This window comes from Coptis chinensis, chromosome 7 (assembly GCF_015680905.1).
Source record: "Coptis chinensis isolate HL-2020 chromosome 7, ASM1568090v1, whole genome shotgun sequence".
NCBI classification, from domain to species: Eukaryota; Viridiplantae; Streptophyta; class Magnoliopsida; order Ranunculales; family Ranunculaceae; genus Coptis; species Coptis chinensis.
In genome coordinates, this window is record NC_141462.1 from 73,028,376 (window position 1) to 73,100,464 (window position 72,089).

A 72,089-nucleotide genomic window follows, 5' to 3' on the forward strand; every position below is an offset into this window, starting at 1 on the left:
ACGTATGAAAAATAAGGCCAATGATATCAAACTCCAACGGAATACCACATCGTGGTCGTGGGTTCGTTCCCCACAGACGGCGCCAAAGAATGTCGGGGCAAAACGTTAACCCGACACTCCCGATGTGATGGTGCTTCCGAAGGCTCGAAAGAGATGGGGGATTGGGATTTTTGAGGAAGAGAGACTGCACCAATGTTCTGGTTGCCTACGTACCCAGTGAGGAATCCGGGATCAAGTCTCTTAAAAACGTAGTTCTGGAGGCTGCAGAAGCCTCCGTATATATAGTAATCCCCTGCCTTGGCGGCCAAGAAAAGGATTCTCGGAGATTGCATTCTTTGATGAATCCTATCATGACTCTATCTAAAATAGGATCATTCTCTAAGATTCCATTCTATCCTTGTGCAAGACCTTATCGGATTGCATTAGGGTCTTATCGGGTGACTGGATCAGAATGATCCGGACGGATTGGGTCCACGAACTTGGGCCACCGGATGGGCCCTAAACCCGTTGTGAACTCTAACGGATTAGAGGACCGAATTATCCAAAGTGTTTGCCCCCAAACTGGTCCGCCGCTGGTCTTACACCCGGTTCATAGTCCGAGTATACTTTGGACCGGAAATATGACGTAGGGTACACACACACACTTTAAAGGAATCTCGTCCTGAGATTCTAGGAAAGAGAGTAGATCAACCAAGCAAACACTACGCCAAACAATAAATCTTCATAAACTCTAAAGTTAACGGATTATATCCCAACAACTAAGCTTCAAGAAATAATCTAAAATATGCAAGAAAAATTAATTAAACAAGTTATTTATAGCTTGCACCCAAAGGTCATAGTAAACAAATATCAGAAAAGAGATATAAGTGTATACCCAAGTATACACACCTTAAAAGGAATATACGTATACAATATCGTATAATCTTACATGTAGACATACATAGATACAAACCACATAATGAGATGCACCACCCTTTAAAAACAATGTATAAGACCAAAATCCAAAATGAGAACAAAACAAATATGAAAACAACAAGGAAACTTAACACCAAAAAGAAACACTCTTACCACCGATTGCCACAATCCGAAGATCACCTAGACCTTCTCATTCTAGGCTAACCTATGCTCTAATACCAAACTGCCACACCCCAAATATCTAAAATATTTAAAATAGGGAATTATCCAATATATAATTATCTCAATCGTCACCCTATTCAATCATCTGAAAACCCAGGATGAAACGAAACCCTAATAACATATTATCAACCACGATATTAAAATCTAAGATCAAATTTAAAACCAAAAGGAACAATCCTTCAATTACATTATTAAACTACAAAGAAACTAACCAACTCTATTACATCTCTTTCAAAACAAAACCGTACACTTCAGAAAAACTTAAACCAGAAGACTCCAAGAGCAAATCCAAATCACGTGTCCTCATCCACTGCAATCCACCATCTATGTTTCCAAGAACACACCCACGTTGCAAAACAAAGCAAACATGGGTCAGCAAATTGAATTTACTGGTATGAGTAAGACTAAAAATATAAAAACAATATGTTTAATATTTCAAATAAAGGAATATACTATTACAATAATTTCAACTTGGAAGACAAGTTAGTTCTGTTTTCTCAAAACAGCATGTAGTTTCTTCCCAAGTAAGATTTCACCCCCAATATACAATTCCAAGAATCTCATATAACAGTACTCATCATTCCCACTTTCCAAAATAACTCACAACATAAATACCACTTACATTCCACTTATTAAATGCACATATGATAACCTAATTAAATATGAGTTGGATACACCTTACCTTTAAGCCAACACGTCTTCTTAGGGTAGGATATTTACGTCCCTGCATAAAAGATTAATAGATCCTACCCTCCTGCAAAACAGAGTTAGACATCACAATAAAATGATTTATCTCAACCCGTCAAATTTCCATTCATAATCAAACCTCATTTAAGACATTTAAGTTTAATTTATACAACTTGGTTCGTCCTGTATATTCGAAGAATACCACTTATCATAATACCTATATCAAGGGTAGTCATTCATATGACATCATTACGTCATAAAGTTTCAGTGTGCATGTCCATAGATCTCAAACTATCACAAGTCATTAATATTTTTGTAATAACATATCAAGTTATAGTCATATCGCAATCACATAAAAGATCACCAATATTCACTAATATTATTCACAATCACACTTCACATCCATAACATCACACAAATTCACATACTTTTAGTTCATTCAATTCCACAATGTATCTGGTTTATTAATCACTTATTTACTAACTTCACCTTTAGTTCCTACTTTATGATTTTCACTTCACACATTTGCCAAATCACACATACCCGTGTGCCTCTCTCACACCGAGTACCACTACAAGACATATGTCCCAAGCGGGGATATCGCCTCCAGGAACATATTTACATCTTGCAAACTTGTAACTTGTGAGTCACATCCATCTCTGGGCTTTCCATTCACATAATCACAGCCTCTTATGGGCATTCAATATCTCAGGTCATTCATGGCACATTCAATGAATGCCTTGGGTCATTCTCGCCACATTCAAGGAATACCCATTATAACACTAACAGGTCATTCATGGCACATTCAATGAATATATTTCTATCACATGACATCTTAAGTTATAATATATCATTACCAAATCCTGAAGCATGAAGAGTTCTAAAGGTGTGGTCGACTCATTGAAAATATTATTCTTAGCTCACTTATCATCGTACTAGCATTAATCATGCACAACAATTGATCACACGTGCAGAAAGTTATTTTCACGTATTAATTCAAATCAATCACGCATTTAAATATCATTGAATGCAACACGAATGGCCATCAATCAAATATAATTCAAACATCCACGATCATGTACACAATTAAATACTAATATTATACACATATAGTTATCACAAAAACTAAAATATAATATATAATATAGTGGTTGCACCTGTACATAAGGCTCCATACGTATCCAATCTTTCAAGATTATAATCAAGCCTTATGTAGCTCTTAACCAATAAATATCAACATCCTTGTATGTACCTTTAAGAAAAACAACAATTTATACTATATAGAATCACATACAATAGTTTCAAATACTCCCACAATCATATACATAAAGTTTCATACCCAGAGATACACTATGAATCTTTAAATCCAAAAACTCACAAATGGATATTTCTCTACTTTTGATTTTTAAAAAAATGATCTTATGAACTATGTTGGTTCCAAATAAAACCACAGTCTAAAAGTAGGCTACAAAAACTATATAAAATACCCAAGAAGAGTTTAAGAGAATCTTAGTTCATTACTAGACATATTTCCCAAAACGGGTTTATGCACATAAAGGATAACACGGTAGGTTTTCTAGCTAACTTGTCAAAGCAATAACCTTTTCTACAGTCATCCAAATGATACACCACTCAATTATTTGAAAACTAGGATAGGTATACTTACTTCTTCATGTAGAACTCGAAGTCCCAATCTCAGCCCATCTAGAAGAAAACTTAGGTCAAAAATGGTAAAAATCCTAATTTTCAGCAAACTAGATTTTTGGCAGACCATCTTCCGAATGGCACAACTCTTTCCATAGTTATCCAAATGCATCGAGGCTTTTTGTGTTGAAAAGATAACACACAGAACTTACGTTCTTATGCTTTATAAAAATACTCAATCTCATTCTAAATGTGCAAAAACTAGGCTCGAATACAGTGTGCAGAAACTGATTTCTGATGCACTGTTTTCTGCCAGTCAAACTTCCAGACGTCATAATTAATTCCACGGGCCTTCGAATGCGATGAGGCCAATTGGAATAGAAAGAAGACTTCTAGATCTTATTCTTTTATGTTTTAAAACCTAACTATTTTAAAACTGGACTTGAACACAGTGAGCAGAAGCTGATTTCTGACGCACTGTTCTCTGTCAACCAAACTTCCAGACATTATATCTATCTCCACAGACCTCAGAATGTGACAAGTCCAAATGGGTTGGAAAGAAGACTCATAAAACTAACTTTTTCATGTTTTGGCGAGAGTTTGAATCTGACCTTAACTATGTGAAAACTTGATTCCAAACCAGGCACAAACCGGATTTCTACAATCAGAAAATTCTGACGTGCCAATTTCCGAACACCGAACCATATCCACAAACCTTGGAATGCAATGAGGTCAATTGGGTTGGAAAGAAGATTTCCAGACCTTACTTTTTGTATGTTTTAATAAATATCTAATTCAAACTCTAACTAAATCAAAATTGAGCTCAAAATCATACTAGCGCTAAGCTTATACTTTCCAACATCTAAAAGAGAATATCTTAAGTACTGCAAGTCAATTGGTATAAGGGCTTAATACCGACTGTACCATCTAGATCGACCCATCCACATATATATATATATATATATATATATATATAAAAGGTGACTTGCGCCAGTTTCTATCACAATACTTTGGTCTAGAAAATCAAACACCGGTTATGAACATGAAGTTCTTCCAAGATATATATTATGTCAGTCATCCTTGACCACAAAAACCATACCTATGAATAGTTATGCCTAACCAAAGTGAAACTTGAGTTCGCAACTTAGAATGCCATTTCAATCTTTTTGATCAAATCAATATTTTCATCACACGGTTCCAATAAATAAAATAAGTAAATAACTAATAAAATCATATGATTATCAATCAAATACATTTTTAAAGAAAATGTTTAGACTACTCACCGGAATTAATCAAAAAGGAAAAACGTTTGTTTACGTAACAAACTCGAAATCCGACGAACTCAAAAACTGACGTCAAGGTGTTGTGTTCCTTCGCCCCTTTCTCTTTCAAGCACTCTCAAGCAATATCTATCTCTCTCTCTCTGTTTTTCTCTTGTACATCTATCTGTTTTTCTCTTGTATTTCAAAAACCCAAAAAAATACTAACAAAGAGGGAGGGTTCGGTTGTAACCAAACCCCTCTAACTCTCCCACGTTTTTTTCTTATTTTTTCTTTATTATTTTCTTTTCTTTTTTTTTTTAATATTATTATTACTTTTTAAACCCTAATAATTAGGGGAAAAATATAAAGAAAATAAACGGGGTGTTATACTAATTGTCTCGTTGATTATTTCTCAATGGAGGAAAAGGAGAATAATTTATTTTTCCACAAGATCAAATGGGATGATGATAATCGAATCATTCACTGTTTCTGGGCAGATGCAAAATCAAGGTAATTAGATTACTATTTTTTTTGGAGATGTTGTTTGTCTAATTTCAACACGACCTTTGGCACAAACGTATATGATTTTAAGTTTACACCAATAGTTGGGGTTAATTCGCATGGCCAAACTTGTTTCTTTGGTGCTGCATTGTTGTCCGATGACACCACAAAGAGTTTTGTTTGGTTGTTCCAAACTTTTCCTGAAACCATGGGAGTTAAAAAACCAATGGTAATTTTCATTGACCAAACACAATCGATAAGTAATGCAATTGGAGAAGTCTTCCCGGTATCCATCATAGATTGTGCTTGTGGCATATTTCACTGAATGCCTCAAAACACTTGCACCATCTTTTCATTAGCAATGATAAGTTTCAACAAGATTTTAAGTATTGTATTTACAACCCTGAAACTGAAGAGGAGTTTATGTCGTGGTGGCAAGAGTTGCTTAAGGAGTTTAATCTAGAAGATAATGAATGGATTACGTCATTGTTTAAATTAGGTAAAAATGGGCTCAGGTTTATGGTAGAGAACATTTTTGTGTTGGAATGACAACCACCCGAAGAAATGAAAGTGCGAACAACCTTTTAAAGCAGTTCTTTACAAAGGCCCTAATCATAAGAGAATTGGTTGATCAATATCATAAAGCAATGGACAACAGAGATGATGATGAACTGTACGAAGAGAATAGAACCAGAAAAATAACCATCCCCAATCATTTTTCATAATGGGAAGTGGAATGTGAAGCATAAAAGATATATGTACACTAGGAAAAAAATTGGAGAATTTCAACAAGAGTACCTAAAGATTGTAGATATGTGCCTAGTTCTTGGTTTTGCTGATGAAACTAGTGAAACATACATTGCCTCATCCTTTGTGCGTGGTCATCGAGAGTGTAAGGTTACTTATATGCCTTATGATCATACCATCATGTGTAGCTGTAAAAAATTTGAATTTGAAAGTTCCTCGTGATGTCAATTTAAGAAGTTTGCCATCAAAATATTATTTGAAAAGGTGGAGTAGAGATGAAAAAGAAGGTGACGTGTTTGACGTTCGTGGAGTTCCAATTGTGGTTGACTTAGATCCAACTTTCTCAACACGATATAGTGAGCTATCTCGTCTTGCTTTATCTTAAGCAATCAAGTGTGCTAGAACTAAAGAATTGAGCGAAAGTGGTAAAGTTGAACTTCAGCAAATGATTAACAAGATAGAATGTGCTCCTAGTCCTAATCGAAGAACACAACAACAATGCAACTCTTGGAGTTATGGAGAAAATGTGTGCTCATGTACATTTACAAGACCCAATTCTCAAGAAGCGACAAGGACGAACCAGTAAGAGAAATAAGAACTTTATGGAAAGAACTACGAAGCATGCGAGAACTCAAACTACACTAGTATCAAAAATAGTTTTGCATTGTAGAACATTATTGTAACTATTTGAATATTCATAATTCTTAAACTTATTATGAATTTTCAAACTTGTTGAATATCTTTGTTTGGTTTACTAGCCTGCTCTATATCACATATAATGCAGTTCTTGAAGAGCTGACTGACAAGGAAGAAACACAACCTAATCTCATAAAACAATGCACCAATGCACATTCCTGCAAACAAGGTCCTTGAGAATCAGGTGTGTCATCATTTCTTAGACAAATAATTTTTTATTATAAGCAAAGGCATATGCAAATCTATGTTATCTCAACCTGACTACCTGCGATGTTATCTACAAGGTATTGAGGAATCAAACCAAAGAGCATGGCATGGATATTTTTTGAATTCTGTACGTTAAATGCTATTGAACAAATGGGAGTTTGAATAAATCAAGGTAGTTGGGTTCGCCAATATACAACTTCTCCTTTGTCTATGATGCAATTCAATGAATCATATGATAACACACAGGTTTGAAGTGTTTTTTTTGTACCTGTTATGCAATGGGAATATATCACACAAGTAAATTAAGTTGTAGATTGAAACGTATTTTTTTTTCTTTTTTACAGGGAATTATTCCATTTGAGTTGCGTTGTCCTGTTCGTAGATTAGAATTTCTTGGACAATCTGTGCCTTAAAACTAAGGTAATGGTTTTTATGAGAAACGCTATAAAATTCCCATTACTTGTTTTGATGCATGTGAAAAATAATTTTGATAACTAATTCAGTTTCTTTTATTTGCTTAGGGTCAAAACGACTACTAGAGATCAATGAGACGTCATAGACCATATGAGGAGCAACATTGAATTTGTTGGTGTCTCCAAAGAATTTATAGTTTCATCTTGTGTTGTCGATTGAGTGGAGTTGCACACAGTTGTTGTTGAAGAGAAAGATAATTCCATGTATTCTTCTCTCTTAGAGGTAATATTTATACATAAAGAATATTGACATACAAGTTATGTATGTATAAAGGAAAGAAATCACAATAAATATATTGCATATGTTCCATAAAAGGATACACAAGATCTATGTCATGTGTTCATCCATAATGTACATCTTTCTTGGAGGTAATATTTGTACATAAAGAATCTTGATATACAAGCAATGTATAAAGGAAATAAATCACAATAAATATATATTGCATATATTCCATAAAAGGATACACACGATCTATGTCATATGTGTATCCATAACGTACATCTCTCTTGGAGGTAATATTTATACATAAAGAATCTTGATATACAAGAATTGTATAAAGGAAATAAATCACAATAAATATATTGATATATTCCATAAAAGGATATACACGATCTATGTCATGTGTGTATCCATAACGTACATCTCTCTTGGAGGTAATATTTATACATAAAGAATCTTGATATACAAGCTATGTATAAAGAAAATAAATCACAATAAATATATTCCATATATTCCATAAAAGGATACACATGATCTATGTCATGTGTTTATCCTTAACACTCCCTCGCAAATTCAACTGTCCTGGAGAGACGAGGTTGGAGCGTAGAAGTTGGAAACAAGACTTGTGTAACCCTTTGGTGAAGATGTCAGCTAGCTAATTTAGAGAAGGAATAAACTGTACTCGATAAGTCCCAACAATGAGTCGCTCTCGAATAAAGTGATAGTCCAACTCAATGTGCTTAGTCTGACCATGAAATACAGGGTTGGAAGCCATGTAAGTTGCACTGATGTTAAGTTGTCACAGAAAAAGGTGATAGGGCATGAAAGTAAGAGTTGGAGATCTCGTAGTACATGAGATAACCATGTAGTTTCCGCACACACATGAGCAAGGGATCGATACTCATCTTTAGCACTGAACCGTAAGACAGTAGATTGCTTCTTGGCAGTCCACGAAACTAGCGTAAAACTAACTCAAGAAGACACAAAAGCCAGTGGTAGAATGACGAGAATCAGGACACACCCTGGCCAGTCAGCATCAGAGTAAGCCCGAATGGCAAGTGGAGTAGGAGAAGGACAAATCTGCAAAGTGGGGAAGGACTAGCCAGAGTTTAATTTAGGATAACTGTAGAAATTCAATTTGCAAACAAGTCCTTAAATGCCTCTTTCTGGTTAGGGTGGATAGCTGGACACCATAAGTTTGGGACAACAAAACTGTGTTCTTAATGTTCTCAAACATGCATTTAAGTTGGTAACAGTTGAAGCCTTTTAATTCACTGGCTTACAAACTATGGATAACAACACTTTGATGCCATGCATTCAAGCAACGCATCAGCTAAGCTTCTTACATTATCCTTCAATCTTATTCTATAAACTAAACTTGCTGCTAGATTTCCATACTCAATCACCTATATATATATATATATATTGGTCAACATATTGATTATTGTTTTTATAATCATTTATGTTACTTAATTTATGAACTCCTCTAATGCTTGTGTACTTGCCATCTATTAACACTATATTACTTGCCCTGTGCTTATTACATTCTGCATGTGCTTGAATATATCATTCATATGAATGTGGAAATCGTATAATACCTTGTAAACATTGTTATGTTTGTGACATTTGTTTTTGTTATATGGTTTGTCTCTGTCAACGTTTTTTGAAAGATCTTTTGTCCACACCATGAGTATATTTGCGTGGAACTATCGCGGCAGTGGCAAGCCTGTGATAATCCGCTAAGCCAGAATCCTCACGAAGATACTATCACCTACTAGATGGCTAGGTGAGAAAAACGGAAAGCTTACTATCAAGTCGGTATACAAGTATCTCAGTAGAGGTCTTTGTAACAACCGAAGGACACCACTCTTTTGGAAGCACATTTGGGGCTTAAACACATTACACATCAGAATGAGTGAAGTTGTACGTTTCTCTGGCCAGCAGTCAGAAATGGTCTTCCGACAAGGGAGAACTTGCAGTGCGAAACATCATACAAACCCTTTTGCACTGGAGGGATTTTATTTGTTTATTTTCTCAAAATTTTACAGCCGGCCTCAGAGAGGAAAACATGGCTTTATTTTGCTTTTGGATGTTTTCCTTGTTGTTGTTTCTCAGATGGTGACTTCAATTATGTCATATTATTTTGTCAACTTTCGATAATCAAAGTTTGTTTTATTAAGATTATGTTAGGAAAATAAAAATATACAAGGGGTTGTTAGACACTATTGATCCAGTCGATCACCAATGTGACAATGTCATTGAAATCTCAAGTAGAAATATGTTCTATGGGTTCTCCAGTTTTTATATAGAGTGGAGGCCTACCATCAAAAAAGCGGGTCCCTATCGAGAAGAAAAGTACGCTACTTTTAATTAAATGGAAACTTCAGACATTGTATTAAAATATGCATATAATTAAGCTAGTTTTGCAGTTTATCTCCCTCTAAATTGAGGTTGAGGTGCTTGTGCAGTTCAAATGTTCAATCAATGAGCTAAAAGTTGAAGGATAAAATTATGGAAATTTAAATGAAACATAAACTCTATATTCCTTTATATATTCTACTTGAATACATGTGGCTAATTACTCTCATGACCACCATTTATATGTATTCATAATTTCGTATTAGCAAATGCTCAACGAAACAAAACTTTTTCGATCTTCCTAATCGAGTTGGACCAAAGGTGTTCTTTTCCAACGATTGTTTTTCTTAGAGGTGCCGAGAAAAAAGAAGGGCCACACTCTTGATATATTTATGGTGAATTCATAATGTGAGGGGCTTTATGAGCAAGGTTGTGAGAGATTCCTTTCACGCTGGTGCAAGTTGAAGTTGTTGGTCCATCTGGCAAAATATATTTAAGATCGATGTTGGCAAGTACAACGTTCTCACACGCCATACTTGAACTACACACCAAAGTAACTTCAAACTTAGTAATTGCGGTGCCTCTGATATTCTTAAAAAGAACATCACTAATCTTCACTTGCGAGGGCTGCAAAGGATAAAAAAAAAAGGTAAGTTATATGGCAATTTCAGCTCTTTTAGTCATAAATATATACTCGAAAATATTACATATATGCAGATTAACGAAATGGTCTACCTTATTAGTTTCACAACCCCTCCCTAGGTAATACTCTTGATCAATGATAATAGGGTTTTTGACGTTGGTCATTATGATGCCTTCAAACGTGAGATTATTAGCTTTGCTGGGGGGTGATCCTGGCCAACTCTTTACTCTAACACCATTATCAGTGCCTATTAATGTACAATTTTGTACATGCACCCCACTTACATCCTTCTCATTTGGATACTTGCCCAAACTTCCTACGCTGCAATTATACCAAATATCAATACTTTTGATTCAAAAGCTTCACAATATTTTAGCGAAAGCAATACTCAGGTTTATTCTAGATAAGACGTGTGTGAGTATGTGAACCCTACCTGATACCATGGCCTGGCCCACAAGTTATTTTCGAGATAAAGATATTGTTGCTGCCTGGTCCAATGGAGATGCAATCATCACCAACACCAATTGTAGAAGACATTATATTGATCTTTGTAGACTGACTTATGTGAATGCCATCAGTATTTGGGCTTTTGTTTGGGGCTATGATGTTCAAATCTTGGACAAGGATGTCGTTGCTCATTAAGAAGTTCATGTGGAAGCCCTTACTATTTACCAATGCAATATTGTTAATCGTACCTCCTGAAACTTTGACGATTTTCAGAGTCTGCAAATCACATGAAGTTGATAGGCAATCTTTCTTAGGATCAGTCCAAAATTAGTACGTATATAAAGATGATAGTAGCATAAATATATTAATAGAAGTGGTGTGTGTCGCAGCATTCCGGAGAGTACCACTTCTTTGTTATGAGATCTTTTGGTGTTTTTGTATTTACTTTATTTCTTTTGTGTCATTTTATAGCAAAAAAACAACAGTTTGTTAGTTTACCATGATTTACCCTTAGTTGTAAATTGGACATTGAGTGTGGCAAGATATTTGGAATGGGTGTTCCAACCACCTTGATGTTTCGGTGTAATGATTAGAGATACAAACTTTACTTACAATAAGGTAATTTTTGCATTTTCCTCCTGCATTATGACAACCAGAGCGTCCGTAGGATGCTTCTCCTTGTCCATCCAACATTCCAGTACCAACTCTAGTGATATTAATAGTACTCAACTTATAACACGTTGGTTTAAAATTTGCTAAATTTTGGAGGGAGTTATTTAAGTTATAACTATATTTACCTACCAACTATTTATGTTTGCCTTTTGTTGGTGAGAGCGAATTTGTGGACAGAGTTGTCCACAAACAGCAGCTTTTCATTGGTCCAAACAATTTGTGGGCCAGATAAACAGTTTTTTCGAGCAGTTTTTCTAGACAGCCTCTCCACTAATCAGGACATGAGATCTTGTGGATAGCAAATAGTGGTATGTCCACAAACTTATTCTGTTTGTTGGTAGGCAGGCTAGTATATCTAGTTGTTAGTTTTTATAGATCAATTAATATATATATTTTTTTTGTTACAAATCGATTTTAACTATTTTTTCCCTGCTTGTTTTAAGTACTTTATACCGATAATGAGTATATTCCAAAAACTAACTAGAATCATACTATGGAAAAAGAAATATTGACAACTAATCTCAATATTTTTTAGATCTGCTTCAAATACTAGCTGCTAAAGTAATAACAAAATTAAAAACCTTCTTGAGACTCGATCTTTTAAAAAAAAACAAAAAACAAAAAAAAAAACAAAAAAAAAAAAAAACAAAAAAACAAAAAAACAGACAAACTCTTGAAGATGTGAGTATTTGAATTTACTGGCTGGCACATTAAATTTTTGCAAAATCTAGCTGTAGCCCCAGATAGCACACTTTTAATTTGTTCATCCCCAAAGAAAATTGATGAAAAAAAAATTAGCACTCCAAATATTCTAATTACATATTTTCGTGTAAAATAAATACGACCACTGGTAATTAATAATGAAAAATAATTATGCATATTGGCCCGCATTCCATATCAGTATATCACATAGCACTAGAGCAGTACGTACGCATTTGTAGAGACTGTGCCTAGCCATTGGACTATATACAGATGGGCCTATTAGTTCAGCGCCTTTGGTGTTGTGAGCTAAAAGTTGCATTGCAATGTTGCGTACAAAAATACAAAAAGCACCAAGAAAAACTGAAAAAAAAAAAAAAAAAAAAAAAACAAGATGTAGTTCTGAGTGAGCTGCAGCAATTAATTAATATTGTTTGTGTGTTTCATAGTAAAGGACGGATAGTTTAAGAACTACACAATTCTGCATTAGCATCATATGTGAAATGTGTGCTTTACAAAATGTGACAAGAATTCATATATAATGTCCAATGAAACGCTAATATAAAGATAGATCCTCAAACCAAATCCAAATGCAAGTTCTTTGTATTTTTGAAGCTCGCATGTATTCACTTTGACATAGCTTGCAGTTTGAAAATTGCATTGGGAGTTGAGATTTCTAACAGCAGGGTTGATGATGATGATCTTAGCTAAAAGATTTTGTGGGTTTACAAAGAATATGCTAATGACATTCTAAATTCTTAGGAGACAGGATCCTAAATTATATTATACTATACCATGATAGGCATTAGGCATCGCTGCAACTGTTGTAGTTTAGATGTCAGGCGAAATGAGGTCCAGACCAGTCCTTAACCTGAAAATGTTGCATGGATTAAAGTAACTAATCCAGTCCTTGACGAGTGGGGAAGACGACTTGAAAAATGAAAAAGGAATTTTTGTTAAAAAATTACAATGAGTTGGCAGTATACAAGACGCTGGCTGGGGCTGATCTAGGATTCTCGACGGGGAGGCTGCTGCTACCACACACTCTGGCCAACATACCCTCCTCACTACCCAAATATTAGACCAGTACAAAACATAATTGGCTATAAATTTTAAGCTAAGCAAAGTTGGGATTTGAGCCCATAGCTTGTTCATATTATCTACTCACTGTTCGGTTTTAGCATATTTCAGTTGTTTATCATCTCCTTCCTTTTGTCAAAGTTTTGGTTGAACAAGGAAATCAAATTAGGAAATCTTATGTGTAAGCAAAGAATCTGATGGAATCTTGGTCCGTTTTAAAACCACGAAACGCCAGGCTCAAGCAATGTTGCGCTTTGTTTCAATTTGAAGACACGGTTTGGTGCCTTCGTGGTGTTAGTAAGGACATGATTTAACTTTCAATATGTTCCTTCTTCCGCATGTTCAATGTTTAGTTTTTCACTCTCCCTGAAGATTAGAAAATCAGTGCACGTTTGTTCGCCTATACTTAATCTTGCCAAATAGTGAGTTGAAAGTCCGTGAGAGCTAATGGACTTTTTTTTTTTTTTTGAATTGGTAAGCCTGTTTTAAATGAGATCGGTAATTCTTTGATGCTGGCGGAGTTCGAGTCCCAGACCTCGGGTCTGGTATCATCACCCAAAAATTTTACCGACTTTGCTAGTCGGCACCTGCAGCTAATGGGCATTGATATCATGCAGGGTTCAGTTCATGCAGTTTGAGTGCCGCCTCCCAAGATCGATCTTGGTTGAGCTCTCACCTTTACCATCACTAAATGTCTAGATCACATTTAAGTTAGTACTGTGATACTCCTTCACAAACATCTAACGGTAAGGTGCATATCGGAAGTAGCTTCTTGTATCATTTCTCATGCAGCAGGCAATCTTCTGTGTGAAAAAGATTCATAACATAGGTATAGGAGTCCAATCTGTTTGTTGATGTCAATCTGTTTGTTGATTCATAACATAACATAGGTTTCATGGTTGCGTTCAGCAATTTTTCTAAAATTAGAGGAAAATGATCAGTTCACACAGTTCATGGACATCTGTAAATATCAGTAGAGACAGTAAAGATTAATGAATGAGAGAAATTTCCACTAATCAAGTTTATGCAAGCAATCTCAACGACTTATCTCTAGCTGTACTATTCTTGGCAATTTAGTATCCAGCAGTCCAGGTAATTCCATCATCATTTTGAAATATGAAAGCACCAGTCAGTTGTCATTTTTTTTTTGGACAGCTAAAACTTTATTCAAAATTGGGGAAATATTACAAGTTACAAGATATCATTTGCTGAACAATGCACTTGAGCAGACGAATTCGTGATGGAGATTTTCACCATACAAACAAATTACAACAACACAACATATGGCAACAAGACAAACACCCTTCCTATACCAAACAGCAGCAGAAATGAAGTGTTCTAGCTCCTAAACAGAAATGAAGTTGTCAATTTAAAGTTCTAACGCAAAAGCTACTACATAACAACAAACTATAACACAACAAATAAAGGGCAACAAAATTACATCACACCAGTTGTTATCCAGGATTAACAGAGGCCATCAGTAAAAGGATGTATAGATTTACAGTTCTGAACCCAGTAGTTACAGTTGATGATTCTTCGGTCTCCTTAGGCTCTCCCAACTAGAAAAGATTATTCTCAACAGGGAATACAATACTGCACTGATGCAAGACAAAACAAAATTCCAACAAGACGATGGCCAATACCATGGATAAAGCAACCGGAAGAACAGGCTTATGAGATGGCGCGGGTACCTCCCAACCTGCACAATTAGAGTTGATCAGAGGATCATCCTTGCAACACTGACCAACTTCTAGTGAATAAGAAAGCAGGACACTAACTAGAGAAAAATCTGAAAAGCATAACTGCATCAAATACACTCTAGAACCCGTTTCAAATAAAATGCAAAAGGGCCAGAATTGCTGAAGTTTAGATATAAATTTGAAATCTCAATTTACCCTATATATGTGCAAGCCTACTGAGATTGCAAATATTGATATTAGCGTCTCAATGATCAACAAAAATGTCTGATTCTTTGAAATGGTTTGTTCAGGACATCAGGCCCCATTGAGTCACGAAAAGCTCAAATACCAGCAGTCCCTCTTGCACCTTTGTTAGATTTCTAAATGTGTTCATGTAATGCTTGCTATATTCTGATTCTAAGCATGTTGCAGTCGTGTCAAAACCTTCAATTAGTTAGTTCTTCCAAAGTCATTCAAAATTTTGTGTTCTTCTGTGTTCACTTCAACAAATGCGAGACTTACATGAACACACACTAATTACAGAAGCAACTATGTTGGCAAGCTAACCCTATCTCATATACGTTTATTAAACCTTCTAAGTTTCTTTATCTACCACATAATTATTGGTCAACTAGCCACTCACAGGAAAAAGAAAATCTAATGCTTCCCAGGCTGCATGGCGAACAGTTCTTGTTGGATACATTGGACCTCCAGGGGATGTGAAACTATAGAGGCATGCTTTTAGACGTGTGCTTGTTGTCATCCGTAGTTCGAAACCTACATAAATAGATTGACTTAGATTACACTAGTCCCAATGTTTATAAGTTCAAGAAGTTGCTAGGGAACTTCAGATATCCATGGCAAGATTGACTGCAGTTCATCAGTCCGTAAATATTACCTTGTAGAACCTTCATTTGGGAAAAATAATGTAGTAGTACAGGCTCAACCTTCAACTTTTGAAGCTGATCGAGACAAGACAAAATAGCAGCATTTAGAAAATGACTGGAGTACTGGACTATTATATCAACTGGCCCCCCAATTTTCTATTAAGCGGCAATAGCCAAAGACAGTGCCTTTTAGAGTAGGTGTGTTTGTACAACATTGTTTCAGATGTTACCTGATCGGTAAGCTCGATAACAAAAATATCTGCTGGACCACCGACGAGAAAAGCATTCGGAAATACCGGGAAATGGTTTAAGAAAGTTTCGAGCTTGTCACCTGCATGCAACAATTATAAGATTTAAGTAGTTACCTTTTGGTTTCATAGAACAATGACTATTGCTTAACTGATAAAGCCGCACCTAAGTTGTAAAAGAGTATGAACCTGGATATTAGATGATAGAGATCTCTCTGAGCCTGAAAAAATTGCCACTGAGTTATGAACATTTAGGCATCACTAGCAACATGAGATGCACTATAGACTTCATAAGACTGTCCTCACATGCTATAAGTAATGATACAACCTTAGGTGTAACAAATATCAAGCCTAACCTGCATCGTGATTTTATTTAAGCGTGAGGGTAACAGAGCAACATCCTCAAGAAGATACTGGAGCAAATAAAGGAATGTGATTTAAACATCATTTCTAGTGAAGCAAAATGCAACAAACACAAATTTGAAAAAGAGAAGATAAAAATGTGAAGGGTGGATGTTCTTACACGGAACAGAGAGAAGAAACGCCTTGAGTTTGTTTGGATGTCAATCCTGCCAAAGTTATTTAATATGTCAAAAGACAACTTGATTTTGAAGGATAAAATTGAGAGATAATGTAGATAATACTCAGTACAAAGATTTCAAACACAGAGCTATGATCACAAAAAAATAATATTACGCCCAGAAGTGGAAATCTATAAAAAAAGGAAAATGGAAATAGGGACTTGCTAGTGCATATTGAGAAGAATACATGATTTGGAAGGATAAAATTTAGAGATTATGTTCAGTGTATTACTTTCAAACCAGTGGTAAAGCATAAAAGGTACAAGAAGTTCACTACTTCATTGCAACTCAGGAACAGTACTATTTCTTTTTTCCACATTGATCTCAGAAACAGTAAAATTTCTTTTTCCCATATTGATCTCAGGAACACTAAGACTTCAAACTCTACGTCACTACCTCAGACAAGTGATCACATGGGAAAACGGTGGAGATGCTTATCTAGAAAATTCCCCGTGTACTAGCTGATGGAAACTTGGTTGCAAAACCATCCCATATTGGGTTTTTTAAAAAAATAAAGGGGATACAGGCTCACAATATCAATCAACAGATTTTACAATTCATATCAGGATTACATCCTATCTGGTAATAACAAATTCTAGCAGCTTAAAAAAAGAATAAAAATACAACCACAAAAGGAAACCTGTCTATCAATCCACTCAGCCAATAGATAGCGAGCACAAAAATACAAATAAAGTCAAAGACCTCTTTCCAGTATACTGCATGTGGACAAGTCACACATGGTCTGATGGACTCCATTATGAAAAATTGGCTGTATATATGTCAGTTACCTCGTGATGGATCTATGCACCAAATAACTATTTAGCCCATGCCCTTACAAAAAAATAATAATAAGAGGCTAACTAGTAAAATATCATGAAATGTTTTGATTTTTGACAACAACGTACCAGAAAACATTTGTGGCGCCTTGAACAAGGGCAGAAGAATAACGGAGAAGAACTTCCGAGTTTTCACGTTCAACTTCAAAAAGCTACAAGACAGTAGGATCATAATATACTCAGGCGACCAGTCAATAGTTGAATCAGTAATATAATTTTTTGTTTATTGTGATTTTTCCTATGTGTCTTTTCCTTGTTAATATTTTCGATATATATGTGTTCCGTATAGCAATAACAAACCCCAAAGCAAGTACACCACTTTTTGCAGTCATTCTTTATATTACTCGGTGATTTGGTTGGACTGTCATTCTTGCAAGTAGGATATGCAATTTTAAAGAAAGAGAAACTACTACGAGGATTCTGCATTCCTGAAGAGTAACCAAATTAGTAATCCACTGTAAAGAAAGCCTTATAATTCTGTTAAACGTTGTTCTTCCTGAGATTAATTTCAGGCATGCTCATATTTTTCCATCCGACATTAATCGAATCATTTCCAACTTAATGACGACAGAGGACCTTCCAAGAAGCGAGGAGTCATTATGGATAACTCCAGAGTTCAAATTGCACTTTTTAGTGAAGTAAAATGGTGAAGTACCATATGATTTCAGAAACTATACCTCTGCTTAATGGTATTCGTCTCTCCTATAACTATACCACAGATCGCGTTTCATGCATTTGATTTATGCGAGACACATCATTTGATTGGTATATTTCATGTGAAAGTGTCTAGTGGACAAGTGGTCAAGCCTGGGGGGTTGGTCCAAAAGTCTTGGAAAGAATTCCCATCCTCACTTGCTTCAAGGGAGGCTTAAAGGCTTAGGAATTAATATTATGTCTACAGAAAAGGTCAGGTACCTGGCTGTGACTTTTTTGACTATTCGATTTGCTGAGCCCTTTGAAACCTTATTCAATGACGTTGAGAGTATGATACTCTTTATGCAAGCAGACCTGGAAATGAACCTACAACCTCATGGTTGCAGTAAAATTTGCCAACCATTTGAACTAGGACTCGAGCGACTGCTTTATGTACCCTCCTTAAATCAGTGTGCTTCTGGCTTATTATTAACAAATTACCATTACCTATGAGAAAACAATTTTAGAAGAAAAGTCTGAAAGATAAAGATGAAACACAACTCCTAGAAACAAAGGGCTAATGATTCAAATCATCAAACATCATATATTCATATCACAGTTAACATACAATCTCTATAATATGATAAAATGAATCATCTCAAAAACAGATATCATTCCTCATTAAGACAGTCAAAGGTGCTCCACACACAAAAGTAACTACACAACAAAAATATCGCCCCTAAATTAGAAGTCGGGCACTAAACTCATTCAAGGGCCATCATAGCATCAGAGTCCATTCCTACTTTGCAAAAAATTCTCAAAAATCAAACAACCACTTACCCATTTATGGAAAAGAAGCGCAAATATATGCGAAGCAAAAGACTGACTCCACAACTGCACAATCAAATCAAGTATAGCTTTCCCACTCTGTGGCACTCTTACATAATGATCAGCCAACACATCATAAAAACATAAATGAGTCTCATCTTCAATCTCCTCATCACCTTCCACTTCATCATCCCCAACTTCATCTCTCCTCAATATTATACCTACAACATATCAACAACATTCACAAAAAAAAAAAAACCCCAGCTATAAAAACTACCCAAAGTCTCAAAACTAGTAACTACTACTACTTACCACGTGCTCGAATGTCAACTTCTAATGCTATGTCAGCAAATAACTCTTGTAACAAGTTCTGTGACTCTAATGCCTATATATATATATATATATATAACAAAACAAATAATTAGACCCATCGTTGTTTTAGTTAATAGAATGTAAAATAAAAAGTATAAGAGGCTTACTCGTTTTAGCTTTTTTTCGATTTCTTGAGAGAGTGCAGAGAGATAAGCAGAGCCTGGAGCGGTTATGGATTCCGGCATATTTTTGGCAAATACCGATATTTTGAGTTAGCGATATATTGGAAGTTGACGAAAATATATATATAGAGAAGACAACAGGTAAGTCAATTATTGACACGTGTTAATGATTATTGTTTTGGATAATTATCAATTTTGGTTTTTTTGTCCTTTACTGTTATTATTATTAATTTATTTATTACACTGAAATTGGCTAGAGAAATATAAAGTTGATACAAGATTGGATGCCCATTGAGTTTATGGAGGAGTGCAATTGTAAGTGCAATTGCACATTTGAAAGTCTGGCCGGGGGGACACACAAACACCAACACCCTTGTAAGTTTCATAGCACTCGGAATTACAATTTGGAAGGCAGTGCCAATTCGCTGTGCATATTTTTGCTTCCACCTTTGGGATCATAACTTCAACTGTACAACAAAATAAAAATAAACTGAATGTCAAGCATAGTACAAAATATCTCGATATATCATGATATTTGGAGATATCTATCCACATTTCAGAAAAAGATATATAAATATCACAATATGTTTAGAGATATATACGATTACAAATATCAACGATATTTGTGATATTTGGAGATATTTTGTGATATTTTGTGTATATAACAATTTTATTTAATATTTACCATTATATTTCAAATAAATATAAATAATGTATCATGATATATCAAAAAATATCTACAATATCCATGATATTTGTCGATATTTTAGATATATTTACGATATTTGCATGTGAAACAATATTAAATATCCCCAAAGAGAGAGATATATCCACGATACATATTCAGAAATTGAATATCGATAAATATCCATATCCTGATATTTTGTACTATGATGTCAAGTACTACAATAAATCTGTAATAGGTATTTTATTATGTTGGATACCAGTTCTATGTAAGACTGACAAAAATGAAAAAAATGACTACTAAGAAATTCACAAGAGTAAGAAATAACCTGAAACAATTGCAAAAAAGATTAGAAGAAAATAACAGGCGGGGAAAACTTGGCCATGTTGAAGGGAGAATGCAAGAATTTCTTTATGGATGATCCAAAGGCCCATTGTTTTTAGTACTTATAAAATCTTTGTACGTGATGATCTCTTGGTAAAAGATTCTACCTTGTGATGTGATGCATTAATTTTTTAACTTTCTTATGGCATCTCAAATATTTTCTTAACAAGAATACAAAATCTTATCATTTTTTGCATACTCATACCAAATTTTGTATATGAATATAGAGTGCTGCACTCAGGTAATTTAAACTAGGGGTGGGAATTTGGCCCTAACGACCCTAATCCGGCCCTGACCGACCCGACCCTAAGCCCTATAAAGCCCTCACAACTAAAGCCCTCACAGAGTTTAGGGCAGGGCCGACCCGACCCTAAGCCCTATAAAGCCCTCACAACTAAAGCCCTCACAGAGTTTAGGGCAGGGGCCGATTCGACCGACCGGCAGCCTTTTTTAGCGGTGGCTAGGGCTAAGGTTCTGAAACATAGGCCCGACCCTAATTCAACCTTAACCAAGCCCTAGTTATATTTTTACATTTTCACTATAAATACAAGTACCATAATTGTCCGACTCTTTGTTAAATATTTTAAATTAAAATAACATTGTCCTTTGTAATTTATCACTTACACCCAAAGGTACTTCCAATAACTTGTCTTATATAACAAAAACTTGTCAACCTATCTAGCAGCCATGAAGAACAATGAGCACTAGCCTAATAAAAAAATAAGACTTTATTCCCTAGAACTTATTATTCTCAATTTATTTTCCCACTTACTTCTTATAAATTATATTTTTATTCACATCCAAGCCAAGTCTAGAACTAAAGGTTTCCATCCACACCATTAAAGCGAAATACATAACAGACATTTGTAATATAGAAACCAAAAAAACAACTTTTGTCTGAAAAATGGCATTTGTAAAACGAATAAAATATATAGGCCCGACCCTAAAGCCTTTAAAGAGGGCTTAGGATAGGGTCAGGACTTGAAATTTAGACTTGTGACCCGGCTCGACAAACAAAGTGTAAAAAAAAAATCGTTAAACTATATAGTAGGTTCTAATTTTTCCATCCACTAAACGTGGAAGTTTACGTTTTTTTTTTCGTCTTGATAATGCTGACCAAGTGACCATCAAGGAGCCGAATAAATAAGAGACTAAAGAAACCAAAAAACTAATAAATGAACAGTTTTCTAGTTTTACCCCATTTCTAGAATTTAGTCCAATTAGTTTTACTCCCCAATTCTTTTATCTAGAGGTTTATCCTCCAAAATCATACTACATCCAAGTCAACTGTTAGCTTTACTCTCCTAGTTTTTTCATCTAGAGGTTTACTCCCCAAACCACAACACATCCAAGTCAACTGAGTTTGACTGTGATGTTTTTGGTCAAGACAAATAAAAAGACTCTAATGCCCTTTTCTAGGTATAATTACATAAATACCTTGTGACTTTGGCAAATACAAAATTGGAATTCAAATCATCTAGGACACATGTCATGATCTTGTAAACTCTATCCAACGACTACCACCAATCCTTATCAAATGACATCCACACCCTTAACATTATGAAATTACATAATTAATCTTACGGTTGTTAAAAGTTACATATATGCTAAGAGAAAAACCAACCATGAAAGGACAATGAAGTCTTTTTATGTGGTAGTGGTGTATGTCATGAAGAATATAATGTTATAGTGATGGTGTATGGCCGTTGGATAGTAAAGTTCACAAGATCATGACATGTGTCCTAGATGATTTGAATTCCAATTTTGTCTTCGCCAAAGTCACTTGTCTTGCCCAAAAACATTACGGTCAAACTCAATTGGCTTGGATGTGGGTTTGGGGGGAGTAAACCTCTAGATGAAAGAAAGAGGGGGTAAAACTAATTGGCCTAAGTTATGGGGGGTAAATCTCTAGATGAAAGAACTGGGGGATAAAACTAATTGACCTAAATTTTAGGGGTAAAGCTAGACAACTATTAAAAGGGCAAAAGGCAATGAAGTCTTTTTACATGCATTAACTAAAAAGATAATAGTTGACTTGGATGTGGTCTGATCTAGGATAAATCTCTAGATAAAATAACTGGAGGGTAAAGCTAATTGGCCTAATTTCTGGAGGGGTAATTGGAATTCATTCTTTTGCGCCCATATAGTGTCAATTAATCCAGTTTAATCTATGTTTTTTTTTTCCAGTAATAACTCAATTGATCAACGGGCTTCAATTTAATTTAATTTAATTTATTTTTATTTTTTTTTTATTTTTTTTTTCCAAATAAGCTAGGGTTAGGCAGACCCCCACCTACATTAAATTAACTTTTCCTTACATAAATATTACCACTCGCATCCTCTTTTACAATTTCCTGCACAGGAAAATCTAAATCTAATGGAAATTAATAAACTCAATTTCCTGTACAATTTCCTGCACAGGAAAATCTAATGGACGGGCTTCAACTTTCAAACCCTATTATATACTTTTGGTTCTTATTAGCTTTTCATGTATTAGTGTTTTTGTAAGAAGGGTCTATTAACGGTTTTTCACCCAGGCACTCTAAATCTCAGTGCTGGCACTGGTCGCCATTTGTGATAGCAGAAAATGATCAGCAAAAATGGTTGATTCTTCATGAATATTTGTTCCTCACTATGGGATAACTTGTGAAGAAACATTTATTTTGCTGGAACTTTTGAAGAAACCACTACTGTATTTTCTTCCACACTGAAATGTTAATATTTCTAAAATGGTAAAAAAAAAATATTAAAGAGGCATTTTATGTTAAAGATTATACTTAATGGCACAGACGATTTCACATTTCAGGATATTTTTATATTTATGAAACTGGTAATCCGGTAATGCATAAGCAATAATCAAGTATAATATATTCGTCTTTATTACAAAATATAAACATCTATTTCTTGTTTTATTAAGGGTGTGTAACTTACTATTTGAGTGTGAATTTTTGGAGTAAGAAAATCTCCTAAGCACTTATCCACACGAGCATATCAGCTAATACAGAAAACAGCTGTTGTACATTAGATCTTTAGTAGGGTTCACTACAAAATTTCCTAATGACTTTACTGAGTTCATACTTCTAGTCTTCTACAATTTACACACCAGGTACTTTTTTTTTACGCTGAACTTAGTCAACTTACACACCAGGTGCTTACAAGCCCAAGGCAACTTAAACATAATATAACCTACTTTAATTTATCAATCTCCCGTTGGGGGTACAAAAGACATGCAATTGATATTCGGCCTGGATATGATATTTCCTGTTCTATGTACCCTTTCCCCCATAAAATGATGCTCCAAGTAGATGGATGGAAGGTATCACTATCAGTATTGCCGTATTGGGTACTTGATCAGATTCCATCTAAAAATAACCTGACGAGAGAAAAAGCCTTCCTTGGCTGGAATCTTGGCATTTCATGACCAGCTCCCTGGACTGTCATGAAAGTTAGACCTTCATAATCAATCCTATATCCAGCTACCTGTTAACAAAGATAATTCCTCTTATTATACAATTTCGATTTTCACAAATGAGAAACAGCAAATATCAACACAATAAATGAAAAGCTACTGTACTGTTTAAACAACTTGCATGCAAACAAAAGTGTGGCTTTCTGACCTCAATACCACAACTTAATTAACTATCTCGCAACAAACCATGCTTTGAAAATTTTGAAGACATTTGCTACTAACACCAGAAGAACTGTGGAATGTCTTTGAAGGGTTCAAAAGGAGACACATTCACTGGAACTCAATTCACATCGTTGGAGTTAAAGAAACCAATGACATCTTCAAGTAAACAAATCTCTTCGCAACCAATCCAAGTCAAATAACAATACAAGATGGAAGAGCACAGAGAACTGAGGTGATAGCACTGGCAGGTAGTCCACTAAACACGGTCAGAAGAAATATGATGACCAGTAGGAATTTGGTTGTCGAGTGAACAGAGAAAACCAGGGACTTGTGCAGGGAGCTGAGGCACTTCTGGCTCTGTAATTCAGGTAGTTAGACCGGACTTTGACAATGTCATGGTTACGATCTGAACGTTATGTATAACATGGTTACAATATTAGAAGATTCAATTCCAGGGGTAATTGCTGTTTGAAAAATATAGGTTGATGCTCCCTAAAAAGGCATATATAACACGATTTCATCTTATTGCCATTCCTGCTCTCAAACATCCACACATGGTAAATTTCTTGCTTGGGCATTCAAAACTCCCTTCTACACCAGCCAGAATGATGTAAGATATAAACATGGGAGGGGAAAAAATGGCAGCTGCACTGGTAGATCAGGAAACTCAACAGCCACTTGAAATCCTAGCCAATAGTTTTTTAAAGTCTGTAAATCCCCACCATACGATATAAGGAGCATTTGCAGCAACTTCGAAAGGTTCTTAGCATAACGGTATTCCAGTCTTTCTATTCTTTGATGAAACCTCGTAATTTGAGAAATGTGAACCAGTTTGACCTTTGAAACTAAACCACTTGCAAGTTATCATTGTGAATCTCGAGGTGGAAAAGAAAGAGAAGTAAGGTCGAGAAGAGACAAGAAGTAGAGGAAGAAATATGGATTATGAAAACCAATTATTCGCCATGTTGTACAAAATATATCAGTTGAAATTGAATGTGGATGAAAACTTTAAAAACTGGAGCAACTTATTTCCCTAGAACTTACTTGAAGTGAATCATCAAACCAAGGGCGCCAATCAGTCTTTGTTGTCAGATTCAGTGCATCGACTGAATACCGTGTGCTAGTAACGGGAATTACTGCATCAATGTCTCCGCTAAACATGATATATACATTCCAAACAGTTATGAGAACCATCAAGGTAAAGTACAATAATTAACAATAAGGCAAATGAAACAAGCACCAAATCGCCCTATTTTAAGTATCTACAATTGATTAACACTAATAAGGAAGCCACCCACAGGCCACATCTAATTAAAAAGAACCAACATGTTTAGAATATGAACGTGAACATACATAACATAGTACCTGTAAACAAGAATCTTGACTTGCACAGCTATGAGCCTTTTATATATAGGCAACACAGTTGATGGCCTATCCCTCCAAGAACCGAGCACAGAACTGATAAAGCGAGAAGTCTGAGTGACATTTTTGCATGTAAAAGGAGAAGAAAAGTTAAATACAAAGAAAGCAGAAGCTAACCTGCACAAGCCCCAAGAATAAGGTAACTTGGTGGTATTGGCATGCAAAGCATTTTGAACTTCAGGGAGATTTAAATAAGCACGAACGTATTCCTTTTCACAAGGATCAATCTCACCATGTTCTTTGGCTTTAATTGATGAATTTGGGAAACACTCTTGAGCATACAAATTGTATACATTTGTGTTTCCCATCTCCTGTCCTGCTTTTGTCTGAAAAGTTATGCACTTTGACCCCCCTATTAATACCATGCAATTATTGATCAAACCTCGGTAGGTTTGATCTGAAATCAAAGCATGGCTCCACATAAAGTCATAGATGCCTCTTATATCAGTCTCGAAATTCATTAAGCCATTTCCCACCTGAAAACATCATATATAAAACTATTTTAAAACAAACGCGAAGTTAAAACTTAAAACAACAATGTCAGATACTCAGATCACAAACATGCATAAGTAGTTCTATATTGTAGCTATACTGTCCCCTATAAATGTAGTAACAGTTCTGATCAATTCTATATGATTGTGAATCAGTTACTTGTATTTGTGAGGTTGTACCAATCTCTATGATCTGTCCAAGTCAGTTACTTGGTTGGCTACTGGTTTCTAGGAGGTAGTTATTGTACAAATTGTTGTAGTGGACTATGTATTCTATCAATACGAAGGGGGTGCACAAAATCTCGGAAGATATATTCTTAAAAGGGATGGTTACCCTCAAAATAACTGATTAGATTTATAGATAACACATTATATAGTCAAACTCAAACAAAATGAAAGAAAAAAGAAAAGAAAAGGATGAAATCGATACCATGACACCCTTATAGTCAAACTCAAACAAAATGAAAGAAAAAAGAAAAGAAAAGGATGAAATCGATACCATGACACCCTTGAGTCGAATCCATGCAGAAGAATGTGCATGAATATTGTTGTGCTCAACAAGTAACTGTGCCAGCTCTGGTACGTAATATCCTGTGAAAGAAATGAAATGGAATTTAAAGGATAAATATCAGAATAAATCCAAGACGTCTTCTAACTGAATAATATCTCATATGTAAACTTTGATAACAGTATCACACGTAAAGCAAAAGACCAAGTTAATGGAGCACAGAAAAAAAAAAGGAAACAAAAATTGTAGATCTTACAGAGATTATATAGTTTAATATCTCAGTTCTCATAGTGTTTAGTTGGAGAGGGAGAGAGGTTACCGTGGGGAAGAAGAGCTGAAAACCTACTTAAAATAGGAAATTTTGAAGAACAAGGATAAGGTTTCTCCACCAACCATTTCTTCTTCTTGTTTAGTCGTCAGTCCCCCTGCGGAGAAAGGATTCTTCTTGCCTCTGTGTAGTGAGTCTGTACTTCTTTGAGTGGGATGTCAGATGCAAGAGTCTTCATTTCCTTACTAGTAAAGTCTGTGTGAGATCCTATGACAGCTACTTTTGTGGCAGCTTCTACTTCTTCAGCAACCCCTTTGGTTGCTAACTCAAGTGCTCCTATCTCTTGGAGTAAAAATTTTTGAACAACACTTTGCAAATGCTAGTGACAGTGGTCAACTTGAATGGGTTGATGCCTCTGCTGAGGATTATGTGGTGCTTGTTTTTAAAGATATCATACAGCATGGCAAAGTCTAAAATAGGAACACCTAGTAGGCTCCTTTGTGGACAAAAGGTTGCCTCTTCTTTTAGTGAAGAAGCCTTTGGAGAAAGCCTGAAAGATCAAAGCTGGGTATGGTATAGCAACAGATCAGGAGGTGTTCTACTTCAACTTCATGGACGCATAGTATCGACTATTAGTTCTAGAGTTATGTTCTAGAATTTTCATGATTAGTCCTTGGTCCAAGGAATTGGAAACACAGAGAAAGAACACGAATATCTGCTAATTTGGGTGAAACTCTGGGAAGTCCCGAAGCAATTATGGACAAAGAGAGGTATAAGCTTGATAGTAAGCAGGATTGGGAAGCCACAGTGCTGGGATGATGCAACACAGAAGCAACAAAGATAGGATTATCCTAAAGTACGCTTAGAAGTTTCTGTAGAAGCTACTTATCCAAAATCACTAAACCTATGTTTGTAATGGCAAGATAGGTGAGGTTGGGGTAGAACCTGCAGTACTTGTAATAGATTTGGGCATAAGGATAGTAAGTGTCCTTACAGACCTGCTCAGGCATGGGTTAGGAGTAAGACTACTGTAACAAATGATAATGGTAAGTCTGCTGCAGAAGATCCACCTCAGAGGACAGCTCAAGAGGTAGTAGTGAATGCGGTAATGCAAGAAGCAAAACAAAGGGCAACAAAGAGACAAGGTACAAGATAGTGGAGGAAACAAGAAACCAATGGATACACCAGAAGGGTGCAGTAATGATGGAGCTCCTAGTCCACAAGGTCAAGCTCAGACAGCCACAGAACAACAAGTTGAGATGGGTCTAGTTGATGCCTCCTTCACTGATGAGGTTCAGGTTATTATTGCAGACCAAGAAACTGGAGTACATGAGGATGTAACTGAGTGTTAGATAGAAGAGAAACAACTTGTAACTGAAACAGCTATGGTTGTGAATCAGTACAGAGCAGAGGAGATAGCACTAGTGATACAGAGGGTAGTAGTCTTCCCAGAAACCATTGAAAAGACAACTAAGGCCATACCAGAGAAGATCACTCCACCACCTACAAATGTCAGAGAGGCAAACAACAAGGGATGCAGAAAGATAAACAAGGATGATAGGAGGGAGGGCAAGAAAAACCTAAAGGTATTAGTTCAGTTAAGAGAACCCCTTCCCCGTCTTTAATATTTCATTGGTTAAGTTAGCTACTTGGAATGTTAGGGTATTAATGACTCTCAAAGGCTAAGGAAGTGAATAAGGTGAGAGTTGAACAAAAACTCATTATGATGGATATTTTGGAAACAAAAGTTAGGAAAACTTGCTGCCCTCATTATTCACATGTAAATAATTATACTGAAGATCCCAGTGGTAGGATATGCTTCTGTTGGGATACAATTATACACGTTATGCTAGGTTCAACATGATACAGTTAATACCTCAGCTAATCGACTGTGCGGTGACTATTTTACTCACAGATAAAGTTTTCTTGCTCACTATGGTTTATGCTTATAACTCTATGCTTTCTGTGCATCTCTTGAAAGGGTTAGAAAGGACACCATGGTACTCTGAAAGTATGCTCAGACCTATTCAGAAGCATATGGAAATGGTTTATTGATGTTATAGTCTTGCATGTGTAGGAGACTTGTAGATGTGCAGACTTTTTGGTTCTGCTAGTCATACTGATGATAACTCTGTTGAGTTTTGGTACCTCCACCAAAGCTCTCAATATCGTATGGTATGAGACATATCATATTGAAAGCAAAATGATACGTATTAAAGTCAATCAAGCAATCAAAATTTGACTTATCAGCTGGGGCTTATAAAGTGATTAGTAAGAGATAATTGAAAATTTTAAAATTTATGGTTCAATGAACTTTTTACCTGCATAGCTTTCACCGGCAATAACAAAATCAATGTCTGCATACATTGGAAACCTTTGCAACCACTTGATTAAAAATCTATACGTATCTTTAGCTGCAAACCATGAAACATGACAGAGGTTAGAAGTGATACCGTGGCACTTACATGCAAGATAGATACTACGTGAAAGAGAAAGGTTGAACTACCTGTCCTTGAATCGCCAGTCAAACTGTAGTCGGCTGTTGTATTCGAATAAGAAAATCCAACACCTGCAGGAGACTCCAGAAAAATAATGTTTGCCACTGCAAAAAAAGAAAAGAAAAGAAAATCACATATTTATAACAAATATGCTACCTGTCGAATCAATTAAAGAATGAACAAGATAATCAAGTGGACTTAAATTGGCCATATACAAATAACAGTCTCAGTGTCTCACACTAAATATTTATTGTAGCATACTGGCCCCTCAATAGCATAACATCAGAACCATTATATGGAAAACAAAAATCTCATAACAAAAGATTAATCATCACAAGAGAACACCATTTCCATACATGAGTTTTGGTAGATGTAGATATGACTAAAATAATTCCATCTACGATCTTAGTGGAGATGGAAGAAACAAATATGGAACTTTGTCAGGAATTTAGGTGGCTAGTAACTGTAAGACAGAAGGGCATCTTGTCACTGACTGTAGATCCTTGAAAGAACTGCAGGAAGTGAGAACCAAAGAACCAGCTAAGGAGTCACTTTCGACTGGAGAGAAACCTAGGTAGGGTATGACAAATAACCAGAAGAAGCAATGGAAAAGAAATATGTAGCAAACAACATAAGTTGAGAATAACAAGGACAATGGTGCTAGTTCAAGTAGCACTGCAAATGACACTAGCATAAATGTTGAAGTTCAGGTTAATCAACTGCAAACCATTACAGAAGATGTGGTGTTGATAATTGATGAATCTACTCAAGTATACAATGAGATTAGTCGACGCCTCTAAAAATTTAATATGGAGCAGAATAAGGTAACAAATGACAGCGCGTTAAATGATGAGATGAAAGAACAGGAAGTGCTTGAGAAGGGAAATGATGTGTAAACCAGACCTATACATGCCGAGGAGAACAAATAAGTCATGGTCATTAATGAGATACCACATTACCACCAACAGCAGAATTAGTGGTGGTTCACGATATACCTTTTATTGATGCAATGACTCTAAATAGTCAGTTGGAAGAGGATGTTTCACTGATCACTGGTATTTGTAATACAAACTTTTGATTTAATAAAAAAAAAAAAAACAAGACGGATGTGAATTGTTACCTTTATTCCAAGAGTGTCTCCTTAAGTAGAGCGTCCTCCCATCATTTTGTACATGAAAAGGTCCATTCTCTACGAATGCGCCATTTCCAAGAGACGTGTTGGAAATAAAGGTTGGATAGACGCACACCAAGATATCCTATCTGATATTAGATGAGTATAGGACTCTATCCTATCAGATATTAGATAAGTATATGACTCTATCCTATCTGATATTAGATGAGTATAGGACTCTATCCCATCGATATTAGATGAAGATATAACTCTATCCTATCGATATTAGATGAGTATAGGACTCTATCCTATCCAATATTGAGGAGGTGGGAACCTCTATAAATAGACCCCCCACCTCTCACATAACAATAATCCAACAACAAGAAAAGCTCTCTCTTTAATTTAATGGCACCTCCAACATTTTCTAAAGTAGAAGCCCGGTAATTTGTGGAGATTCCATAGGTGGTATCCTCCCTAGCCATTGTCGGTTCTTGGTTCTTGGTTAGGTGAAAAAAAAGGTTGCTTCCCGCTAGGTGGTTGGAACTTGACTCAAGCAAAGTTAAGAAGAAGAAGATCTTGAGTGTGTCAAGAACATCTTCTCCTGTAGATCAAAGCTTGGAACTTCAAATTGAAAGTCGTGACCAAGGTACGATCTTCCTGTTTCATTTGCTTATTTTATGCATGTGGTATAACGTAATTGTATATATCATAGGAATCATGCATGAGATATCGATAAAATCCAACATTGGCATCGAGCCGGTTTTCATGGTTTGCATGCTTTTGTTTTCGGTTTTTGATCTTGTGATCTACAATTTTGAAAAAAAATGCTTTTTTTTCAAAATATTTTAATTAATTTTTAAATAATTAGGTTGTTTAAAATTAATTAGATATTGCTTAATTTTTTTTTGTAAAATAAATTATTTATGGGAAATAATTAGTGGAAAATTTTTTTCTAGGAAATTTTTTTCTTAGAAATTTTTACATGGAAATTTATTTATGAGATTATTTCTCTATAAATTTTAGGATTTTTTTTTCACATGTATTTTTCCACAATTAAAAATTGACATTAGGATGTTTATTTTACCATGCAAGAATTATTTGAATCGATTTTTACTATTGCATGAATATAAAATTGTTTGTTTTCTATCAACGGTCATATGAAAACTAAGGCACAATGCCTAAGTCACATAGACCAAACTTTGTAGAAAAAACTGAACCGGATCTTGGGAGACGGGCTTCCAAGAAACGCATGACCGCAAAAGCAATATAGGAGAACTTTGAAGCCTATTGTCTTGAAATCGATAAGATAGAGACAGAGCCACCCTCACCGAATATACACCAAACCAAGAGCCCCAAATCCTATTCAAGATAGGAATGAGGCTCGACCACTTTAAATCTCTCCTACATCGATTATGGGGACGATGCTAAGGAACCAAATCCATATGATGTGTCATCGGGGTTTATTTTCCCACCTCACGGGAAACAGAGGAAGTGGCTAGTAATTTTCGAATGGTCGATAGTGATTTGTGAGGATGAGGATGACTCCCCGGCACCCGTGAAGCTTCTATGTTCATGGTTGACTAGCTCTGTTTTAGTTCTACATTGTTTTTGAAAGATAGGAAACTCTTTTTTTTTTGTAGAAACAATTTTATGAAATGGAAATTTAAGTAGTAGATTTTTGCATATTCTATGTTATTGATAGTCAAATGCATTGATTTTATTTAATGGCTAGAATCATGCTAGTAGATTATCATGATCATCTCATATGTGAAAATGTGGATTACTTAGATTTAATTTAAGAGATGATTCTTATTCGTAGTATCTTATTTTTGGAATTCAAACTTGATAGAATGGCACCCGATGGAAAATCCCCCGCTTACGATGCTACGAAAAAGGACTTGTTAAACGATAAGAATTACTTAACTTTGGTCTAGGAAAGTTAGGCTAATTCGCGCATAGGAAGGTCATTGATGTAATAACCGGTGAGACAAAGAGCGTAACCTACACCGAAGGATTAACACAAGTCGCTTATCTTTGCACTTTAAAAAGTACAATGAGTATACAAGCAAAGATAATGTTGCCCGAATTGCCATACTTGGCACCATGAGGAATGACTTCATGATGCGGTATGATGGCCTTGGATCGGCAAAAGAGCTATGGGAAGCAAGAAAAGCGGACCTTGGGGGTACGACTCTTGACCGTGGTGGAGGCTACAAATGAGCTTTGACAAATTTATCAAAGGCGCCCATACCTCTATGACACAACATTGCACGGTGATGAAAACATGGTTCTTTGAAGTTAGCCCAAGCGGATAGTCTCCTCAAATGAACAAAGAAATTCAAGCCGTCATTAGGTCTTTACCTAAAACTTGGGAACAATTTCGCCTTATCTTGACGATGACGACAAGATATCACAAACTTTGCACAGTGCAAAGGAAATGTGAGCTTGAGGAACAAAGGCTTCTCAATGAAAAGCCCGTTGTTCAAACCGAAGCAAATGTTGTCAACTCCAAAAAGAGGAAGGCTCCTTGGAACAAGAAAAGTGGAAAAGGGAAAGGCAAGGAAAAGGCCAAGCCTAACCCACAAAAAAGAAACCTAGGAAGTCGATAGACATGACTAGTGTTGAATGCTTCCGTTGTCATCGATGGGACACTATGCTAGGGCATGTCCTTCTCCCGAGGTGAGTTTTACTTTAAGATCTTGTCAATGTGATAAATATCGTCATCTTTGTCGATTCATCACAATATTGGATTGTAGATTCAAAGAAATGACATGCATCACATAAGCCGGGATAGGTCCCTATTTGAAGATTTCCGGAAACTTCCACACAAGGAACTTCGGAGAGTCCACATGGGAAACCAAAGTGTTGCTGATGTTTTGGGGCAATGTGCACTTGTAGGTTGGATTTTTATGCGAGTGGGAGATCCATCCTTATTGAAGAAGTACTCTTTGTACCCTCAATTAGGAGAAATCTTTTATCGGTTTTGAAATTACTTCAAGAATCCTATGTGTTTAATTTTTCCCGAACTCGTTTGAGATATCTTTAAATAACAGTTTTTGATAGGTCATGCTTATTTAATGAATTCTTTTATGGCATTACACTTAGCACAAACTGAAGTTTTATGTCTAAAATGGTTGGTTGCCAATTGTGGCATGCTAGACTAGGACATATTGGACACAATAGGATAGACCGCTTAGCAAGGGGAGGGTTATTAGGTAACTTAACCTCTGTTAAAATGGAAACACTGTGGAAAGTTGTCTTCTTTGGAAAAGCCACCAAGAAACCTTTTGGGAAAGCCCAAAGGGCAACTTATCCTTTACAACTTATTCACTCGCACATCCGTGGACCAATGAATGTAACAGACAAGGCATGGGGCTTTGTATTTCATTACCTTCACAGATGACTATACACGCATGGGACCGTGTACTTGATGTCTCACAAATCGGGCGCCTTGGACTATTTTAAAAAGTACAAGAACTTAGTTGAGAATCAACTTGATAGGACAATAAAGGCCTTAAGAACTGACCGCGGACGTGAATATCTTTCTGATGAGTTTAAGGAACTCTGTGAAAATAAGGGTATAGCTAGACAGCTAACTATTCCTTATACCCCTCAGCAGAATGGTGTCTCTGAGAGAAGGAATAGAACCCTCGCCGACATGGTTAGATCTATGATGGCTCAGGCTAACTTGCCTATCTCATTTTGGGGTGATGCATTGTTAACGGTTGCGCACATACTTAACCTAGTTCCTTCAAAAACTGTTGACAAAACACCCTATGAACTATGGACTGGTAGACAACCCGTTTTGAACTACCTTAGACCATGGGGGTGTGCGGCCTTTGTCACTTCTCAAAATCGAGAATTTGGAAAGTTGAGTGCTCCTGGAAAGAAGTGTATCTTTATAAGATACAGTGAGACTTCTAAGGGGTATGTCTTCCTAGGGGAGGATACTCAAGGGCATGTCACAGAAATAGAAGCACGTAACGCCGATTCTTAGAGGATCAATACCCAATGAGGGTGAGGTTGATAAGGATATACAACTTTACGAAGTTGATAACCTTATAATCTGGCGATGAACAAGGCGAAGATGAAACTTTCATCAACCCTGATTCTAGTAACAATGGCATTGGTCAAATGATTGATCAATCCCAACCTCGTAAGAGTGTTAGAGGCCATATCCCCAAACGTCGGTTTGAGATTGAAGGGGAGATAAATATGACCAATGCACTTACAGAAATATCTGATGAACCTAAAACGCTCAAGGAGGCTATTTCGGGTCCAATACAAGTAAGTGGATGGAAGCTATGAAGGAAGAATTGAGTCGATGAAGAAAAACAAAGTATGGGACTTAGTTGATCTACCTCCAAACAGAGGATCTATTGGGAACAAGTGGGTTCTCAAGATCAAGAAAAAATCGCGGAAGGGAACATAGACAAATTCAAAGCTAGGCTTGTTGCAAAAGGTTACACCCAAAAGAAGGAATAGACTATGAGGACACCTTCTCACCAAGAGTGAGATTTGCCTCCATATCGCCTCCTCTTGTCAATGGTTGCCCATTTAGATTTAGAGCTTTACCGGATGGATGTCAAAACTGCTTTTCTCAATGGAGAATTACAAGAGGAAATCTATATGGATCAACCCACCGGTTTTTCAATCAAGGGGTCGAACACAAAGTGTGTAAACCGAACGGATCCATATATGGTTTAAAAGCAGGCCTCTAGACAGGTGGAATCGAGATTCCATGAAGCAATGCTTCAAGACAAATTCGAAATGGTAAATGAGGACCATTGCGTATATGTCAAGACATCTAAAAAATGGTTTTGTGATTCTATCTCTATATGTGGATGACATTTTGTTAGCGAGGTAACAATAAGGCATTGATAAATTCCACTAAGGAGTGGTTGTCATTAAACTTGAAATGAAGGACATGGGTGAAGCAAGTTATGTCTTAGGAGTTAAAATAACTTCGTGATCGCCCAAACGCTTGTTATCTTTGTCTCGGGAGACATATATCAAGAAGGTTTTGGAAAGATTCAACATGACCGATTGTAAGCAAAGTGGATCTCCCAAGAAGTCTAGGAGAGTCTTTGAGTTCTAAAATGTCTCCCAAGAATCCTAACAAACTCGGGCTATGAAAAATGTACCATACTCAAGCCTTGCAACGAAGCCTTTATGTATGCAATGTTGTGTACAAGGCCGGACATCCGCTATCTTGAAATTGGGTTAGTATCAAGGTTCCAAACAAATCCCGGGTCGCATAATTTGGAAGGTCATCAAGAAGATAATAGGTATCTAAAAGGCACCGTGGACTACTCACTTGTCTACCAAGGGAAAGATCTTAAAAAATTGATTGGGTACTCCGATGCCGGGTCGGAGACCTTGATGAGAGGAAGTCAACTTCGTGGATATACCTACATAATGAATGGAGGTGCTATATCCCGGAGCAAAGAAGAAGCAAACTTCCATAGCACTTTTAACTATGGAAGCCGAGTATATTGCATATTGCTTCCACCACCGCGGAGGTGTGGTGGCTCGGGACGATTCATCAAACACTTGTCGGTGTTCTCAAGAGTCTTGAACCAGTTCACATCCGGATCGACGAAGATGGCTGCTCTTGCATATGCTAAAGATCCAAAGTACCATGGAAGAACCAAGCATATAGAGTTAAAATACCACTACGCATCGACAAATGATAATCGAAAAAGAAAGTGGTTCTACAACATATATCCACCGATCGATGGTTCATGGATCCACCGACCAAACCTATTCCAAAGGAACTCTTCCTTGCACATGTAAAAAAATGCTTGGGTTAAAGAGGATGTGATTATGTTAAGAACACTTTGATGGTTTAATGAATAAAAGTGCATTCTTTCCGGATCGATTGCATTCTCATTATAATCGCTTATCATCTCATATGTATGTCGGTAGGGTTGACCGGGTTCACTCACATGAACAAATCACTTCCATTTTAAACAATGGGGAGTTTAGCTTGACAAGTCACTAAACCTTATAGGAAGGGTGGACCTAGTGCCGAGTCATGCCCCTTCTTATAATTGGATAAGAAGAAACAGCTTCATAGGGAAGATTCTGCAATAAAACCTACAAACGGTTGTTGCCAAGTGGGGGAGCATAGTATCCTTGGAATTGTTATTAGGGATGACAACACTTGCATGGTATGAGTGGACATACAGATATCTATTGTTGAGTAAACAAATTAGATACTCTTGCCATGACATGTTTTCACACAACATGTGTATAGTTGACCACCGAGAGCAAGAAAAGAAATATCCCTAAAATTCTTGCTATGTGAGCTCTATTGATATATTTTTGTTTAAAACATATCGAATGGTACCCTCCTCAACTTTTGACCTTGTTAAGAAAAATAAGAGGACTACTCGTAACTTTGGTTTGCTCCCCACAAGCTCTTACTAAAAGGACCGGATGCATACCGGGAAGTTGGTAGAACTCGGCGACAATGACTTTAACGTGCAAAGGGTAAAAAAGAAACGGTTTATCACACAATCACCGGATTCTACCGGCCGGACAATTGATGATAATTGTGAATCATGTGATACGTTTTTGACTTTATGGTGTGGACTCATAGGGATGAGTGCTATTTGTCAAAGTGATGAAACAAACAGATCTTGGGGTATACACACACTCTCCTGGATATTAGGTTTTCGGATTCATCTTCTTTAAGATCACTTTCATGGTAGATCAATCGTGGTCGTGCTTTTCATTGCGACTTGCTACTTCATAGATATCATGATACGCGTGTGCTAGGGTCACACCTAACCATTTGCCGTGGTGAGACACACAAATGGCTAAGCATTCTACTTAAATGCTTCTCTTAGAAACCTTCTTCGCCAGGGTGGGCGAAGTGGGAGATGTTGGAAATAAAGGTTGGATAGACGCCACCAAGATAAGGATAAACCATCGAGTATAGGACTCTATCCTATCGATATTAGATGAGTATAAGACTCTATCCTATCGGATATTAGATAAGTATATGACTCTATCCTATCCGATATTAGATGAGTATAGGATTCTATCCCATCGATATTAGATGAGTATATAACTCTATCCTATCGATATTAGATGAGTATAGGACTCCATCCTATCCATTGAGGAGGTGGGAACCTCTATAAATAGACCCCCACCTCTCACATAACAATAATCCAAACAACAAGAAAAAAGCTCTCTCTCCTTTAATGGCGACCTCCAACATTTTCTAAAGTAGAAGCCCATTAATTTGTGGAGATTCCATAGGTGGTATCCTCCCTAGCCATTGTCGGTTCTTGGTTCTTGGTTCGTTGAAAAAAAAAAGGTTGCTTCCCGCTCGTGGTTGGAACTTAACTTTCAAGCAAAGTTAAGAAGAAGAAGATCTTGAGTGTGTCAAGAACATCTTCTCCTCGTAGATCAAAGCTTGGAACTTCAAATTGAAAGTCGTGACCCAAGGTATCTTCTTACATTTCATTGCTTATTTTATACATGTGGTATAACGTAATTGTATATATCATAGGAATCATGCATGAGATATCGATAAAATCCAACAAGACGAACAACCGGGACCTATTAAAGAAAAACATTACGAAAATGACATCAAGGAAGAACCTATAAAACTTGGGAAAAGAAAAGCCATACAAGTATAAATTAATCATAAACCTAAAGCATAACAAACAATTATTACCTCCATTCAACCAAAGAATCAGAGGCTTAGTTGTTGGATCAACAACAGCAGCCTCAACAAAGTAATAGAATAGGCTCCTTCCCTTCAACACATCTACAGTAATGTATCCAGCATATTGCTGGAACGCCATTGGAGATGGTTGGCCAGGCAGTCCGTCCTTGATAAGATCAGTGTTTGATCTGATCAGTGGTTTCTGAGAAGTTAAACCCTCCAATGAAAAGATACGGATATAACCAACCGTAGATGTAAAAATAAGAAACACTGCTAAGATCAGCCAGTGTTTCCTAGGGTACGAGGCTATATGTGTAGCCTGCAACATATAGTAAAAAAAAAAACAGTACCGAATTGTTTGCTTAGAACAGATTTATCTAAAGAAACAATTGAAGGAAGCAAATAGTACACTACTACATGCTGAATTAGTATTCAGTAAAAGTTGAATTGATTATTCTAAATACACAAGACCCACAATTAAAGGAATCAAATAAAATTACACAACGGCCAGCAGCTGATATATGAAACACCTCAATAATGTAAGAACTGTAAGGTTTTAAAGCAACCAACCTGTGACGTGGAGGAAAAATGCATTTTGAAGAAAGTTTACAACAGCCCAAATGACGAAAAGCCTAAAAAACACAGCCTACTAGATTAGTTCCTGCAAACACAATTTCGTTTCGTTATAATTTAGCAAATAACTAAAACAAGTTATTTAAGGTGATCAGTAGTCAATAAAGAACAAAAAATCAATGACTCACTCACAAATCGATTAATCTTCACAGTATCCCAAGCTCGAAATGCACGAATTTCACCAGTCCTGACCCTATATGAAATCTGAACAACTCACTTTATTTTTTGCTCTTTTTTTTTTTTGGCAGGAATGAAGAGGAAGCTATGTGCGTGACAACTTGAGTGGTGATGAAGAAATAAAAATGGAGGGATATCTTGTTCTACGAATTATGATTATGAGGAGGGAGAATGGGTGATAAAGAAGTGGTGGAGGTAAACAAAAGTGAAGAAAATGGGAATCTTGTTGTCACCAAACTTGTACTCAAAGTACAAAGAAAATGGTACGTACTCTGAAGTCTGAATTGGTAAACGAAGCTAGACTGCTAGACAGGTTGTTGTCAGGGTCAATATCGTCAAAAAACACTGCAGAGTCAGGTTACTAGATTTCCACTCACTCATTACTAGAATTAATGAAGTTGTAGCTTACGTACTTTTCACAATAACGACAAAGAACCTGATTTTTTCGGCAAACTTCTTGTGATCACATGTCCACAGCGAAACTCTTTTCGTATAATGTCAAAGAGAATTAGAAAACAAAGTGCGTCTCATTTTTCATTATTGGTGGCTTGGTGCACCCTTTTCAGTACCTGCTTTTTTCTTGCCTCATTTACCCTTGTCAAAACAAATTATCTATATGTACATCCAATATTTTTATGGGTTTTTAGGTAATTTTACTTTTAAACTCTACTACTTATATTTTGATGATTGGGTTTTGTGGTTTTGTCATTGCGCCTTGAAAATCGAGTTTCACTCCTTACTTGTGTCTTTCTCTTTACTACGCCAAAGCAACTCCTTCCAGTACCAAGTACGAACTACTTCCTCTCAAACTATGTATATCTATGTCCTAAACATTTCACGTGTTATTTCAAGGATTCAAACGACATCTTAATTTGCCTATCTTAGCATGCTCTGATAGTTGTAATTTGGAACCTAAATTATCTGATCTTCGGGTTCCCAGATGTCAGATGACATGAATGCATGTATTGATCATTTCAAATGTTGTATTTAATTATTCCACTTTTTAGGTTTCTTGAGTGTGTACGAACTACGAAGAAAGCTGTTGGGTTAGGAACTTAGGATGTGATAATATGGGTTTAGTAGATTCAGTGCGGGTATGCGTATGCGTGGAGAAAAGGATCATTGGTGGCACACGAATGGCGTTTTATAGAAATTTTTTTCTTGTGCTAACGTGTATTCTTATGTGCTTATGAGAATCATCCATTCCTACGCAGTCAAAAGTCCATTGCCTAGCTTTTACAATCACCCACAGGCTATTAGGTCACATAATTCACATCAGTCCTGTAAAGGTTGTATTTGGTTTAACCTTACAGATTCAAGAAAGTGAGGGAGATGATGTTTGAGTATGGGTTTGATCGAGTTCGTATGGACGAACTGCCTACGTATCAAGTTCTCTCTCAGGGGGAGAACTTGAATCAGGTCAGACGTAGTTCCTCATCCTCTTTATATAAGCAAGGTGCCCGCGCCTCCTGCTCTCCCGCTTCAGGTCAGATCCAGATCTTCAGGTCATTTATGAGCCATGATGGTGGGTTATGACGAGTCAATGAGCTACATGCCTGAAACTTCAATCTTGATGGCTGTAATGAAGGCTTACATTACGAGCCGTTGTAGAGTGAGAGGAGTTAGCGCTGTCGAGGTTGCTTCTTAGAGAGATCGTCTATTCGACTTGAGTCACTTTGAAGCGAGCTTGCAGGTCGACTACGAGAGATCGGTTGGTGGTGATATCACTCTAGGTGTGAGTTGAATAGGTTGCTTGCCTTAGTCGAGTTACTATGAAGCGAGCTCTGAGGACGAGAATACAAGGTTGGTTGTTAGCTCTGTATATGCTGGACACGTATGTAGTATTCATTGGATATGAATAATACTCCCTCACACAGCCCCATCTCAGTAGGTCGTTTAGTACATTTTGACGATCTGCTGAGAGAGAACGTTTGCACGTGTGTAACATATGTGTGGAATAATAACCGCCTCGATTTGAGGGATTTTGAAAAGACAGCGGTTTAAGAAGACGTGTCGTATGGGGTTTAGGGGATCATGATTGTTTTTTGAAAAACGAACCGGTGGCTTGCTGTATGCGCGTTTGGAGAGTTGAGGGTTTCTCATTTTGCTTCTAACTGAAAACTAGAGTGTAAGGTTAGTCTTCTTCCTTCTGCCATTGTTGCTTGCTTTTCCATTTTCTTCTGTCGTTGCTATTTCTGTTTGGTTTTAAGGTCATCTTTAGTTGTGACTGTTGTTGGTACATAAAAAGATATGTCTGATTCGGATGAAACTTGATCTGAGAAGATTCAAGAAGTGTCTTTGGGTTATGACGAGGTAGAGGGGGATGTGGTGGAGTCAATAGGGTTTGAGGGTGTGGAGGAAGATGTTAAATCTGACTCTGTTGTTGCTATAGCTAGCAGTTCGAATAGTGGGGCGGCGTCGTCCTCTATTGGTTTGCCACTCAGGATAGTAGATAAGCGAGCTTTAGAAAGTTTTTTAGATTTAAGGGAGGCATACAGTATAAAGGTTAGTGATTTGGAAATACACGAACTGGGAGATGATGCAGACATTTTTAGCAATGCGTTCTCACCGCTAGGTTACGGGGTCGTTGCATGTGAGGGGTAGTTGTGAGTTGGAATGAGAATACCGCTCTCAAGGCTTACCTTTGAATTTTTGAATTTTTGTGAAAAGCGCCCTGCCAGTTCGTTGGTAATACCTGGCGCTTGCTTAGGGTTTTTGACTTGTTGAATGAGAGTGGTGAGTACCACATTGGGGTTGCAAATATTGTTGAGCATTTTGCGGTGAAACGATCTAGAGCTAACAATTTTAGCTTACAGACCTTGACTGGGAAGTCAAGCGTTCTGGACGGTGTAAGCAACGAGCCTTGACAGAGAAGGCCGTTGTTGTTGATTGGAAAGTTCTGTGCTAGTGGGTTTGGTGTACACACTAGGATTTGCAATTTTGCTGGTATGTACCAGTGTACTGTCCTTTGTATTGATGTCTTGGTTGTTGGTTTTGATTTTGATATATTTCTGTATTGTTTTGCAGAGGTCGCTATCAACAAGCGAACTGAGCGCGGTGTGATTGAGAAGTTTGCTAGGCTTAGTTGGGCTGAGAAGCAAGAAAAACTTCCTGAGGTAGCGAACTACTTCATAGATAGGGGAGGTCGCAAGGTCAGGTTAAAAAGGTGTAACCAAAAGAAGAGGGCGCGTGGAGAAACTGCTCATGAGTCTTCGATTGATTTATTGATGGATAGGGAAAATAGCGGCATTATGACTAGGGAAGAGCGAAATCGTGCTGGGCATAGGCGAACTGCAGGAGGTGGGTCGGATAGAAGACCTGAGGGGGGAAGGGGGAGGGGTCGGGAGAGCGGCTGAGATTGTGCTTGGAAGCAGTTCTAGTGCTGTGGGCTATGAGCGGACTGGTGGGAAGACCGCTCGTAGTTCGAGGTCGAGGGCCCAGGTCGATTTCAGTATTCTAGGTAGTGGTGGTACTGAACTTGTTCCAATCCCTCCTGCTGGCAGGGTGAAGGAGAAAGGGGTTGGCAAGGATAGTGGGAAGGGTTCTTCTGGTAAGGGTAAGGACATTTTGGAGTGCAATCTGGAGTACGTTAATGAAAGGTCGGGGCAAAAATAATTCATGAAAAGGTCAGACATTAGTTACCTGTCTGCACCTATAGCAACTTGTTTACTGGAGGGGATGACGCTCGATGGAGATAAGAATGATCTTGATTATAAGATTCTAGAACAGAACCTGAGGGCTATGGACCTGGTGTACTGTTTGGTAAGTGATCAAGTTGTCATTGTTGAATTTATTTTTCATTCTTTCATATGTTTGCGTTAGAATGTTCACTTGTGTAATGTTGCGATCTTCTTTTGGTGCAGTTAATAGCTGGTTATCAAAAGCTGAAGACTGCGGCCCAGATCGTGGAGATGGAGAAAGGCGAGCTCGAAAGAGTGAAAGACGAGCTGGAAACAGTTCGGGTGGTGCAGCAGTCTAAGCAGAAGGAGTTGGCCGATCTGAAAGCTCAGCTCATCTCTGTGACTCTGGAGAAGACGTTAGTTGTCAATGAGGTGAGTGACCTGGAGGGGAAGCTAGCAATGGCTAACGACTTTGCCCAGAAGTGCAAGGTGGTCACACTGCAAGCTAAAAGGGCGTACGACGATATGTGCCTTGAGCTAGAAGAGCTGGAGCAGAAGTATGAGCAACTCAGGGAAGAGCATGAACGTGGGGCTTTGGGTGAACGAGAGAAGGATGCACCTGAAGATGCAAGTAATGCTCTTAATATAGTTCCCTCTGTTGCTGCCTCTGCCCCTGTTAATCTACTTCCTATTGTTGGCAAGCTGGAAATGAACCCTGCCGTCCTTCCTGCTGCGACCTCCATAGAACCTGACTCGTCTCTTATGCTGGACCCTCTGCTAGTTGATACCTTTGACCATGTTGTTTGATTGCTTTTGCTTTGAGAGATGTGAAGGTTTTGCTCGTCTTTGTGATTGGTTGTAGTGATACAATAGAGCTGGTTTCCTAGGCTTGCCTGGGTAGTTCGCCTAATTTATTTTTGCATGGCCTATGGCCTGATACATTAAGAGCTGATAACCTGGGCTTGCCTGGGCAGTTCGCCTTTACTACCTACTTTGTTTTAATTTTAGAACGAACTAGTTTCCACCTAAGTGGCATTTCGGTAGTTACTAAGAACTTGCTTCCTGAGTATGTTCAGGCAGTTCGCATTTTGCATTATGAAATGCATGCTTATTTTCCTAGCTCCTTTTCTTGATGTCTTGAATGCCATTTGCCTGATGTTGTTGCTCTTGTCTAGCATTGTAGATTCCAACTAGTAAGAAGTGTCCAGGCTATGTAGCATTCGAGCTCAACTGAGCATCTTGCTCTTTGTAGAGCGTTCTTCACCGAGTCACATCTAGCGTTGTAGGTTTCCACTAGTGAAGATTGTTAAGGCTATGTAGCATGTGGACTCGAATGAGCGTCCTCCTGAGAGAGGAGTTTAGCACGTGTTTGGCACATGTGAGGAGGCGAAACGTTTGTGAGCAGAAATAGTAATCGCTTTGTGTTGTGGAATTTGAAAAGATGGCAGGTCATGCGGCATGTTGATTAGGGTGTCTATCTATTAATGGTATGTCTTGGGAAGTGAAACGGTTTATCCTAAAAACTTTTTGTGAGAAGTTTAGGGGTAGTGTTCATCGTTTCCCTCAAGCTATTTTCCCAAACTCTTGCCAAAGTTCGAGAGCGCTTCAGGTTAGTTTCCAACTTCTCTTCCTTTCTCTTCTTTTGTGATATGTAAGTTTTGTATGCTTCTTGTGTTTGAAAGTTGCGTTGTCAATGAATTGTAGGATGGCTAGGCTAACTGGTGATGATGATGGAATTTTGGTCTCTCTAATGGGTAGGGAAAGGGAAAGCTCTCCCTTCGTTCTGGATGAGATCGAGTTCTTGTTGCGTCGTCGTAGGTGCGATCTGGGTAAGCGAAAGGTCGCTTCTGACTTGAGGGCCACTAAACGATCCAAAACTATGGGCCGCTCTAGTTTTGGTTCGCACAAGCGAACTGGAGGTGTGGTGCTTAGGTGCATGAGCTCTAAGGGTGGGGTCGACCTGAACGCTCACAGCCATGTTGTGGCGGGCAAGGGAAAGGCTGCTGCTGGAGAAAGTTATGGTTCTGGCTCGTTGGGGAGGAGGGGTGGCGACCTGGGAAGTGACTTCGTCTATACTGGGAAGACGGGGAAGAAGTGTGCAGTGAAACAAACTGATTGCAGCTTCGGGTCGGCACCCATAGCTAATTGTCTCTTGGAAGGGATTATCTTGGAAGGTGACAAGGAAGAGCTAGACGGCCAAGATTTGGACAAGACTTTGGAGACCATGAATATGGCTTGCTGTTTGGTAAGCTTTTAACCTTATCTAGTATTTTCTATCTTATCGGTGAAAGTAACATTGATGTTTCCATTTATAGTTTCTTGTTAGGTATCATAAATTGAAGCACACAACCCAAGTTATGGAAGGTGTGGAAAATGATGTGAGCAAGATAAAGAAGGACCTGTTGAGCTTGCAGCTCGCTCGAGAGGCTGAGAGGAAGGAACTGGAGGATTTGAGGAAACTACATTAGGACACTGTGTCGGAGAGGGCATTGTTGGTCAGTTCGATGGTTGACTTGCAAGAAAGACTGGGAGCAGTAACTGAGTATGCCAAGCAATGCAAGTTGGTTGCTCGACAGGCTCAGCGAGCATATGACCGAGTTTGCCAAGATTATGCGTTGCTGGAGGAGATGTACTTTCAATTGAAAGAAGAGCGTGAATGTGGGGATCTAGGTACAAGTGTGTTTGTCGTACTTGGAGATGCTAGTAACGCTCCATCTACCAGTACTGTTCCTGCTGAACGAGCTATTGTGCCTGCTGATGATAAGCATGTTACTCCTAGTGCTTGACTATTACTTCTGGATTCCTTCTTCCTTTGTGTAAGATGTGAGGCTTTGAATATTTCTCTCTAATTTCAGATGTGTAAGTCGTTGTAAAAATATATAACTGGTTTCCTGGGCTTGCTTGGACAATTCGCTTTTGAAATGGATGGGGCTTGGCCCAGATACATTAAGAGCTGATACCCTGAGGAAACCTAGGCAGTTCGCTTTATCAATCGCTTTAGTTTTGAGATCTGGGCGAACTAGTTTCCACATAAGTGGTAGTTCGGTAGTTTTAAAGAACTGGTTTTCTGAGTGTGTTCAGGTAGTTCATATTTGCACTTATGAAATGCATGTATACTTTGAAGTATGATCTTACTTTTGTCTGAATGCTTGTTGCATTAATATCTCAGTAGGAACTTGACCTAAAGTCGTATGTTTTGTTGTCTAATAGGACTTAGGATGCCTTCAAGCATTTTAGCTTGATTGAGTAAGCGTTCTGTGACTAGTTGATCCTCGAGTTGTAGGTATTCAACTAGTGAGAAGTGTTGGAGCTATGAAACCTTTGAGCTCGAGTGAGCGTTGTAACTCAAGTGAGCGTGTTGCTCTTAGAAAGCATTCTACACTAAGTTAACCCTAGAAATGTAGGTTTTGAACTAGTGAGAGGTGTATGAGCTATGTAGCGTTGAGCTCGAGTGAGCATTTGATCATATAGAACGTTTGAACTCTGGAGAGCGTTTAAGTTCGTTTGAATGTTTTGCTCTTAGAGAGCGTTCTGCACTTAGTTGACCCTAGAAGTATAGGTCTCTAACTAGCGAGAAGTGTTAAGGCTAAATAGCCTGTGAGCTATGTAGCCCTAAGCTTAAGTGAGTGTTTGATCATATAGAACATTTGAGTTGTGGAGAGCGTTTAAGTTCATTTGGATGTTTTGCTCTTAGAGAACGTTCTGCACTTAGTTGACCCTAGAAGTATAGGTCTCCAACTAGCGAGAAGTGTTAAGGCTAAGTAGCCTATGAGCTATGTAGCCCTGAGCTCGAGTGAGCGTTTTAACGTGGAAAACGTTTAAGCTCTGTAGAGCGTTTTAGTTCGAATGAGCGCTCTGCTTTTAGAGAGCGAGATGTGCATAGACTTGACAACATTGGGATAGTGCATTGATGCAGAATAAAAACTATATGGATAATGCTAAGAGAAAGAATTCATGGAAATGGAATTTTTTTAACAAGAAAGTATTCCAATGATGTGGAAGTACCTGTCCATCTTGGGTTTTGATCCAATATGCTCCATTACGAACGACTGGTTCCACTATATAAAGGTCTTCCCATGTTGGTGCCAGTTTCGAGTCATCCATCCTTAGTCTTTTCCAAGACTAGGTCGCCAGGTTGGAAACTTTGAGGGTTAACTCGCTTGTTGTATGTCTTCCTCAAGGTTTGATGGTAGGATGCCACTCGAATGGCTGCTAGGTCGCATCGTTCTTCAAGTAAGTCGACCTCCCAAGCAAGAATGGAATTGTTCTGACTAGATTCGACGATTTCAGATCGAGTCGTTGTAATTGTCAGCTCAGTAGGGATGATGGCCTCAGTACAGTAGCATAGTGAGAATTGTGACTCGCCTGTACTAGAATGAGCTGTCATTCTATGAGCCCATAGAATGTTTTCTAGCTACAGTGGCCACTGGCTTTTGTTCTTTTCAATCTTCTTTTTCAAGTTTTCCAAAATTGTTTTGTTACTAGCTTCTGCTTGACCATTGCTCTGAGTGTACTGGGGAATGGAGAATGTGTGAACGATCTTCCACTTAGCCAAAAATTCTTTAACTATTTTTCCTTTGAACTGAGAACCACTGTCTATCACCAATGTGTGGGGGAGGCCAAATCTGGTAATGATGTTGGTCCAAATGAAGTTTCTGACATTAGCCTCTTTGACATGTGGCAAGGGAATCGCTTCCACCCATTTGGTGAAGTAGTTTGTTGCAGCTAGGATGAACCGAAAGCCTATGCTTTTCTGTGGAATGAATTGGCCAAGGGCTGGCAATGTTGATCAATTCACTAGTTGGCTGAATGATGTTGTGGCCAAATGTTTGACACTTAATGCATTTGAGTACATATTTCTTGGCATCGATCTGCATTCGTGGCCAGAAATATCTTTGTGAGATTGCTTTGTGAGCCAGAGAGCGACCTCCTGTGTGGTTTCTGCATTCTCCTTCTTGGATTTCTGCGAAAATTGTCTGACCTTGTTTTGGGCTTATGCACCTCAGATGGGGCCCTCCAGCAGATTTTTTGAAGAGTTTGCCGTTTACTAGGTAGTAGCGACTTGACTGATATTGAACCTGTTTGGCCTTTGTCCGATCTGCTGGTGTTGTTGAGTTGAATGTAATCTATGATAGGTTGCATCCATATTTGACTCATCTGAGTGTCAGAGAGTGGGCATAGGTCGGTCACTTTTTGGACGTGCTCATTTTGGTAAGCAGGTCGGTCGACTACTTCGATGAGTAGCTTCCTAGGGTCACAGTTTAGTGTTTGGGTCGCGAGGTACACCAAGCTGTTAGCGTGGCGATTCTTTTCCTGTAGGAAATGTTGTATGGTGACGTTTCTGAAAGACGGTAGTAATATAATTGATCTACAACTTGAAGGTACTTAGAAAGGTTACCTTCATTGGCGGTATACTCATGGGCGACCTGGCCAACGACCAGTTGTGAATTGCTAAAGACCTTGAGCTCCTGAACATCGAGCTCTAACGCCATACGGAGTCCCATGATCAGGCCTTCGTACTCCGCTTCATTGTTAGAGATTGCGAAATCAATGCGAACTGATTTTTCCACCATAGAACCATCTGGTGACACTAGGACTACTCTGACTCTGCTGCCACCTGGATTGCTAGCTCCATCTACATAGAGTGACTATATCGATGGGTCATGTTGCTTAGAGGATGGGGTGTTGTCTTCTGGTTCCCAGTTCAGGTCATCAACTAGGAAATCTGCTAAGAAATCAGCGATGACCTGTCCCTTCTGAGAGGTTCTTGTGGTGAACTTAATGTGGTGTTCACCGAGTTCTTTTGCTTATACTGCCATACGGGTTGTCTTGTTGGCTTTAATAAATATCTTCTTTAGTGGCAGGTCGGTGAGCACTTTGATTGGGTGTGCTTGGAAGTAGGGCCTGAACTTTCTTGCTGAATAAAGTAGTGCTAGTACTGCCTTTTCAATGTGGGAGTAGTTTTTTCAGCTGGCAACAAAGTCTTGCTTGCAAAATAGATTGGTTTTTCTGCGTTCTGTTCCTCTTTGAAGAGAACTGAACTGATAGCAAAGCCGGACACAGCTAAGTACAGCCCCAGCATTTCACCATCAATCGGTTTTGCCAGCACAGTTGGTGTTGTCAAATAGTCCTTGAGAGTAGAGAACGCTTGGTGGCATTGGTCATTCCATGAGAAGTGTTCACCTTTCTTGAGGATTTGTAGGAAAGGTCGGCAGTTATCTGATGCTCTCAATATGAATCGATTTAGAGCGGTCACCATTCCTGACAGTTTCTGTATTTGCTGCTTTGTTTTTGGGTCGGGCATGTCCAAGAATGCTCAAATCTGGTCAGGTTTGCTTTAATCCCACGTTGTGAGACATGATACCCCAAAAATTTCCCGGAGGATGCTCCAAAGAGGCATTTCTCAGGGTTAAGTTTCATCTGAGTTCGCCGAAGTCTGGAGAACGTTTGCGTGAGATGATCTAGGTAATCTTCAGCTTTCTTGCTTTTGACGACCATGTCGTCTATGTAGACTTCCATGGTGTCACCTAACATATCTTGGAACATATCGGTGACGAGTCTATGGTAGGTCGCTCCAACGTTCTTGAGGCCGAACGGTAGGACGTTGTAACAGTAAATTCCCTATTCTGTTACGAATGAAGTTTTCTCTTTGTCTTCTTCTACTAGTGGGATTTGGTTGTAACCACTGTAGGCATCCATGAATGACAAGAGCTCATGGCCACAGGTCTGGTCCACAAGGCAGTCGATTCTTGGTAAGGGGAAACTATCCTTAGGAGTTTCCTGATTTAAGTTGGTAAAGTCTAAGCAAAGGCGAACTATGCCGTTCTTTTTTGGGACTGTTACTATGTTAGCGACCCATTCAGGATAGTCGACCTTCCTAATGAACCCAACTTTTTTGAGATTTTTGACCTCTTCATTGATTGCTTTCTGGAATCTAAGAGATAGCTTTCGAGGTCGTTGGCGAACTGGTTTTGAATTTGGGTTAACATTTAACTTATGACATGCAATATTAGGATCAATTCCAGGCACATCGATATACGACCAAGCAAAACCATCTTTATTTAATGATAAAAAGCTTACAAGTTGTGCCTTGAGAGTAGGATCAAGGTTAGCTCCTACATAAACGAACTTGGGGTGGCCTTTTCCTTCAGCTAGGTCTGATCAGTTGCCTCAGTGGGCTAAGCGACCTCTGGGGTCCTGGTCTCTTGCGGTGTCTCTTTCATCTGAAGGGGTGGGGCGACTTCTGGGGTCTGGACTTCTGGAGGGACATTTTTGATCGAGTCTGCAGTGTTCTCTTTAGCGAGCTCGCTGCAGGGGGTCTTGGTCAAGGTCTTGACATCAGAGATGAAGTCGTCTGCAAGCTTGGTTTTGGCGAATTGTCCCTTGTTTTTTAGTGAAGCCCCAATGGGCTTGCTAACTGAGTGGATCTGATTACAGTTGTGAGCGTCGAGCTGGTTGCTTCGGAGCTCCATCATACTTCTGGGGCCGGGGAAACGCAACACTTGATGAAGTGTTGATGGGACTGCTTGCATCTTGTGGATCCAACGGCGTCCTAGTATAGCAGTATAGGACGAGTTGACATCCAGAATGCTGAAGCGTGTGTTGATGCTGACCTTGTCTTCATTTGACCCCACTGAGACAGGTAGAATGATGTCACCTATTGGATCGGCTTGTGATCCGTTGAAGCCATAGAGGGGGGCTATTGGATCGACCATGACTGACTTGGGGATGTTCATCTCCTTCAGAGTTCGATAGAATAGGATATCGCATGAACTGCCTGGGTCGATCAGGATGCGTTTGACAGTCTAGTCACTGATTTTGACGTGGACTACCAAGGCATCATTATGTGGGAGGCACACCTTGTTGAGGTCGGCTTCAGTGAAGGTGATGTCTCCTGAGCTGCGACCATTTGTGCGTGGGATGGGGGTCGCTTGTGAGGAGAATTGGTAGACTTCCTGGAGGGCACCTACCCATCTCCTTTTCTCTCTGGAGGACGTGACAGAGTCGTCTTGGAAGGTGATCATGTTGATGGTTCTGTTGATGTCTCTGTCAGAGAGGAGTGCTGGAGACACTCGTGACACGATCGCTCATTTGAACGTCCTCTAGCATGAGAGCGAGCTCTGTTACTTGGGTGCAGTAGAGTTCAGCTTCGCTCTTTGCGAGCCATGAGTTTGTGACGCAGGTTACCATCGGGTATATCAATATAATGTCTGATATGCCCTACCTCAATGAGGTCTTGAAGGTAGTGCTTGAGCCCTCGGCATTCGTTGGTCTCATGGCACTTTGCTTTATGGAAAGCGCAGTACGGCTTCCCTGGTGTGTCCTCTGGCCATTTTACCTCAGGTCGGTAATAGGACGTGTTTTTTATTTTCTCCATATGTAACTTGGAGATCATGTAAGCACAACGAACTCTCATTTGGTTTGGTTTCGAGTGCTGGTCTGCTGACCCTATTTCCTAGGTCGCTTGTTGGAAGATAGGGCGTTATCTGAGATCGCAGCGACTTCTCTTACTGCCTTCAGCCTTTCTTTTTCGAGGCCTTCAGCAAGCTTGATGTACTTCTCCACGCGTTCGTATAGTTCGGCCAGTGTTTCAGGGTGCTCTTTCATGAGTGACCTGGACAGATCAGTGTTTTTCCTGATCGTATTGGAGAGTCCACTGTGGCGAATGACTCCTTGAGGCCGCTCTTCATAGATAGTAGCTCTGTTTTGAAACATCCCAGGAAGGTGCCAATTGGTTCGTCACTCTTCTGAGACAATTGGAAGAGGGAATTGGGGTCGGCTGTCTTACGTCTGTTGTGGACGTACTGGCTGGCAAACTGGTTAGTGAGCTTTTCGAAGCTGTCGATTGAGTTTGGTCCTAGCAAGTAGAACTAATCGAGAGCTCCATCCTTCAATCTTGCTGGGAACAAGCGGCACTGTAGGTGGTCGAACTCCTGCGCATTATAGAGTGCAAGGCTCTAAATGTAGCGAGCTACGTGCTGACCAGGGCACGTGCTGTTGTCGTACATTGTGAACCGAGGCTAAATGAAATCTTGGGGGGAGGGTTTATTGAGTACCTTGAGCGTGAAAGGTGACACACGGTACGTCTTCAACATCTTGTGGACAACCTAAGTGCCGTCCTTCTTGCCAATGCTCTGTTCGATCCGTTGGGAGAGGCTATTGATTTGCTGGTTGACCTCATTGATCCCATCCTCAGCGGTAACTCCGTTCGGGTTCTGGGACTCGACCTGGGTTTTGAGAGCTGTATTTTCCTGCCAGAGTTGGATGATGCTACCGTTCATGGCTTCCATATGGGTAGCCATAATCTTCACTTGCTCCTGGAGGCTTTCCATGCTTCGTGGGCTAGAGTTTTGTTTGAAGGTTTTTCTATTTAAGGGTTGTGAACTCAAGAAATCTCCCCACAGACAGTGCCAATGTAAAGGTTGTATTTGGTTTAACCTTATAGATTCAAGAAAGTGAGGGAGATGATGTTTGAGTGTGGGTTTGATTGAGTTTGTATGGACAAACTGCCTACGTATCAAGTTCTCTCTGGAACTTGAATCAGGTCAGACATAGTTCCTCATCCTCTTTATATAGGCAAGGTGTCTGCGCCTCTTGCTCTCCTGCTTTAGGTCATATCCAGATCTTCAGGTCATTTATGAGCCATGATGGCGGGTTATGACGAGTCAATGAGCTGCGTGCCCGAAGCTTCGGTCTTGATGGCTGTAATGAAGGCTTACATTACGAGCCATTGTAGAGCGAGAGGAGTGCGCACTGTCGAGGTCACTTCTTAGAGATTGTCTACTCGACTCGAGTCACTTTGATGCGAGCTCGCAGGTCGAGTACGAGAGATCGGTTGGTGGTGACATCACTCTGGGTGTGAGTTGAATAGGTTGCTTGCCTTAGTAGAGTCACTATGAAGCGAGCTCTGAGGACAAGGATATGAGGTCGGTTGTTAGCTCTGTATATGCTAGACACGTGTGCGGTATTCATTGGATGTGAATATTACTCCCTCACAAGTCCCACTGATTTGAGTCTATCTAATCTTGTTCATAGTTATCCTAATAACACAGGTTTCGTTTCATATGATAATCTTTCTGATGCTCACCATAAATTTGTGCTAGCTGTGTCTTCTACGAAAGAATCATTATCTTTCTTATAAGCTATCATTGTGTTGGGTGTGAGTCCTTCATCATGTGGCATGAAGGAGTACTATTCGTGTGAAGAAGTCAGAGCACGCACACGTTCAGATTGGCTTTGCCCAAGGCGCGCTCGTGCCCTTGCCTTGAAAAAAATGATAGTTTTTTTTTCAACCTCTAATAAGAGCCAAAAACTGTAGTTTTAACCCCTTTAACAATATCGCTTTTGACCAATTATATGATTAATAAGTAAGAGTTAGTACTGTTATCGTGTTTTTATGTATTCCAGGCATTGGAGTCAAATATGTGTAGAAATGCGCCCCTTTTGCGAGATAATAGAGCAAGGGTTGGTTGCTTAGAAGTTTTATTATTAAAGGCCAAGATTCAAGGAGAAGAAGCCTTTTTAAAGCCCGGTCAAAGCTGAAAAGTCAAAGTTAACGCGGGCAGAAATAGCGCACAAAAGTTAGTAGAACTTCCGAAGGTTGTATCTTTGGATTCAGACCTCAACATTAGGCCTACCTTATATCAAAACGACCGGCTTGGAAAGAGCTTTCCAGTGGTCCCAGTTTTGATCCAATCAGAGGAGTAAAAATAGACGAAAAGGCTGTTGAAGTCAAATCCAGCTGAAAAGCCCTTTGTGGACTGAAGTACTGAGGTTTTGGGCTAGATTTTCCGGCCCAAAATAGGCACCTCAGCCCATGCACGATTTTGTGGATCCGGTCTCCTCCATTTAACAAACAAAGACTTAGCTATTAAGGATACCTAGATCTAGATGAGAAAAGTGTTTTTGGAACTTAGTTTTTTACTTAGCAATTCATTTTTTCTAGTTAGTTTAAATTAGTGAATGATCCAATAACTTATTTTATATTTAGTTTTTTTTCATTGAGTTAATTAGTTTTCATTCCAATAGATTAGTTTTAGAAAAAGAATGATTCTTATTTAGAATCAGATTTAGTTTATAATAAATTATTAGTTTTTCATTTCAATTTAGTTTTATGATTCAATTCTTATTTAGATTTAGTTGTCTTAAATTCATAATTAATTTGTTTTAATATGATAATTAGTATTCATAATCTTAGTTCTAAATTAGTTTTAAATTCAGTTTTAATCCATTTTGAATCTTAGACTATTGTGAAATTAGATTAATTAAGTAAATTAGTTATTCAATAATGACTTGTTTTGATTGTTCTTGTTTTAGAAATGATAGTATAATGATTCAAGGCTAAAACCTCCATTAGAGGGGTTTGAAGAAGCCTTGATGAAAACTTGATTGTTGTTAGCGTAGAATAGTTCGTAATATTCTATTCCATTCTAGAAAGTAATTAGTTTACCATGAGAATGAGTTTGATTGTTAGTTAGTAGAGATTACCGTGAACAATTAGGGATTAGAAACACCCAATTGTTATGCGAAAGCATTACAATTCGAATTACGACAATTCCTCACTAGTTGATTAAGTCGAATTAAGGTAGAATGAAATCCCCCTAATTCATTATCATATAGTCAATTTAGTATTTCCTTATTTTGAATTCATCCTATTTAGTATTTTCGTATTTTGAATTATCGCATCTTGATTAGTATAACTTCCATCGTTACTCTTATTAACTTTGGTAGAACTGATTATCGTAATTAACATTGAATTCTAAAGAACTAGGAGTGGAACAAACTTTCTATTCCAATTATATTGTAATTGCATCGAGAGTAAAGAACTTTGATAACATAAGCTGAAATTAGTTTTAGTTTTACTTACGTTTGAGTCTCGTTACTTATTCGTAGGTAAAACTATTCGTTTTACCTATTCTCAAATGGCGCCGCTGCCATCTTAGTTTTGTTTAGAATTGTTTACATTAGTATTGTTAGTCTTCCCAAAGTCCCATTAAACCCACCCACCCACCCTTGTTTGGTTCTAACCGTGATTGTCTGGTTCAGAAACTAAAAAATTTCCTAGGAAAAGCCTGAACGCACCCCGTGCCCATCCAAGGCTAAGTTTGAGCGCGCCCTGTGGTGAAGCGCCTAGAAGTCGAGTTGGACCTGAGCGCGACCCGTGCCCTATCAAGGCAAATTTTGAGCGCCCCCTGCGCTGAAGCGCCTGGAACTCGAGTTGGACTTGAGCGCGACCCGTGCCCTATCTAGGCTATTTCGAGGGCGACCAGAACCCTCTTCTGGCGCAGCCCGATTTTCACAGGTCAGTTCAAACTTCCATTTCTTCAAGTTATTCAGTGTTTCTAACTTGTTAAATACACTAAACTTGCGTAAACAAGACGTTATTTATAAGCGAAGCAAGGAGGCGTTCAGATACTTCTTTCTTCCACTCCTCGCATCTCCGGTTAGAGGATTTATACTAGCATATCATGGTTGTTTTGACTGTTGTCGTGTTTATTTAATATTGGACTTAGCCTTGCATGAGATTAAGGTCAGGTAGAGAAAAAACGACTAACGTAATTTATCATGAACATCAACATACACACCTATCTAGTATACCACACGCTATACCTGAAATAATGGCTAAAGAAAGAGAGACTCCTCTCTCTGACTTTTACAAAGCCCTGAATGATAGCCCGAAATCTTGCATCGTTCTTGCAAACCCAGTGGGGGATTTCCGAATCCCCCCAAATATATTTAATTTGTTACCCGTTGACCATGAAAAACCTTATCAGCATATGCGTAGGATTGAACAAGTCCTTACCACATTCCATCATCTTACGGTTGGTGCGGAACAAATTAAACTGAGGGTGTTTCCTTTCACCCTAGCCGACAAGGCGGCGTCTTGGTTAATTGCCCAAGCGCCTAATTCTGTGGGCTCATGGGCCAAACTTGTTCAACTATTTATGGAACATTTTTACCCACCACTGAAGACAGATGAAATGCTTTCCAAGATTCACTTTTTCCAACAGAATCCTCATGAATCCTTTTCAGAGGCTTGGAATCGTTTCACTGACCTTCTTATAGAGTGTCCACATCATAACCTCACCAAAGACACGTTAGTTCGTGCCTTTTTCAAGGGACTTTTACACCACCATAAAAAGGTCCTAGATATAATGAATGGGGGTAGTTTCCTAAGTAAAGGAGCCTCAGAGGCTTATAAGTTTTAGAAGATCAAACAAAGCGTAATAATAACTGGGGGGGGGGGTGATAAACGTAAAATAAATAGTTTTACCTACGAATAAAGTGATGAAACTCAAACACAAGTAAAACTAAAACTTAACTCGTGTGTGTTATTATCAATGTTTTCTACGACTATTGGTCCTATCCAAAGTCAATGAGAGTTTCACGAAGTTATATACGATGCAAATTATGCTAACAAGATACGAATAATGAAATGACGTAAATACTAAGGTTTGAATCTAGATAAAGAATTAGGGGGGATTGAATCCACCTTAACTCGACTTAATTTATTAACGAAGAATCATCGTAATCCGAATTGAAATGCTTTCGCATAACAATTGGTTCTTCCTAATCCCTAGTTGTTCATAGTAATCTCTACTAACTAACATCTTGCATGTGAAACAATCAAACCCATTCTCATGGTGAACTAATTGTTTTCTAGAATGGAATGGAAATTACGACTATTCTACGCCTAACAAAAATCAAGCTTCATCAAGGCTTCATCAACCCCCTCTAATGGAGGTTTAGCCTAGAATCATTATGCTATCATTTCCAATTGAATTTGAACAAGACATAATATAAAGATTCTAACTTTACTTGTTTGAATTCAAATGGAAACTACTCATGCAAGATTTGATTGAAACTAGTAATGACAAATAAGTAAATCTATGAATTGAAGCTAAATAATTAATGGAAAATGATACTAATTTATCAAGAACTAATTAACTTTATTGATCTAATGAATAGCAATAACAATCATTCAATACTGAATTTAAAACAAGAATAAAAACTAATTAATTAATGTAAAAACTAGATCTAGATTATTCTCTAATGGCTACTTGCTACATAAACTAAAGATTGCTTAAGAGTTAAGTTTTGTGTGTTGAAATGGAGGAGACCAAATCCACATTTTCGTGCATGGGTTGAGGAGCCATGTTTTGGGCCAGAAAATCGAGCCCAAAGCCCAATTTCTTCAATCCACAGACCCCTTTCCAGCTAAATTTTACTTCAGCAAATTTTTCATCAACTTTTGCTTCTCTGATTGGGTCAAGGCTTGAACCATTAGAAAGCTCTTTCCAAGCCGGTCGTTTTGACATAAGGTAGGTCCAATTTTGAGGTCTGAGTCCAAAGATATGGCCTTCGAAAGTTCTGCTGACTTTTGTGTGCTGTTTCTGCCCGCGTTGACTTTGACTTTTCAGCTTTGACCGGGCTTTATAAAAGCTTTTTCTCCTTGAATCTTGGCCTTTAATCACAGAACTTCTTAGCAACCAACCCTTGCTCTTTTATCTCGCCAAAGTGACATTGAAGTCTAAAAGTATTATTGTTAAGGGGTTAAAACTACAGTTTTGGGCTCTTATAAGGGGGTTATGACGGTATTCCCTGCTCCGCTAGTTCTTCTTCAACAGTTAAGGCTACCAGTATGTTTGAGGTAAAATTTGATCCTGAGCTTAAAACTCTAATTGAATCCCTCACTAAAAAGGTAGAAGCTATTTCTGTTCAACAAAAGCCTACCCCTGTCATGAATATCAACTCTATTCCATGTAATTTTTGTTTAAGTCATGCGCATCCCGACTCCTATTGTCCTCTAGTCTATGAACAACAATCTGCACAGTCGGACAATGTTTGTTCCATTAACAGCGAACCTAACGCACCTTGGTGACAAAACCACAACTACAGTTGGTGAAATAATCAACAAGTTACACCTCCAGGGTTTAATAATCAAAATGTTTGGCCAGCAAACAATTATAACCAAGCTCCACCACGACAAGGACAAGGACAAGGACAAGGGAATTATAATAATTATAACAATAATAATTATAATGCTAATAGAGGTATCGTTCCGGTTAATCATAACTATCACAACCCACCTGTTAATAATCAACGTGACATAGTTCCTGTCACACAACTTGTAACAAACACTCCTCCACAACCAGATTGTTTCGACGCCTTTATGAAAACCCAACAATAGATTTTACAGTCCATCTAACTTTCCTTACAGCAGTTAGCCCAAGAGAAAGTACAACCCAAAGGTGTGTTTCCAAGTCAAGCGATACCTAATCCTAAAACAACAAACATAGCTTTTAAGGTAAATGGTAATACAAGTAAGGACAATGCAAATGTAGATGAGCTAAATGCCATCACCACTCTCCGTTCTGGCATAGTGGTTGATAATGCCGTAACTATGCTTGTAGTTACCCCACCAGTAGTCCCTATACCGGATATTGAACTAGATGCCGAAGTAATAACTGAAGATCCTACCCCAGTAGAGGTACCAGTTAAACCGCAATCTAAGAAACAAAAAGCCAAGGTTAAACATCATGTTGATCCATATGCTAAATATAGAGAAAAACCACCGTTTCCCCAGAGATTAGCTATGTTGAACAAGGATACAAATTTTGATGAGATTAGGGAGGTTTTTAAAAATCTAACGATAAACCTACATTTTCTTGAAGCGATTAAAAAGTTACCTCACCATGCTAAGTTTCTTAAAGAGTTGTGCACTACTAGGAGTAAGACAAATATTCCTAAAGACGCCTTTTTAACAAAACAGTTTCCAACTTTATCAGAACATAATGGAATCATTAAGTACAAGGACCCTGGTCGTCCTGCTGTACAATGCACCTTAGGAGATTCCCACATGACGACCGCTTTATTAGACCTGGGGGAAAGTGTTAACTTACTCCCATATTATTTATATAAACAAATAGGTCTACAGGAGATGCAACCTACTAAAATGACGTTGCAATTAGCGGATCGGTCTATTAAGTATCCTAAGGGTGTGGTTGAAAATGTGCTTGTTAAGGTTCAGGATTTCTACTATCCTGCTGATTTTGTTATCCTCGATACAAAAGTCGCTAATGACTCTGTTCCGATCATTTTAGGGCGTCCTTTCTTGGCTACTGCCAACGCGCTCATAAAATACTGTGATGGTTCGATGTCCATGTCTTTTGGTCATATTTCTGTTGAGGTAAATGTTTTTAAAACGACGAAACAATTCCCAGATACGACTTCGGATGGAGAGGTTAGCATGATCGAGAGCTTAGCTTAAGATTATTTCAAAACCACGTTTCCTGATAATCATATGCACAAATTCTTTTCCTTTAGAAGTTCCAACTTCGACGAGAGCTCCCTGGAAGTCGAGGAAGATTTCCTTCGACTCTTTTGCAACTCTTCCTTGCCACCTCGCAAGTCCCTCCCTATTAACATCTACTCATCCCTTGACGCTATGACAGAAGATGAATTTTTCACCCTTTATCCCAGTGATTCTTTTGACCCACCTATTGAGGAATGTCTTGCATATCTCAAGGCTTCTGATGATCTAGACTTGAGATCTCTAGCCAATCCCCATTCATCAACCTCACATCATCCTGTCACTCATTCATCTTCCATCACCAATTTTCCCCACCTTCCACCTTTTCAAAGGAACCTTGAGTTTGCACTTGACCCTCTTGTTTCTCCGGTGCTTCATGATTTTCTAAATCCTCTTAATATGGAAATAATTCCCAAGGACAAGGCATTTGACACCTTCATTTTCAGAATTGAGACAGTTCCTACCTACACCATGAATGAGTTTTGTGCTAAACCCACATTCCCATTTTTTCCATTCTTTTCTTCTAAAACTTATACATATCCAACATATCTTCCACAAACATCCATTTTCTCATGATCATTCACTTGGACACCCTTTCGTTCAAAGATGAAGAAGAAGGTGCATGCTCAGTTATGTTCTAGGTCTATCAGACTTCGCTTTCATTTCACTAAGTTGGGTCGTAGAAAATCTTGGTGCTTGATTTTGTTTGGGGGTGCATTCCATGTTATTTATTTATGGAAAGATCCACAACTATTTCGGTTGTTGATATATGGTAAACCACATGTTCATTATATACATATGTTAGAGATGAAGTCTCTAGAATCTGATTTTAAAAGACCCACGGATAAAGCAAATTTTCTAAACTCTGTTCTATAAAATTTGTTTAGGGGTGGGGTGTTAGTCTTTCCATCCTAAACTCTGTTCTATAAATTTGTTGTTTTGATGTTGTTTTTATTATTTTTAGTAGATTGGATGTGAAGTTGTTAAATTAAGTAGTTAAATTTGAATTCAGTAGTTAATTGTTATTTGAATTTCTATTCTAATTTAAATCGGGTTTTGTCTAAGCATGTGATGATTTTTGCATAAATCCCACCTTCCCGAATTATTTGGGGGTGGTATTATTATTTTTAGCATTGCTTTTATCTGATCCACCATTTTAGAAGTAATTTTGCAATGAGTTGGTCGAGAATGTTGCTATTATTGGTGTGGCTATGATTAGATATTGTGGTAGGATGAAATTTCAATGAGTTAGGAAGTTGCTATTCTAAATTCAATCTAAAAGATATTAGGTTGGTTTTGGAATAATGAATCTGGGTTGTTTCTGTTTTAGGTTTTGGAAATATTTTGTTTTCGGCAATTGTCTTAAATTTTTTTTGACAATTTGTTGATTCGTTTTAGAAAGTAAAACCCTATATATAATTGATTCATTTTACACTCATAACCCACACATCTTACTTGCATCTCTCACCTTGAACCTCTAAATTTTTCCTTTTGTTTTTCACTTCATCCCTTGAGAGTACCGCGAGCGCCCCCCCTCTACCAAGACCATTTCGAAGCGTGCCCAATAAAAACGCTGTAACTTCGATTTAGAAAGGAGCGACCAGCATCTTCAAAGGCCATTTCGGAGCGCACCCCGCGCTTTGACCTTCTCAAACACTATAATTTTCTGATTTTTTGTGAGTTTTTCCAGGGTTGTTCGCAGCACTTCTAGAGTGCGTTTATTGTGATGACATCTCCTACAATCATACCGGAGCAGTCTTTTGAAGATTTGTTCCAAAGCGACACCTATGGTGCTTGGTTTCGTGAGGTGATCATACACTTAGGCTGGGAACCGCTAATGGTTATACTTGATGAACATTATTCTCCGGCACTTACATCTTATTTTTATGATAATTGTAAGTTCTTTGATAGACTGGATGGAGAACACCTATCACCATTGAGGATGAACCAATGGAAATTATCAGGTTCTTGCTAGCCTTTGTTCTTAGACTTGTTATGCCCGCTGAAATACAAGACTCACAAGCCTATTTGGTCGATAATATGTACCTTTATAACTATGAGAATTTGCATGAGCATTATGGGGCAGGAATCTTTAGGATAGAGGACCAAGGGGAATATAATGTCGCCCTTGGAAGCCTGTCCATGAACGTGGGCACTGTTATGTTTTAGATCATACTAAACATTAGAGGGGAATGCGTTATTCTTCTGCGAATGATGAAACTTGTGATATTTTCCTTGCTTTAGCTTGGGGATGTATACTTTATGATATTCCTCAGACCCTAATGTCTAGTTTAGCACGAGCCCATAGCATGAGGCATAAGTACCTTCTTATGCCTGTTTTAGTTTGCCGTATTATGCTATGTTTCTTCCCTGTTTTTTGTGCCCGCTTCACGGATTGGGTTGGGGTCGACATTGTGAGACCCACCAATAATTATATTATTCGATCTTTCCATGCAATGACTTGGCAAGGGTGGAGGATACAACCTCATTAGGTTGCACCTTACACCCTATCCGACCAAGTGACACTTAACATGTTAGCGATCGTAGATGATAAATGGCGTGAAGCCTGACAAATCATTATGGCATGGCAGGATGTGAAGGAACCTCACTTCTTTAAAGAGGAGGAGGATGACGCTTAAACACTGGAGATAAAGTAAGTTTTATTTTAGTTAGTGTCTGCTTATGTCCCAAGCAATTTGATTCTTGTTATCCCCATAACGGGTGGAACTCATATAGAGTTGCGTCTGTTTTTATTTTTCTATATTAGTATGTTTTAACTTTGTTTTGCAGATGTTCCAAAATTTCATGCATTTAAATAGTATTTTTCTACCATTTTTATTTCAATACTTTAATTTGAGAACAAAGCATGCTTCTTGTTTGGGGGTGGCATAGAAACACGCGTAATTTAAGGCATCTGTTAGGATATGGATATGTACAATATGCACTTGTTTTCTATTAAAAAAAAAGGTAAAAAAATATAAAAAATTCAAAAATATAAATAAAAAGTTTATGCTATACACTTAGGAATATTGGTATCATTTTTTTTTCTCTATACTCTTAATAATCTAGAAGTTTCACGTTAGCTTTTGCGTTAGAATAGATTTTAGAAACTTAAGTTAATATGTAGGTAATAATCTTTGCATCTTTCTATAAATATATTACATGAGTATTTATGATTGTTTGGCAGTAAGTTTTTGAAATCTAGGCTAGAGTACTTATTATACAAATCCTGTGAGAATATAGCCTAAAGCCTTATATAAATGAAATATTTGAGAAATGATACAAGGGAGAAGTAAATTCCGGATAGAGAAATCACACGTCCACTTGCTTGATCACTATACCATATCCTTAGCGAGAATTTAGGCCCTCTTTGGATCGATATAGCCAAAAATTCAAACCTATGAATTATTTTCCGTTAGTCGCCCCTCTGAGCCTTTCTTTAGCCGTTCATAAACCACAATTCCTTTACCCTTTTACAAAAACAAAACAAAATAAAAAATCAACCTACCCATTTTAGAACGAGTCTGAGAATAGGATGAGTGAAAAAAGAAAAGAGAAAAACCTGTGTAAACAAAAATTAGTTAGTTGTTTCCGAAAAGAAAAAGAAAAGAAGTTTCCATCCAAAGAAAAAAAAAGAAAAATAAAAATAGAAACAAAATAAAAACTCTAAAAATAGAATAAAAGGAATCAAAAGGCCAAAGTAAAAAGGGCTAAAGATGGAAACAAAGTGTAGAAGCAAAAGAACAAGGTTTTCTCTAGTTATAGAATATGACGATTCTATTATCTTAGACTGAGTGTTTTTGAATATCCATTTCCTTCATTCTTAAACCATCACCTAATCCCCGCAACACCTAATAAAGACTTCTAGCTCAATTAGGAATAGGTTAGTGTGAGAGTAAGTGGCAGATGTGTTTGATCGAATTCAGCTTCCTTGTGTGTCATTGAGATTGTAAGGTAAAGTGTGCCAACTGTACACTGGAATAGCGAAACTTGAGCAGAAAAATCAGAGTGTTTTTGTCTTGAGTTTTATGTGAGGACTTACTTAAGTACGCTATTCCAAAGTTTCAGAAACAGACCTATTATTGTATTTCATAGTATTCCTCATTGTATATATGTTTCTTCGTAGATGATTGATTATTATGCATATATTAGCTTAGGTTTCGACTTGATTACTTAGTATTCATTGCTAGCGAGATATATAGATAATTGAGACATAAATAAGGAAACACTAGTTTTATTTCTTAGTCGTTGTAGTATATATGAAGTTTGTGAGTATCTTTACTGGAAAACTCTCACGAGGCTATAACTCGTCCACTAGGGAATTCCTAGTGGTTTAAGGCCTTGTTGCATATGGTCAATGCAATCGCACTCGGTGAAACGAGATTAGTTAGAACTTCATTTTTGGTCACTTATTCTAATTTCTCATATTTGCTTGAGGACTAGCAAAATGCTGTTTGGGGGTGGTTTGATAAGAGCCCAAAACTATAGTTTTAACCCCTTTAAAAATATTGCTTTTGACCAATTATGTGATTAATAAGTAAGAGTTAGTACTGTTATTGTGTTCTTATGCATTTCAGGCATTGGAGTCGAATATGTACAGAAATGCGCCCCTTTTGTGAGATAATGGAGCAAGGGTTGGTTGCTTAGAAGTTCTATGATTAAAAGACAAGATTCAAGAAGAAGAAACCATTTTAAAGCCCGATCAAAGCTGAAAAGTCAAAGTCAAGGCGGGCAGAAATAGCGCACAAAAGTTAGCAGAACTTCTGAAGGCCGTATCTTTGGACTCAGACCTCGGAATTGGGCCTACCTTATGTCAAAACGACTGGATTGGAAAGAACTTTCCAGTGGTCCCAGCCTTGACCTAATCAGAGGAGCAGAAGTGGATGAAAAGGTTGTTGAAGTCAAATTCAACTGAAAAACCCTTTGTGGACTGAAGTACTGAGGTTTTGGGCTCAACTTTCTGGCCCAAAACTGGTTCCTCATCCCATGCACGATTTTGTGGATCTGGTCTCCTCCATTTAACAAACAAAGACTTAGCTATTAAGGATACCTAGATCTAGATGAGAAAAGGGTTTTTGGAACTTTGTTTTTTACTTATCAATTCATTTTTTCTAGTTAGTTTAAATTAGTGAATGATCCAATAACTTGTTTTAGATCTAGTTTTTTTTCATTGAGTTAATTAGTTTTCATTCCAATAGATTAGGTTTAGAAAAAGAATGATTATTATTTAGAATCAGATTTAGTTTATAATAAATTATTAGTTTTTCATTTCAATTTAGTTTTATGATTCAATTCTTCTTTAGATTTAGTTGTCTTAAATTCATAATTAGTTTGTTTTAATTTGATAATTAGTATTCATAATCTTAGTTCTAAATTAGTTTTAAATTCAGTTTTAATCCATTTTGAATTTTAGACTATTGTGAAATTAGATTAATTAAGTAAATTAGTTATTCAATAATGACTTGTTTTGATTGTTCTTGTTTTAGAAATGATAGTATAGTGATTCAAGGTTAAAATCTCCATTAGAGGGGTTTGAAGAAGCCTTGATGAAAACTTGATTGTTATTAGCATAGAATAGTTCGTAATATTCTATTCCATTCTAGAAAGTAATTAGTTCACCATGAGAATGAGTTTAATTGCTTCGCATGCTAGTTGTTAGTTGGTAGAGATTACCATGAACAATTAGGGATTAGAAACACCTAATTGTTATGCGAAAGCATTACAATTTAGATTACGACAATTCCTCGCTAGTTGATTAAGTTGAATTAAGGTGGAATCAAATCCCCCTAATTATATGGTGGATTTCTCGACCTTCTTTCTTGATTCATCTGGAGAACCATCATACGACTTATTATCGTTTTGTTCACTAGATTTTCATTTCTAGTGTAGTCTTGTATTTTATTTTTTTCTCTATTCTGCTACCTTTGATATCATGTAAGCCTTATTCTTTATAATTAATCAATTACCTTTAACAAAAAAAAAAAAAAAATCCCCCTAATTCATTATTATATAGTCAATTTAGTATTTCCGTATTTTGAATTCATCCCATTTAGTATTTTCGTATTTTGAATTATCGCATCTTTATTAGTATAACTTCCATCGGTACTCTTTTTGACTTTGGTAGAACTGATTATCGTAGTTAATATTGAATTCTAAAGAACTAGGAGTGGAACAAACTTTCTATTCCAACTATATTGTAATAGCATCGAGAGAAGAGAACTTTGATAGCATAAGCTGAAATTAGTTTTAGTTTTACTTATGTTTGAGTCTCGTTACTTATTCATAGGTAAAACTATTCGTTTTACCTATTATCAACTACTCACTAAACCTGTCTACTGGAGTTTGGGAAAACTGGAAATATAAGAGGGCATGCATGCTGTAGGGGATTTTTCGAGTTTTCCCTGATCTTCCTCTATGTGCCTTGTGATCTTAGAGCTTTTAAATGAATAGAGAAGGGATGAGATAATTGTTAGTTCAGGGTTGAACCATCTGACGACTGCCTACGTATCTCGTTGTTTATTATGGAGAATCAAACCCTATCTTGTGTAGTTCCTAAGAGCAAAATCCCTATGGTTTATATAGGAAGAACATTTAGAGTCCTAGGGTTAGGGGTGTCTTCACCGCTTGTGAGTTCCCTTCCATTTTTGGTCTCTATCTTCCTATTAGGAATTCCCTCTTTATGGAAGTCTGAATCTAGACTATATCTTATGAGAGGTAAGTTTCCTTACTGATCATAATGTCCCATCATTTATGGGAAGATTATATCTAAAAGGTAACTCTCCAAGATATGCCATCTTGATTCCTTCCTTATCATCAAAGATTGCCCTCATCAGTTTCCCTCTGTTCAGAAACTGTCCATGTCAGTTCCTAACGACTTGGACAACTGTTGTGCTTAGAGGCGGGTTCGTCACGTGCCTGGCATATGTCCACTAAACACTCATGCGAAACACGAGTTCACTTATTCACAGAACTAATCCGATGGTCCTTGTTTCATTATGGACATCTATAGTCTTAGGTTATTTCCCATACACGTGTCATCTTTTCAGTGACGGGAAATCCCCCTTACAGATGCCCCCTCTCGTGCCATCTAGCATGTGGGTACTTGAAGCGATACTGCTTTTGGCGTGAGAATCTTTTTCCTAAACAATTACGAAAATTGCTTACGTAATCAACTAATTAAGGCTGTAAAAAGACGGCTCGAACAGGCACGCCGTTTTCCGAAAAAGGTAATGATGGCAGTTCCATCCCGAAAAGACGCACCGCTTGGGCTCATCCTAACCGTCTATCTTATCTGGTGAGAGAATTCTCATTATCTCTTCTGCTGTCTTTTTCTGCATACTGAACCTTTTGAGCTCTCGCTAGGGTTTAACCAAAACTTGAAACTTTTCCTCTTTTCCGATCATGAATCCCAACTGGTCACTTGTAAACTTCAGAGATATTTCCTATCTGGAATTGATCCGCGAAAAGTTTCACATCCCTAAAGATATTGGACTGGAGTGGGGGAGGTTATCTGATAAGTTGGCCTACAAGGAGGTGGCGCTTTCCACCATTGGTCAGCTTAGGGCCGGACTCACTCTTCCCCTCCATCCATTGCTGAGAGAGTGTCTGATCCACTTCAATCTTGCTCTTGGACATGTAGGACTCCTGTTCTACAGAACTGTCATGTATTCTGCCCTTCTTGCCAAGAGACACGGATTCGCTCTGAACCGTTGGGTGTTTGGTTATTTTTATGAGGTCCAGCTTATTCGAGACCAATCATACTAGTATCTCATGACTAGAGACAATAACTCTCCGATTATCTTTTTTGAGGGGAAGCAGAGTGACGAGGGTTGGTCTGACCACCATCTCTGAGTGATTGGTGATGCTTGGGACGTTCATCCTTCTAATGATGATGGTGAGCCTGTGGGGATTCCTGTTCCTAGAAAACACACCCTTACTCCAACCAGTAAGTCTCTTTTCTTATGAATTTTGCAATCACATCGAGTGCCTTTCAACTGAGTTTTTTTACTATTTTCTTTTTCTTAGATGACTCTTCCCCATGGAATCAACTATATGCAACTGATGCTAGTACGGTGGATATCATCAAGAAGATCCCTAAGGAACAGAGGATGCCTTGGGTGATAGTTCCTGATCCCACCTGTCTTTTCGAATATCTCAACATGTCTACTGAAGAACTACTGCAACTTGCCCCTGACTTTTCCCCTTTTGGGGTAAATACTGTGAATTCTGGGCGCACAACACTTCCTCCTCCTGTGGATCAGGATGCTGGACTTCTTCCTCCTCCAGTTCAGGATGAGTCTTCTTTAAGTACTAGAAGAGGAGGAAACCGCAAGGAGAAAAGTTTTGTGGCCGCCTCTAGTGATACTGCGACATTGGGCCCAGTTCAGGAGCCTGCTGTCAGTGATGATTGTGTGATCATTGGTGGGAGAAGCCCTAAACTGCCTCATGAACTGCTGGTTGCTAGTAATTTTAAAAGTGAAGTGCATGCGTCCAACCGTCATAAGATGATGAGAGATGCTCCTGCTTCTGATGTTGCCATGTCTGGTAAGAAGATGAAATTTTGCCCTCTCTTTGTGAACGAAGAAACACTTTTTAAGGTTCCTGCTACTATCCCCCCACCTGTTAAGTCTTGTAAGAATATAGCTATACCCCTACAAGTTTCGGATCCTCCTACAGGTTCTGGTCAAACTGGTGATAATGTCCCTGTAACTGTTGACCCTTCCCTCTCTGATAATCGCAAGGGAAAAGGTATTACTGAAACAACTGCTGTGACTGTCGCTCTGCCCCCTCCTCAATTTGGTGATAGGAGGAGGGAGAGTGATGACATCCTTTTCTTGCCTCGATCTCTAGATTCCCCTGAAAAGGAGATGATTGTGGAGATGAGGCGTTGGGGATGAATTGATGAACTACTTGTTACCATCAAACACTCTGTTAAAGATGTTGATATCGCGCTTGGAGTTCTGGAAGTTGCACGACTTCCTGTTGACAAGGCTGAAGCCAACATAGCTGGGACCTTGGACCTGTCCTTTTGCCGATCTGCTGTTTACCTTGCCAAGGTAAGACTTTATTCTCTGTTCAATGTTTGGTTTCTCTTATTGTGTACTTACAGATCCTATATTTTTCTCCAGTTAGTGAATAACTCTTTGGCATGAAAGAACCCATCTTTGCGGCCTTCGCCGATACATCCATTGATGCCATGGCTATCGGTAAGCTGATCTGGGCGAAAGAGGTTGCTGAGAAGAGAACTGTGGAGCTGCAGATCCAGGTTGACCAACTCTTGGCAAAAGAGAAGAAATCTGATACTGGTTTCAAGAATATGAAATACACTATCTCCAACCTTCGGAGCTCTCTTAAGAAAGCCCAAAAAGGAGCTGCAAATGCTGCCACTTAGAAAGTGAAGTTCTTGGAACTGCGTGCCCACTTCACTACCTTGCAAACAAAGCATGACCAGGTCTAAGGGGAACTTCACCATAGGAACACCCAGATGAGAACCCTTGATCAAGCCATCGCTCATGCAAACGAGGTCATGTCAGGCTATGAGAAAAGTGTGAAGGAGAAATGTCTTTGTTATAGTAAGAAGGCTGATGACCTCCTGGCTGAGACCTATGAGTTCTATTCTCAAGTGGTGAAGGAGGTGAAGAAGAGGTCGGTTGAAAATGCTATTCGCTTTGCTCTGAGGGTGCTTGATGTTTCTGAAGAGTCCTTCCATGCAGCCAGACAAGTTAAGTTTGATGAGGCTATGGAGGTTACTGGATACGTCTCCCAGTTGGATGATCACGGGCGAGTGACCAACCCTCATCTTGTTTCCTGACCTAGACACCAGTATCTCGGCTATCCAAGATGAACTTATGCCTGATGCCTCCTCATATTTTGAAGAAGACACCGATGATGGCCTGCCTCCAATTCAACTTCTTTTTCTACCAATTCCAATTCCAGCTTTAGATGAATGTTCTGTTCAGCCAACCGTTCCAGCTAATCCAACCACACAGTCTGTTCTTGGGAGTGAAACAAGAGTTCTTGATGGTGCAGCAGCAAGCACTGATGGTGAACCAAAGTTTGATTCTACCCCTGCTTCATAAGCCTTTCAGTTGATGATTCACATAAATAATTATTTTTAAACAATTATTCTATGGGTCTGTAATATTGAGCTATGTAGCTCACATACAATTTACTTTACTGAGCTCTGTAGCTCTTCTATTTTATGCAGGCTATTTACTTATTGAGCTATGCAACTCTTCTATTTTATGTATGCCTTCGAAGTATTTTATGTTATATTACATATATTACTGTGCATACTCTACTCCTGTTGCCCCTAAAGTTCATTTGGAACAACAATAGGAGACCCTAGCAGGCTAAACAGATTAAGATGAAGCATAACCAGAATCTGATCAGGATATCATGGGAGCCATTTCAAGTTAACTGTAACTAAAAGTTCGATTACATAGAGGCATATGCCTTTGCGAAAGCAACTTGGTGCCATGAGCACAACACTATGTTTAATAACGATAGGTCCTATTTATTTTAGAAAAATAAAAAGGGTATTGCCAGAACAGCAGTGGAGGAGTCTTCCTTAACACCATCATGCCGATATAACTTCAGGCCAATAATGGTGTGCTAGGATCTGGATCCCACCCAGATCTTCCTAGCAACCCTTGCGTTTGATGTTTTGAGAGCTCCCGGAACTGGCATATAGTTTAGGCTCGCAAGAACACTATCTCTTACTCCAAGTTAAACTGGCATACAGTTTACTGAACAGTTAGTGTGGTCATATTCCCTAAAGGCTTAACCCATTGAGGATAATTGCAGTTTAAAAGAACTGGCATACAGTTCCAGCTGCATAGGGCTGAGAAAGGAACTGACAGTTCGACTTTTCCACATTCAGTATCACTGGTTCCAAAGCAAATTGGCATACAATATTCTTGAACAGATAGTGAGCAAATAATTCCCTAAAGGCTTAGTCCATTGATGATAATAAAAAACGTTCAAGGAATATATTCGATTGCAAGGTGAAGAACTTTATTGATGATGAAATATGCATAACAAAGCATTAAAGAACAATTTACTGATAGTACTTGCGAAGGTGTTGTGCGTTCCATGGTTTAACAAGAAGGTCACCTTCAATAGTGAATAGGTAGTAAAAACAGTTCGACCAACCTTGTCGATGATGTATGGTCTTTCCCAGTTAGGTCCAAGTTTACTGTTGGGCTCTGGGATCTCACGCAAAACCAGATCGCCAAATTTGAAAGATCGAATTCGGACTCTCTTGTCGTATGATCTCTTCAGAGTCTGTTGGTTAGCAGCTAAGCGAAGTGCGGCACCTTCTCGCTTTTCATCTAGGAGATCCATTTCTCTACATAACAACTCCTCATTGTCCAGAGTGTGCACAACATCTGACTTTTGAGTGGGAGCTACCAGTTCTGGAGGTATGACAGCTTCAGTTCCGTAGGTTAGTGAAAATGGAGACTCACCAGTAAACCGTCTGGGTGTAGTTCGGTATGCCCATAGGACCTTAGGCAGTTCTTTGACCCATAAACCTTTCGCGTCATCCAATTTACGCTTCATGTTATCCAAGATGACCATGTTAGAGGCTTCAGCTTGGCCCTTGCCTTGTGGATACCTTAGAGTTGAGAACAGATGGGTAATGTGAAACTCCTCACATAGTTCAGCGACCAATCCTCCAACGAACTGTTGCCCCTTATTTGAAATGATAACTTTGGGTATGCCAAACCTGTAGACAATGTTATTCCAAATGAACTTTTTGATTTCATGTTCTCAAATGAAAACAAAAGGAATTGCTTCTATCCACTTGGTGAAGTAATCCGTTGCGACCAGTAAGAATCTGACATTGGCAGGAGCGGGTGGTAGGGATCCTACGATGTTAGTTCCCCACTATGCAAATGGCCATGGGCTGGCTAATGGGTGCAGTTCTGTTGCTAGGGCATGGATAAGCAGAGCGAATCATTGACACTTTTCGCACTTGCGGGCAAAAACTTGTGCATCATTTTGCATGTAAGGCCAAAAGTATCCGTGCCTTAGGATCTTGAGAGTTAGAGTTCGGCCCTAGCATGGTTGCCACAAATTTCTTCATGAACTTCTCGTAAAACCTGTTCAGCGAGATCTGGGGAGAGACATCTGAGATGAGGTCCCAGAAAGGACTTCTTGCATAGATCGTCTCCAATGAGGGTGTATCTTTGTATCTTTACAAGAAGACGCCTTGCTATATTCTTATCCTCAGGGAGTGTCCTGACTTTGAGGTAGGACTTATATGGATCCATCCAAGTTGGAGTAATGGCTGGAACAACAAAAACTGTTGTAACTGGGACCTAAATGCTAGATTTCTCTTGAAACTCGAAAGGGATGGAACTAGACTTGCTGTTGCCTAATATTAAGGCAACATATGCCAAAGCATCTGCGTGTCTATTGGCTGACTGAGGCAACTGATAGAACTAAATGTTCTCAAACTTGCTCTGAAGGTCCCTTACCAGTTCCAGGTATTTTTCCATTCGTTCATCCCTAGCCTCGTATCCACCATCAACTTGAAACACAACCAACAGTGAGTCACTAAAAACTGTGAGGTGTGTTAGGCCCAGGTCGAGAACCATTGTGAGGCCAGTAAGAGTGGGTTCATATTCTGCCTTGTTATTGGAAGCATTCCAACCTAACCGAATAGATATCTCAAATTGCATATTGTCAGGAGTGAGTAACATAGCTCCAATTCCTGCGCCTTTGTCATTCGAAGATCCATCCACAAACAACCGCCACCCGGAGCTTGGCTTCCAAGGTTCTAGATGGTTTTTTGGAGATTCAGGCAAGATGCGATCATCTGAATTAGGGGTGGTTGAGTCGTTCCCCGTGTAGGTCATTGGAAAATCTCCAAAGAATTCTGCTAGTGCCTAACCCTTCTCTGAGATTCTGGGGATGTAAATAATGTCATACTCTGAAAGTTGCACAAACCATTTAGCTAGCCTCCCTGACCTGTTCGGTCTTTCTAGAATTGACCGCAATTGGT

General features: G+C 38.3%; 3 protein-coding genes across 8 annotated transcripts; 1 reads left to right on the plus strand and 2 right to left on the minus strand.

The window, feature by feature from the left end:
• Positions 1-14,612: 14,612 nt before the first annotated feature.
• LOC147488762 (K-stimulated pyrophosphate-energized sodium pump protein) lies at positions 14,613-19,800 on the minus strand. Of its 2 annotated transcripts, XM_086572415.1 has the most exons (11): positions 19,645-19,800; positions 19,478-19,550; positions 19,178-19,386; positions 17,774-17,856; positions 16,811-16,856; positions 16,644-16,700; positions 16,454-16,508; positions 16,270-16,370; positions 16,051-16,114; positions 15,796-15,929; positions 14,613-15,172 (listed from the first exon to the last, which is right to left on the minus strand). In XM_086572415.1, the coding sequence occupies exons 1-11, from the start codon at positions 19,720-19,722 to the stop codon at positions 14,993-14,995; spliced, it is 1,080 nt and encodes a 359-aa protein (XP_086428541.1). In that variant the 5' UTR covers positions 19,723-19,800; the 3' UTR covers positions 14,613-14,992. The 2 variants fall into 2 exon arrangements, with proteins under 2 accessions (XP_086428541.1, XP_086428542.1); XM_086572416.1 differs by lacking the exons at positions 15,796-15,929; positions 16,051-16,114.
• Positions 19,801-23,724: 3,924 nt separating this feature from the next.
• Positions 23,725-39,483, minus strand: LOC147488763 (serine carboxypeptidase II-3-like). Of its 5 annotated transcripts, none has more exons than XM_086572511.1 (12): positions 39,104-39,483; positions 38,909-38,970; positions 38,348-38,657; positions 38,213-38,229; positions 30,667-30,757; positions 29,555-29,650; positions 29,370-29,462; positions 26,772-26,863; positions 25,899-26,257; positions 25,725-25,817; positions 25,404-25,512; positions 23,725-24,208 (listed from the first exon to the last, which is right to left on the minus strand). In XM_086572511.1, the coding sequence occupies exons 2-12, from the start codon at positions 38,930-38,932 to the stop codon at positions 24,080-24,082; spliced, it is 1,413 nt and encodes a 470-aa protein (XP_086428637.1). In that variant the 5' UTR covers positions 38,933-38,970; positions 39,104-39,483; the 3' UTR covers positions 23,725-24,079. The 5 variants fall into 5 exon arrangements, with proteins under 5 accessions (XP_086428637.1, XP_086428635.1, XP_086428636.1 ...); XM_086572509.1 differs by having other exon boundaries at positions 38,909-38,999; XM_086572510.1 differs by having other exon boundaries at positions 38,909-38,999; positions 39,100-39,483.
• A 3,175-nt stretch (positions 39,484-42,658) lies between these two features.
• Positions 42,659-43,636, plus strand: LOC147488764 (uncharacterized). Its single transcript, XM_086569939.1, has 2 exons — positions 42,659-42,910; positions 43,012-43,636. Exons 1-2 carry the CDS (start codon positions 42,767-42,769, stop codon positions 43,573-43,575), a joined length of 708 nt encoding a protein of 235 aa, XP_086426065.1. The 5' UTR covers positions 42,659-42,766; the 3' UTR covers positions 43,576-43,636.
• The last annotated feature ends 28,453 nt before the right edge of the window (positions 43,637-72,089 follow it).

Bases quoted from the DNA above. Each gene is read 5' to 3' on its own strand.
- LOC147488762 (XM_086572415.1), bottom strand. From the start codon at position 19,722: ATGCCGGAATCCATAACCGCTCCAGGCTCTGCTTATCTCTCTGCACTC. The intron at 19,551-19,644 runs GTAAGCCTCTTA...ATATATATATAG, and splicing joins TCGAAAAAAAGCTAAAACGA to GCATTAGAGTCACAGAACTT. The intron at 16,857-17,773 runs GTACGTTGTTGT...TAACTTTGGCAG, and splicing joins GGCGCCACAAATGTTTTCTG to GATTGACATCCAAACAAACT.
- LOC147488763 (XM_086572511.1), bottom strand. From the start codon at position 38,932: ATGCATTTTTCCTCCACGTCACAG. The intron at 38,658-38,908 runs GTTGGTTGCTTT...TATATGTTGCAG, and splicing joins ATTTTTCCTCCACGTCACAG to GCTACACATATAGCCTCGTA. The intron at 25,513-25,724 runs GTACTATGTTAT...TATCATGTTTAG, and splicing joins GTCAAGATTCTTGTTTACAG to CGGAGACATTGATGCAGTAA.
- LOC147488764 (XM_086569939.1), top strand. From the start codon at position 42,767: ATGAAAAGGTCAGACATTAGTTACCTGTCTGCACCTATAGCAACTTGT. The intron at 42,911-43,011 runs GTAAGTGATCAA...CTTTTGGTGCAG, and splicing joins TGGACCTGGTGTACTGTTTG to TTAATAGCTGGTTATCAAAA.